Raw genomic sequence first — 72,089 nt, forward strand, 5'->3', positions numbered from 1 at the left:
TAGCGTAACTCCGCCCCATGCAGGGGGTATATAAGGAAGTGCGCGAGCAACATGCAGACTATGTCTTCGCTGAGGAGCCGAGACTGAACTCAGGCGTTCCAGCGGTACAGCGGAAGTGGCAGGGAGACGTAACGTCTCCGTTCCCTACTCAGGGAACGAGGGTTACATACGTAACCGAGACGTTCCCTTTCGTTGTCACTCCGAGTTACGTCGGATGACGACGAATGGGGTTCCCAGTGTAATCACGCCACCTCTCGACTGTCTTCCAGTGCCCTGCGTAAGTCTGAGCTCCCTGTCGTGAGACTAGCACGGACGAAGGACTCCTACTTAACACAGGAATACCAAGGTACACTGGGAAGCATATCCAGTAGAAATATGCAATCATGCCCAGCCCGAAGGGGGGGACTTAAGAATACACATATGACCCGAAGGAACTGCATAAGGAGAATCACTGGGGTGTCCAGCCGCAGGTGGAATATTTCAACCCCAGGGGTGGCAAGGTGGCTTGCCAAGGGAAAGACACATGCTCAAGGAGGCTTACAGTGGAATACACATGTGGGGGTCGCCCGGAGGGGAACCATGCACATGGAGGCACCTAGCCAACGCGAAAGCTGCCGGTGGCATAACTCTGGCGTTGACGTCGTCAGTGCTGGAGGAGACTCAGGGCTTATTAGGCTCACCTGAGGAAATATCGCACGTATCCCGTCCGTGGAGAGGAATGGCGAGCAAGCGATGACACCTGAGCAGAATCTAGTACCGGCTAGTTGAGGCGAGTACATGAGAAGAAACTGGCTCCACTCGGAGATTGTAGAATCTCGCGAATGTGTTAGGTGTCGCCCAGCCTGCAGCTCTGCAGATGTCTGTTAGCGAGGCGCCATGCGCTAGAGCCCAAGAGGATGCCACACTCCGGGTGGAGTGGGCCGTCACACCAAGGGGGCATGGTCGACCTTGCTGCTGGTAAGCCAAGCAATGGCGTCCACTATCCAGTGAGACAACCTTTGCTTGGAGAGAGCCTTTCCCTTCAGCTTCCCACCATAACAGACAAAGAGCTGGTCTGAGGTCCTGAAACACTGCGTTCTGTCTACGTAAGCACAGAGGGCGCGTACTGGACAGAGCAGTGCCAAGGCTGGGTCTGCCTCCTCCAAAGGCAGCGCTTGCAGGTTCACCACCTGATCTCGAAAAGGTGTGGTGGGAACCTTGGGCACACATCCAGGCCGGGGTCTCAGGATCACGTGAGAGTTAGCCGGCCCGAATTCCAGGCACGCTTCGTCAACCGAAAATGCCTGCAGGTCCCCTACCCTCTTGATGGAGGCCAATGCAACCAGGAGCGCTGTCTTCTTCATTGACAGGAACTTAAGCTCCACTGATTGCAGAGGCTCAAAGGGAGCACTCTGCAGGGCAGTTAAAACCACTGAGAGGTCCCAAGAGGGTACGAGGGGAGGACGAGGAGGATTCAATCTCCTCTCTCCCCTCAGGAACCTGACGACCAGGTCGTGCTTCCTCAAGGACTTACCATCAACTGCGTCGTGATGAGCGGCAATGGCGGCAACATACACTTTCAGGGTGGGGGGAGACAGCCTTCGCTCCACCCTTCTTGCAGGAAGGAAAGCACGACACTGATGGGGCATTTCGTGGGTTCAAGATTTTTAGAAGAACACCAGTTGACGAAGAGGTTCCACTTCAATGCATAGACATGTCTCGCGATGCTCTAGCGGAAGTGATGGTAGCCACCACCGCTGGTGGTAGGGTACTCAAACCTACCTCGTCCCGTCCAGGAGCCACACGTGGAGGTTCCACAGATCGGGACGAGGGTGCCATAAGGTGCCCCGTCCCTGAGAAAGCAGGTCCTTCCTCAGGGGAATAGGCCAGGGAGGTGCTGTCGCGAGGAGTACTAGTTCTGGGAACCAGGTGCGGTTGTGCCAGTATGGGGCAACCAAAATTACCTGCTCCTCGTCCTCCCTGATCTTGCGCAAGGTCTGCGCAAGAAGGCTCACTGGGGGAAACGCATACTTGCGGAGGCCCCGCGGCCAGCTGTGCGCCAGTGCATCCGTGCCGAGCGTGCCCTCGGTCAGGGAATAAAACAGGTCGCAGTGGGACGAGTCGTGGGAGGCAAACAGGTCTACCTGTGCGTCCCCGAACTGATCCCAAAACAGCTGAACCGTCTGGGGATGGAGTCGCCATTTTCCAGCGAGAGGCCGAAGCCGAGACAGCTCGTCGGCCGCCTGGTTCAGGTCTCCCGGGATATAAATGGCTCGAAGCGACCTCAGAGGCTTCTGACTCCATATGAGGAGGTGGCGGGCGAGTTGCGACATACAGCGGGAGCGTAGACCACCTTGACGGTTGATGTACGCTACTGTGGCGGTATTGTCTGATCGGACTAGTACATGTTGACCCCTGAGCAACGCCCGAAAGCGGTGCAGGGCAAGGCGTACAGCCAGCAACTCGAGGCAATTGACATGCCAAAGGCGCTGGGGTCCTGTCCAGGAGCCCGCGGCAGCATGTCCATTGCACATGGCACCCCAACCCGTGGCGGAGGCATCTGTTGATACAACAACATACCTGGAAGCTCGTTCTAAGGGAACTCTGGCCCGTAGAAAATTGAGGTTCGACCACGGGGAGAAGGTCTGATGGCAGGTCGGAGTCACTGGGACTCGGAGCCTGCCGTGTTGCCATGCCCACCTCGGGACTCGATCGCGAAGCCAAAGCTGAAGCGGTCTCATATGAAGCAAACCGAGCGGCGTTACTGCGGCTGTGGATGCCATATGCCCCAGGAGCCTCTGAAAAAGTTTCAGTGGGACCGCACTCTTGCCCTCGAACTGACGAAGACAAGTCAGCAGTGACTGCGCGCGCTCGCTCGTAAGCTGCGCACACATGGCGACCGAGTCGATTTCCATACCGAGAAAAGAGATCCTCTGCACTGGCAGAGTTTGCTCTTCTCCCAGTTGACCCGAAGGCCCAGACGAGCTAGGTGCCGGAGCACAAGGTCCCTGTGTTCGCAAACCTGGTCTAGAGAGTGAGCTAGGATCAGCCAGTCGTCGAGATAATTCAGGATCCGAACCCCGTGTTCGCGTAGGGGAACAAGGGCTGCCTCGACGACCTTCGTGAAGACGCGAGGAGACAGGGCTAGCCCGAAAGGGAGAACCGCATACTGTATGCCTGTCCCTCGAAAGCAAACCGCAGAAACGGTCTGTGTCGAGGAAAAATGGAGACATGGGAGTAGGCGTCCTTCAGGTCGATCGCTGCAAACCAATCCTGCGGCCGCACGCATTCGAAAATGCGTTTGGCCGTGAGCAACTTGAACGGCGTCCTCTTTTTTGAAGGGAGCGGTTCAAGACGCGCAGGTCCAGGATTGGTCGTAACCCACCGGATTCTTCGGTACAATAAAGTAGGGGCTGTAAAACTCAGACTTCATTTCGGCTGGAGGGACAGTCTCGATCGCACCCTTCGCCAGTAGGGTAGCGACCTCCGCTCTCATGACAGGGGCATTGCCACCGGCCATAGTGAGTGGATTCCCCTGAGGTGGGGAGGAGACCACGCGAACTGAATCACGTAGCCGAGCCTGATGGTTCTCCGACCCGGCGGGACAGTCCGGAAAGCTCTAGCCAGGCCTCCAGAAACTGCGCCAGCGGGGTTATTCGAACCACAGACGTACCGTCGGGGGTGCAGCGAGGCGGAATGACCGGCCCAGGCGTGGGTGGCATAGCGGCCCGGTGCGGGGGCACGGCCATAAACCGCGTCCTGCCAGAGGAGGCCAGAGGAGGACCAGCGTCCCACGGGGGCGTGCTCTGGCAGGGGTCTGGTGACAGAGGGGGATGAGAGGAGCGTGGCCCGTGGGCGGCGCGTGCTGTCATCCACAGCCTCTTGGGGCTCAGAGAAAGAGCATTAGTTCTTTTGTAGAGATCTTCACCCAGCCCTCAAGCGGGGGAAGGAGTGGTCCTGCTACCAGCTCCTGAAGAACTGAGCCCTAACTCCAAGCTGCCTGTCTCAGGTTTTGTGCTGCTCAGCCAGGTGTTAGCCGGCTAAGGGGCAGAGACAGGCGGTGCCAGCCTCCAGCGACCCCCTTGTGCTCAGGCCAGTGAAGGCTCGAGGGGAGGAGCCGCAAGGAGGCGGCGTCGGCGGGAAGCAGACAAAGCAGACCACACCGACAGATGACCGTCAGTGCAGAAGCCTCAGTCTGCTTGTGGATTGATCGAAGACTGTTGGGCGCAGTCCTCAACCACCTCGCCGACCAGGCAGCCCGCCTCAAGGTGCTGCTTAGGCTGGCGTGGCAGTCTAAGGGGCGGAGACGGGCAGCGCCGCCCTCCTGCGGCTTCCTCCTGCTCAGGTCCGTTTGCAGGCCAGAGGGGAGCAGCCGCATGGATGGGGGCTTGGCGGGAAGCAGACTGAGGAGGCCGCACGGATGGATGACCATCGGTGCCGGACCCGAGTCTGCTTCAGGTGGTCGAAGCCACACCGCCAAAGAGCTCAGCCTGGGACATGGGGGAGCTGAGAAAATGAATTCTCAGACCCTGCCACATCAACCTGGCTAAGCCCATGTCTGGACCACATAGTGGACATCACCTGACCCAGGATCACGCAGGTACCGATGTCGCCCGAGAGCGAGGTCAGTAGTGTGCGTGGCGGAACAACCAGGCCGGGCATGGGAGGCATAGCGTCCCAGCATAGGGGCGTGGTTAGAATTTCCGCGTTCTGCCAGGGTTGGCCAGGGAAGGACTAGCGTTCCACTGCGGCCGGTTCGACAGAACTCCCGGGACAGCACTGCATCGAAGGCGCAGGCGACACACAGCACTGCATGACCGTGCCACTATAGTGACAGGGAACATACAGACCATGATCGCCGTGCGATCGAAAGCAGCGAAGGCGGAGGACACCCGCGGGCCGCGAAAGTCACGTGGAGTTTCGCGCAGCGCAGGTGTCCTGATGCACGTCCGGGAGAAGCTTACAGCGCTCGGGGGGAGGGCGGGGCCACTCCAGCCGATGCTTTCAGCTGCCCGGGAAAGCATGGCTGACAGCTCTGGATCGGTCCCGGCAACGATGGCACTCCCGTGGGAGGCAACGCAGTCGAAACTTCATTTCCAGAGGAATCAAGCCCGCCTTGTGATGCTGTGAGTGCATGGTCTGCGATGTGGAGGGGGGTGTGGCCCGAGGAATTGACTCGTCGGTTGTTGTGCCACACCAAACCCTCAGATCACCCTGGCCACCAGCCAAAGTATCCCTTCTCGAGGAAGAGATAAATTGGGGTGTGGCAGAGGGGACTCTACTCACATGGAGATCATTGAGTCTTGATCTATAAACATCGCGATGGTCATGTTCCCGCAATGAAAACATGACTCATCAACGAGCGCTGCCAAGCGTGATTAAGCCCAACACGCAAAACAGCGCTCGCGACCGTTAGGCAGATGACTGACGCACACACATCCAGAAAATACACGGGCGAACCGTCTTGAAAAAGACGTGCCGCGTGCAGCTCTTTTAGAGAGTGGAAAAGCTCAGCAGAGTGCTGAAGCACCCAGGGAGAAACACACTCACTGTCGGCAGATTACTGCACAAATCAGCAGCAGGAAATGCGATCTCGCTGGAAGCGCCGTCACACCAACACACTGAAGAGCCGCTCGTCTCGAAGAGATTTGAGATGACACTCAAAAGGCTTGTGGAGTGAAGTACTGAACTTGGCTCCGAAGCGAAAACATAGTCTGCATGTTGCTCGCGCACTTCCTTATATACCCCCTGCATGGGGCGGAGTTACGCTATGCAAATTCCGCAGACCCATGGCATTTCATTGCCATTGGCTCGTGTTTTAATACTCGAAGATGATAGGATTTCTAAGCGAAACCCCATTCGTCGTCATCCGACGTAACTCGGAGTGACAACGAAAGGGAACTTTGTAAGCATTTATTACCCTTTGTTAATGTTAGTTAATAAACATGTTTATGTTCGTGTTAGTTCACACTTCACAGTGCATTCATTAATCTTAAAGGAACACTCCACCGTTTTTTTGAAATAGGGCTTATTCACCTTCTTTCCTGCATTTAGATAGGTGGGCAAATGCATTTTTGTCTCAGTGCATGCATTGTTTTAGTTTGACAGGGTCGAATCTGCATCGCTATTTGTACTTGTTGTGATACGCAGGCCACAAGAAGTAATTAGGTGTTTGTTTGTTTTGTTTTTTAATATCACTTTTCTCAGGACATGCTAGCTGGCAACAAAGGATTCCATTCATTATGCTAAGCTAAGCTAGCGCCGACCCTGTCAAACTAAAACAATGCATACACTGAGACAAAAATGCATTTGCCCACCTATCTAAATGTAGGAAAGAAAGTGAATAAGCCCTATTTAAAAAAAACGGTGGAGTGTTCCTTTAATAAAACTTTTGATTTAAACAATTTATTAGTAAATTAATATTAAGGTTAATTAATGCTGTAGAAGTATTGTTAATTGTTAACAATTGGGGATACTTAATTTAATTAATCAATCAACAATACTATTAATCAGCATTATCAAACATGGATGTTTTACACTAGAAACAAACACTGATGTACTATTTTATTTAATACTGTGAAGCTGCTTTGATACAATCTGTATTGTGAAAAGCGCTATATAAATAAAGTTGACTTGACTTGACTTGTTAGGCCTAGTTTACGCTAACTAATGCAGTCATTGTAACAAATTACACCTGACTGTAAAATGTCAATTTCGTTTTTACAAAATTGTATAAGCCTAGCCACTAATTCAAAGGCAAAGTCAAATGTGCTTTCGTGCATTGGCTGACCCTGATCCAGAGAAAGATGCGCTCAGCGTCTCATGCGCTTTCACATATCACAAGTTCACAACCATTCAGTGTTTTCTCACACTTCACCGGCCACTTACTTTCACGTATATCGGGTGAAGTGGATGAATGGACGTGTTGTAAATCCCACAGATCTGATTTTCTGAACTGCATCGCAAAATAACATGGACACAGACACTCGTTGCGTTTCCCTCGATCTCTGTATGAGTGCACAAAATTACCATTAAAAGCATAACAACTTGCATATAACAGTATTGCATTCTCTGTATACATAAGGTAACCCATATTGTATTTACTATCAAAACACAAAGATATGAGCATCAATTGGCATAAAACACTATATCCATTCTGTCACACAAAATATACAAGATAGCTTGCATCTGGATGTCTGACAAAATAAAATATAAAATAAAGAAAATGAATAAAATATAAAATATCTAAAGAAAATGCTAATCATATTACTTATAATTCAGAATGATACTCTGTAGTCTATATGCATATTAATCTCACATTTTAGTTGTCATAATATAATACCACTTTACACGTCGTCCATTTTATGTGACAACTGCAGGTCACACTTGAACATGGACGGTTCAACACGTGACGCATTAACACTCACTCATGTGATACAGACTCAAATAAACATAAAACCGTGTGAGACGATAATATTACAGCCAACTCATCTTAACAGCATAATAACAGTATTTTCATTATACGAATTGTTAGAAACCCATAAAACTTCATGTAGGCCTGCCGCCTACTACAGTGCATTGAGACGTGCTGATTTCAGGTGCATCGGAAACGATTCACGATCGCCATGTGTTACAATCTCATCTCTTTTTCCACAATACGGGTAGCCTATATAACAATTATACGAACATCCAATACACAAATTAACATAAAATATTCATAAAATATTCGGATATTTAAGGGGCTTACCTGAAAAAGGGAACATAAAAATATTAAAATTACAGACAGACACTTGTTGCGTTTCCCTCGATCGCCCCACCCCCTGCTGGAGTCTTTCGGTACTGCACCATAATGAACCACTGAAATAAACAATCATAACAATAATATTCTCCTCTCAATACCAGCTACACTAATACGTATTTGAGAATCGGAATATCGGGTAGTTGATGACAAAGCCAGCAAGTTTGTGAATATTTTGAATAAAAAGAACGCATAAAAGTGATACATCTGCCATACAGTGCTTGCGCTGTCACGTGACCGATACGTTCTAAAATAACGGTCACCTTAAATCTCAAGCTAAACAGATGTGAAAGGGTTAAATAATACCAAAGATTCACGTTTTATATTTCCCAAAATGGCGTTTGCGTTTCTTTTTGGCTGTTTTTTTACTCTGGGTTCATGCCCCAGTGTAAGGTCCTGTCTACAGTGTGACCCGGTGGTTCGTTATGTGCACGAAGATTTCCTGTCCTCAGTTAAAGGAATCACTGTCCGTGATCAGATTGAACTGAAGCAAATCATTGAGCAAGCTTACATCAACTATCGGGAGACCAGCACATCATTTCGGGGTGTCATAGGTAACGTAAGGCCTACTGCTGTTATAGCGTTATAATAACAGTTAACAATTCTCCTTATTAAGGTGAATACGTTAACAATAACAAAGGCGAATGCTAATGCGCATGTCTGGTCTTGAAGCATTTCCGGTGGCGCCATTTTTAAATCTCAGATCTGTGAAAACTGGTGAAAACCAGCGAAAAGGCAACAGTCACGGTATTTCAAAACTCTGAAAATAAACGATGATTGGAATTACCGGACTCTTTCAATAAGAGTTTGATGAGTAAACTTTTTACACAGAACATTAAACGTTTGTCTGAATAGTCTGACGGCTCATTGATTGCGTGTTGCGGCTGCTTGCGTGTACGCGAGAGATGCGATAGCATATGGAACCTGGATGCTAACAATTAAAACAAGGGTTTGAATGTCCAATCTGAGCCCATGTTGTCACAAATAAATCGAAGGTGAATGCAATTTAATGCTTGCTTTCTCTAATGCATAAACCTGTATTGGTAATTTAAGATAAACGTAGATGCGTGCAGGTTAATAATTGGGCAATTAAGAATAAAACATAACGGTACAGAATATACTTTTTAGGTCCTTGAAGGTAAAGTCAAGTGTTATTTTATGGTGTTCAAGTATAGTCACATACAGATTTGCTTGCTGTGTGTGTGTGTGTGTGTGTGTGTGTGTGTGTGTGTAGTCAACATTTGAAGTGGATCAAAAAAGTTAATCAAGTTGTCTTAAGACAAGAACGGGTATTAATTCATGTATAACTTTGATGAAAGGTTTTGATCCACTTCAAATGTTGAAATGGTATACATAGGCTAATCAGGAGGAGATGCTGCTATTCTTGTCTGTGATTGTTGTTGTTGTTGAAAGTAGTTGAATGAAATAACCCATTTAGATTACCAATAACTTTGTCTAATAACTGTGTAGCCTTTATGCTGAATAATTATTTTATTAGGTTTTGTTATTTCACATTCATATCTGCAGAAGTCTAAATAAACGTGTGTTTGTATATATATATATATATATATATATATATATATATATATATATATATATAGGCTATATATATATATATATATATATATATATATATATATATATATAGGCTATATATTAATATATATATATAGCCTATATATATATATATATATATATATATAGTATATATATATATATATATATATATATATATATATTAGTTTTAGTTGTTTTACCTTTACTTTTAATTTAGGCCTAACTAAAATAAGACTGCTCCTAGGATGCATGAGATCATTGAGAGGATGGCAACCTTGATGCTCAAATATAAAATAGTTTTGAATGCTATTATTCCAGAATTTGGAAAAAGATGCAAAAATTATTAAGCTTGTCCAAACTTTTGACTGGCAATACATGCAAGATTTGCCAAATTTCTGCTTGCCTATGTCTTCACGTTATATTTATAAATTATGATGTTGAGTGCTATCTGATTTGCTTTAGATCCTACAACTCTCTATCGCGCACGGACTGAATATCAGAGTGAATTCAAGAGGCACTGGAAAGAAGACAGGACAGGTGAGAGCTGCCTTTATGCAGATTATGTACCTCCAGCAGTCGTTAATTTTTTAAGGAGTAAAGATCAACATTTTCAAGTTAGAGTAAAACATATGAAAAATGAAGATTCTTTACATCTGAAACCATGAAAAAAAATCACTGTGTTATTCTTGTGTAGGTTCTGTTCAGTGGGATATGATTACTATAGTGGAGAAAGGAAAAAGAATCCTTCAGAAACATTTGGAGATTTTTGTCACCCAAGGTAAGGATCTATAGGCAATGGGCATACTGTAAATGTTTTTATATAGCAATGATGTTTCAGAACTCCTAATTCTCACTAATTATGTTTTATTTATTTATGTTTTATTTTCCAAAGGTCTATGTCCAAATAAATGCGGTAAGTACCAATTTGAGATTTCTATCCACCTTAATTTTCAGCGCGGATGTAAACTATTTTCTGTGAATGTGCGAGACTTCCGGTTCATCATAATTCCGGGTATTTCTAATTAAACAACGGTTGACCAATCACAACACACTTGTCCAGCCGACCAATCTGAGCACATTGCACTTTTAAGAAGGAGGGGCTTCATAGAGACCAGAACTAAACAAACTGTTTCTGACAGAAAGGGAAGAGAAGTGCTACAGCAATGTAAAATATGTGAAAATAATGTGTTTTTGAACATTCAACCATGAAAACCTATTCTAGTAGACACCAAAAACAAAATCAAGACTTTGTAAAATGGCATAATAGGTCCTCTTTAAGCTTTTAGATCAAAATGATTTTCCTGAGAGGCATAAATTCATTCAAGTGTGTTTGAATCTTTGACTGGTTGTGTAATGTGTTACAGGACACTGAGTATAATGGTGTGTGATGATACATGTATTATATTGCTCACTGGGTGTGTGTGTGGGTGCGGATGATTGTTTCTTACAGGGCTGTTGTATCAGAGAGTGATGAACTGCACTTCCTGTCAGTATAGGCTCCTTACATGTCTGTCAGCCACTCCACCTCTCGACTGTGGAGGTGAGACAAACACCCACGGATATACACACCTGAGTGGCTTTAACGGACTATATCAACACATCTCTTTTGTCTTTCTCTCCTTCTGTTTCTATCAGAGAATCATCTTAAGGCAGATGAAGGAGAGGAGGTGGTGCTGGACTGTTTCCTGCCTTGGCACGCTCTTGTCATTGGACAGACCGAGTACCATTACTCCTGGCATCCTGATGAAAAGAATGTACATGCACACAGACACACATACACACACACATTTGAACGCATTTGCAGGTTTCAAATAATCTTGAAGCCATTTTGAATAAAATTGCAGACAAGTGCTCTTTAACACACTTTTTATAAAGACTTATTATGGAAATAATAATTTAATCATTTATCATTTAATCAGAATATCATGTTTTTGGACACTCAATTGAATGTTATTCGCAATTAAATGGAAATTTATTATAGTTTATATTTATAATAAATCCAATTAGTTGTACTTCTTTGACCCACTTAATTAGGACTTAAGTATATCTTTATTTGTAAGTTCTTATTAATGTTATGTTGTCTTTGAAATATGGTTAAATATGTATGCCGAATTTACTGATAAGCATTTATGGCAAATAAAATATACTATTTATATTGAAATATGCCATTTCTATTGAAAATTTCAGGTCAGTTGTACACAATGTAATGCAGAATTCAAAATACAGGTAAAACACCTGCGAAAAAAGACAAGACAAGACAAATAAACACAAGTTTTGTCTTTTTGTTTATTAACATTTTTAAAATATTAAATTAAAATATATAAAATCAACAGTGGGTGCGCGACGGGTTCACTCCATGAAGCGTGACTATAAACACACTGATAGCGTTTGTGATGGCTTTATCCCGGTCTGATTGTGCAACGTTGAGCAGCCTTCGTTTTCACTCCTGTCAGTGAAACACCGGGGTGATGTCGCTTCAAATGCGTGGCCATGCTTGATGTGTTTCCACGGATGTCCCGATACCACTTTTTCACTTCCGATACGATACCGATGCCGCAGCATATCGGCTATTTGCCGATACCGATATCAATCCGTTATTTTTATTTTATTCTTGAACTAATACTAATAATAATAAAATATATGGAAGCACTTTGCTCAATTAGCCACATAAAAACATCTCACTCAAATGGAGAACAAATACTTCTCCAGTATATAGTCCACAACAACAGTTGATAATGAAAACTGTCACCCTTTATTCAAAAGACCTTGAGATATGTTTGGTAATTGTAGGCTACCTGAATGAATTTAAAATTAATTTGCTATATTTCAGATCAATATATTTGTTTCCTTAAAATTCTAATTAACTTTAACGTTATTCTCATCTGAATTATAAATCATTTATTTCTGTATAAAATTATACTACCATTAAAAAAACATTTGATTTTCTTTTTTAATCAATGTAGAATGTGTAACTTCAAAACAAACAGATTACTCTGTTTGAGGACAAGAAATGAAAACCAATGCAATATAATGAATATGTCCAAAAGATGAGATAATTTTTGCTTTTAAACAGCATGTGTGTGTGTGTGTGTGTGTGTGTGTGTGTGTGTGTTCGATCGCGCCCGTGCCTCTCTCCCTCTCTCTCTCTCTGTCTGACACACACACACACACACACACACACATTCCAGCATACATCGCAGACTGTTCATTTTGCTGCGTTCATATTTTTTTTACAGTCTATGGTTCACACCATATGCGAATAGAGTCAAATTCGCGTCTAGTTCGATGCTTGAACAGTTTGAATCCTTTCGCGCGTCCAAAGCGAATAGGACGCGCTGCGCGCGTATAATGATAAAGCGAGCGTTTGAAGCGAAATAGACGCGTGTTCCAGGGAAGCCAAAATGCTCCCATACAGGGGATTTAAATGACGCGGAGCGTTCAAGCTCCTCCGTTCCTCCCATAGACAGGTTCCTCCGCTCGCCATGACCACGCTGTGTGTGGACTGAACATGCGCACAACTTTTTTTTTTCCATAAGTTAATCCGCGGATCACGTGTGTGCCGAACCGAAGATATTGATCCGAACGGATCACGGATCAATGATGATCCGTTGCACCACTACCAGCGGGAGAAGATGGGAGGGGGGAGAGTCGCCAACGTTTTTACTACAGTGTATTACTATAACTATTCCGAAGCTGTAGGGGGAGCTCTATAGAGAAACCCACGAGCAAAAAGCGAAGAAATTGAAATTGCCAAAACTGCATAGCGCCGCTTTAAATGTTTATCTTTTAGGTTGATATGTTACAGTTTTAGTATTGATCTTTCCAGAGATCCACAAACCAGATACCGATTGTGATTTCAATTATTAATTAAAATGTACTAAAATGAGTTTGTTCATTATTCATTGAAAGCTGTCACGTGTTGGGGAGTATGAAGTGCTGGTGGTGACAGAGGAGTCTAAAATTGTACTCAATCAGCTGACAACCAGTGAGGAAGGCATGTACCGCTGCCTCCTACAGGATCAAAAGGGTACTGTGCTGTCCTGCATTTATTTTAAACTGGAAGGTAGGTCGGGTTTATAATGCTTTGTGTTGAATGTGACAACTCATTGCGGTCTAGTTAGTAAACAGTTTTTTTTGTCCTCCTATTATCTCCTTCCCTCAGTCAACCCACTGCCGTCTACCACCCCTAGACTGATTGCGATGTTGCCGTCCCTGCCCTCGGGATATGACGCCACACCTCGCCCTCATAGGAGCAGTTTCCTTATTATATTGATTTTACTCACTGTACTCAGCATCACAGGCAGTCTTGTCATCATAGTGTACCTCAGGTCTGTCATAATAACAACAGGATTAGGTTTGATGCACAGCAGTTTGGGCATATTAAAAAGGGGCTATGTAATACACTTTAAGACAGGGAGAAAGAATGAGTAATTAAATGATTAAGCAATTATTGATCAGAGCAACACTTCTGAGAGACATTTCATAGATAAACGTTTGCTTCACAAAACACATTTCGATGACCTCACAGATGTTTGTTAAATATGTGTCTTGCTTAGCATTTATTTATTTATTTTTTTGCATATGTTGCTTTTACTGTGTATATATAGTAGCAGTATTTGACTACAGTAGCTGTCAAATTTCATTTTATTAAGTGACATTATGTTCGCATTAAACTTTCATATTTTGGTTAGATATAATCAGGCCCACATGGAATCTGCACCCACGGAAATCAGCAGGTTCCCACAGAATTGGAATGGAAGGCCTGCTATTGTTTGTTTATAAAATATTGTGGCCAGTGTTGTTACTGTCAACTAAAGCTAGTTAGTTAGTATAAATATAGAAATATTAGGGGAAAAACTAATGAAAATGAAAATGTTGCCTTAGCAACTAGCTAAAATAAAATTAGTTGAAGTTGAAGTATAGGCTACTAAAATTACAAAACCTGAAACTGAAATATAAATAAAAGATAGAAAAAAAAATATATATATATACAAATGACAAAAGCACTTAAAATTCTTAATACTAAAACTGAAAATATAAAATTAAATGCTAATAGATGCATTTGCGATGGCATCACGGATTTCTCCAGAGCGGCTATGCATATTTTTTACAACAAAAATGTAACATCACTGAACTTACTTAAGCTTATATGATGCTATTTTCTTCTAGAGACAAACTTTGTTGCATTATTTTCCTGTTATCATGTAAAGTGAAACAATCTGTATTGTAAAAAGCGCTATATAAAGAAAGGTGACTTGACCTGACTTAATTCAATATTTATATAAAAGTTTTTTGTTTTTTTTACTAAAATATCAATAAAATTATGTACTTATTTTAACATGATTAAACATCTACAAAATTCCATAGATTTTTCACCAAATTCCTACAAAATTACTGTAAAAGCTCTCTTTACTATTTCCTCTTTTAAAATTCATGTTTTAGTGTATATGACATCCAAGCTGTGCTCAAGTTTACATACGCTTGTAGAATCTGTAAGATATTGCAGTAAATATTTTTTTTTCAAATATAAGAGATATAAAACATATACACTGCCATTCAAAATGTTTTTGATAAAAGTCTCTCACGCTCTCCAAGACTGCATATATATATATATATATATATATATATATATATATATATATATATATATATATATATATTTTTATTTTTATTTTTTTTTTTTTTGTTATTGGAATATACAAAAGGTACATCAATATTAACAAATGTATACATTCCTTTTTTCTTTTTTTTACTAAGACTGCATTAATGTGATCAAAAATACATACAATTTATTATAACTGTATTGTAATACTTTTTAAAATGTCATTTATTCCTGTTGTAAATGTCTTAACTGTCACTTTTAATCAATTTAATGCATCCTTGCTGAATAAAAGTTTTTTTTTTTTTTTTTCAAAACAAACAAACAACAACAACAAAAAACTACTGACCAAACTTTTGAATGGTAGTGTATACAACAATAACTGATAAACGTCTTGCAGATTCTACAAGGGACATCTACAATTGACATAAATTGAACTGCATTAGGGTTGGCACATGCAGGGAGAGAGAATGGGGAGGAAAAAAGAATGACAGTGGGTGATCTGTCATGGCATCCTGCTGATTTTGTTCAGAGAGACAAGATTAGGAAGGAAGCACACTATGTTTTCATCCATTCTGTCATGTTGCTTTGTGTCCCAATGACAGACTGACCATGAAGCGCCAGAAGGAGGAGAGAGACAGCAGGAGAGGAGGAGAGGGAGAGGATGGAGAGAACGTTGAGCTGGTGTCTGTGACAGAATGAGGGATGTGATCCAAAGAGATACATGAATAAATGACTTAACATTCCCAAAAGAGTATGGGTGTGGAGTAATTTAGATTTTTTCAAAGAAATTAATACTTTTATTCAGCAATGATTCATTAAATTGATCAAAAGTATAGTAAAGGCATTTATAATATTACAAAGTTTTCTATTTCAAATAAATTTAAAAGAACTTTCTATTCATCAAAGAGTTCTGAAAATAAATGTATCACAGTTTTCACAAAGGTTACCTGAATTTTATTACTATTTATAATAATAATAATAACAACAAGTGGTTATTTTTAGCATCAAATTAGCATCTTAGAATGATTTCTGAGGGATCATGTGACACTGAAGACTGAATAATGATTTCTTTGTCATCACAGGAATAGATTTGCCACAAATATTGTTATTGGTAAATATGTACATAAACATTTGTTTTTGACAAAACTTTATTCAACTTCATTAGTCTTTCATTCAAAATATTCAAAAAAATCTAACCTTTAAAGTCAGATCGTTTTAAATTTTCAATAAGTCAAAAATTTTATTATAAAACATCTCAGATTACGACTGTTAACACGGTTTCCTAAAAAGGGAACGAGGCGCTGCATCGGAAGTAACGACGCTATGGGAACGCCTCTGCGTGATTGCGTCTTTTAAGCAAGTGTGTAATCAGTCCAATTGATTTTTCGGGACGTCATCCTTTATAGTGTGACGTCATGACCAGGAAGCTATAGAGCTGGTAAGTCCCGCCCCTTCCGCTAACCCCACTGGACCTCTAGGTTGAAAAATCGTCAATGCAAGTGCAATGGGAGAAAATAATTATTTTCTGGTCCCGTTTGAATTGTGCCATGAATGTGAACATATGTTGTTTGTGAATTTTTTAAATAATTTTTCGTGTAAAGAATGCTACAATTTAGCGGGTAGAAGTTTGATACAGTTAGACTTTGTGTGAGAGCACTTTGTGGACTACAACTCTTGGCTGCTTTTGACGCGTTTGAAACGTCACCACCACTCGCACACGGACACTAGCTCACGGATCCCGCTAAACATGGCTGTGTCTTTGGTGCACTTCACCGCCTTCTTTCAGGGAGAGGACAAAATCGTTGAAGTTGGCGAAAACCACGGGTAAGTCAACTTTATGGGGTGACGTCACATAGGCGACATGTAGTCTTTCTCGTTATGTCTTTTCTACAACTGCTAGCTTAAGAATCATACCATATACTGTCAAACTCGTAATATGAAAAATTATATACAAAATTCACAGACAACATATGTTCACATTCATGGCACAATTCAAACGGGACCAGAAAATAATTATTTTCTCCCATTCACTTGCATTGACGATTTTTCAACCTAGAGGTCCACTTGGGGTTTTAAAGATGGGCAGGACTTACCAGCTCTATAAAGCGCACCTGGACCAAACAATGTCAGCTTCTGATTGGCCAAAGCAAGTCGGCATGCAGGAAGTATGGCTTTTAAGGGAAAATGAATCATACTGACAAGTGCCTGTCTAGCGTGAATTCTAGTGTGCACAATCTAGGATGTGAGCACCCGGGATCCCGGTGTGGAGTCCAAGTCTAGGTCGTAGAATCTCACAAATGTGAAAGGAGAGGACCAGCTCGCCACATCACAAACTTCTTGTAGGGATACCCCTGACAACAAGGCGTTGGGAGCCGCCATACTTAAAGAAGAATGAGCTCTTACAGCCATAGATTAAGGCTGACCACACACCTTATATGCAAGAGAAATAGCATTGACTATCCACTTGCTAATCCTTTGCTTGGTTGGTGGAGACCCTCGTCTACGCGACCCGAAGCACATGAAAAATCTATCAAACTTTCGCCAGAGGGCAGCTCTTTGGACATAAGCATCCAATGCCCTGACTTGGCATAGCAAGTCTAGCTTATCCTGGTCCGAAGTCCAAAAGGGAGGAGAGCAAAAGGCCTACAACACTACAGATTGCGCCAGATACACATACCCTGGTCTAGGGTGTAGTAAAGTCGTATAGACGCAGCCTAGGCCATGTCTGCACCATGGCATTCTGTGGGGCTGGATGCGTGAGGGAGAACCAGAGCAGACAGTGAGTCGTTTCTTGATACTCAAACAGGTCCACTTCTGCCTAGCCAAACTCCCTACTAATCGTCTCCATTCCCTGGGCCTCAGCCCCTGTCTGCTCCCTGATTCAGGCACCCAGGGATGAACACTGCCCTGTAAGAGCACCTTGCCCTGGGTTCATAGGAGGATCTGGTGCGCCAATTTGCAAAGGGGGCTCGACTGCAGACCCCACTGATTATTTATGTAGGTGACCTCCGATGTGTTGTCTTTACGAACAAGCACATGATGGCCCCTGAGGTCTGGAGGGAAATGTTTTAGAGCCAGAAAAACAGACAATGGACTCATCATCTCCAGGCAATTTATGTGCCACGAGAGATGATGACCCCCCACAGACCTTGTGTCGACCGACCCTCTAGGACAGGGGTGCCCAATCCTGCTCCTGCCGATTGACTGTCCTGCACAGTTCATCTCCAACCCTAATCAAACACACCTGCCTTTAATTTTCAAGTGATCCTGAAGACCTTAATTGGTTGCTTCAGGTGTGTTTGATTAGGGTTGGAGATGAACTGTGCAGGACAGTCGATCGGCAGGAGCAGGATTGGGCACCCCTGCTCCAGGATCTCTCCCCAGCCTGTGAGGAAAGTTGTCTGTTGTAAGCATCTTGCGATGACAAGGCACTCCCAACATGGATCCCTGGGAGAAGATCTCAGGCTTCTTTCACTTCACCAAGGTGCGAAAGGCAATTGGGCATAATCTTGATCATGCGAAATGGGTTGCCCCATGGGGAAAACCTCTTGGTCTTGAGCCACCACTCCAAAGGTCTCATGTACAGCAGGCCAAATGGTATCACGTTGGATGCAGCTGCCATCAAACTAGATTTAACTTTTTTAAGGCTGAAAGGATTGATTCGATACGAGCAGGTGACAGACGGGCCTGCATCGTAATCGAGTCACATACCACTCTTTGAAAAGTGGTCTCCTATAATGGAGAAAGCACTTTTTTCTTGGCGCTCAGCCTTAACCCTAACTCCCTCATTTGGGAAAGATGATATCTCGATGCCAAATCCCCATTTGCACCGATTGAGCCAGAATCAACCAATCAACGATATCGTTCAGTATGCGAATGCCGAATGCTAGGCCGAAAGGAATAACCTAAATTCTGGTAAGCTTCGCCGCCTAAAGCGAACCTGAGAAACTTCCTGTGGACGTGGAAGTATGCGTCCTTGAGATCTATTGCAACAAAACAGTCCTCAGATCTGATTTGAGTCATGATTTGTTTTGCTAACATCTTGAACTTGAATTTGAATGTTTATAATGTTCGATTCAGTCTGTGCAGATCTAGATTTAGACGCAACCCCCCATCCATTTTTGGAATGATAAAGTACCGGCTGTGGAACCTGAACATTCTCTCAGGAGGAGGAACACGTTATATGGCCTTCTTCCCCAAGAGAGCTATGACTTCTTGTTCCATTATCAGAGCCTGCTTGGGACCCACCACTGTGGGCAGGATCCCATTGAACCTAGGCGGATAAGAATCAAACTGAATTCTGTAGCCTTTTTCTATAATCTGCGGGACCCACTGAGACACATTTGGCAGAAGTTTCCACGCTGCCAGATGGTCTACAATGGGAACCAGCCTCTCAAGACTGGGCTCTGGTGTATTTCAAGTAGTCAGCTTGACGCCCTGAAGCTAATGACCAGGAGGGAACAACTGAACTCTTCTCTAAAGCCATCCTCTGAACAAACCACAAGACTTCTGGAACAATGTCCTTTGGACATGAGACCAAAGTGGAGATGTTTGGCCATAATGCATGATTTGGGCTTGTTTTGCAGCCACAGGACAGGTGCACCTTGCATTCATTGAGTTGAATATTTTGAACCATGAACTCCTCTGTATACCAAAGTGTTCTAGAGTTAAATGTAAGGTCATCTGTCTGACTGCTAAAGCTTCACCTAAATTGGGTCATGCAACAGGACTATGATCCCAAGCACACCAGCAAATCTACAACAGAATGGCTGAAAAAGAAAATAATCAAGGTGTTGCAGTGACCCAGTCAAAGTCCAGACCTCAACCCGATTTAAATGCTGTGGCAGGACCTTAAGAGAGCTGTGCATAAACAGATGACCACAAACCTCAATGAACTGAAGCAACACTGTAAAGAAGAGGGGCCCAAAGTTCTTCCACAACGACGTGAGAGACTGATAGTCATATAGAAAATGATAACTTAAAATCTATTGCTGCTAAAGGTGGTTACAAGCTATTGAATCATGGGGTGTATTTAGTTTTTCACACATGGTTTCTGCATTTTGGCCTAGTTTTTGCCACAATTATTGGCACCCCTACACATTCTAATGCATAAAAGTCTAACTGAAGTACATTTCCATTCATATGGTAGGTTTTTAAGTTCAGAGTTTACGTTCAGGAACATGTAAGTGTTAAATCATAACTTCCTGTGTCACTGGGTTATGATGTGACAGAGGCCAAATTCCTATAGTCATCCATTACGAAAGACCTGAGAATACAGTAATGATGTGTGAGAAAAGGTTGTTGAGCTACACAAATCATGAAATGGTTATAAGATAATAGTTTAATTGTTGGAATACTCATTTCCACTATCTGGGCAATAATTAAGAAGTTTAAATCAACTGGAAATGATCACAATCTACCTGGTAGAGGACATGTCTATATTGGCACCACATGCACTGAGGAGGATGGTCTCCAAACAAACTGTAAGGATCAAAGTTGTAGGAGAATGACCTCACCTATGTGACCACAACTTGTTTGGCAAGGTTGCAATAAAAAAGACTTTGGTGACTTCAAACAGCAATCTCAGTTATGCCTGACGTTAATGGAACTGGGACTTGTTTTATAAAGTTTTTTGGAAAAACACCAAGGGTGGTTTTGGCATGTACAGAAACATAGCAATGTAGAAAAGTACCTCATCCCCACTGTGAAGTATGGTGGTGGATCTTTAATGCTTAGGGGCTAATTTTATTTTGAAGACCCTGGACAACTTGTTGGGACACATAGTATCATAAACTCGTAAATCTTCCAGCATGACAATGATCCAAATCACATTTCAAATAAATGACAGAACAGTTCACTGACCACAAAATGAAGGTTTTGCCATGTACATAGCAATCCCCTGACCCAAACCCCATTTAAAAAAAGATTAAAAAATAAATAAAAAATTGTTTTATGATAAGAATATTTCTTCAACTATATGACTTTAATTAAAGGTTAGATTTTTTATAATATTTTGAATGAAAGGATAAGGGAGAAATGGCAAAATAAATGTTCACAGTCAGTTTTGTAGAGCCCTGTATTTTAAATTGTAATAATATTTTACATTATTACTGTTTTTACTGTATTTCTGATCAAATGTTGTTTAAACAGTGCTCAATTGGTACTAAAGGGCCCAAAGTGTGCCAAGAAAATATCCTCCACATATTACACCACCACCACCAGCTCTAACCATTAATGTAAGGCAGGATGGATCCATGTTTTCATGTTGTTTACGCCAAATTCTGACCCGAATGTCGCAGTAGAAATCGAGACTTATCAGATCAGACTACATTATTCAATCTTCTACAGTTTAGGTGAGCCTGTACGAACTGTAGCCTCAGCTGACAGGAATGCCACCCAGTGTGTGTCTTCTGCCTTCTGTCGGCCATATATATATACATACATATAACATGAAAAGTTGGCTAATTTAAGGTGCAAAACTTAAAGAAGAAAAAAAGAGAAGTAAGCCTTCAACTTGCCAGAAACTCATCCAGAAAACGGTGACATCATGATTTGACATGAAGTCATGTGACATACTCTCAGGGACAAGCTCTGAAGGTAGATTTTCATGGGTAATTTATTTTGGGTTTATCTCAGTGGTTAATGCAATTTACATTATTATCTGTCCACCAGTGCTGTCATATGTTATTCAGTTACAGACTGAGTTCACATGTACATGTAAATGAAAATAGATCCATTCACTGGTAGCCTATTTTAAAAAAAGGAAGACACGTTTCAGTTGAATGAACTACACGTTTTGGTTGGGCAGACACGTGGGAGGAATGAAAGAAGTGGGAGAGCTAAATCTCTTGGATTACAATGTTTTCTAGAATTAATATTCCCCTGCCAACTGGTTAATCCCAGGGATTATCCCCTCATCTGACCAGAGGAGTGTACACTGAAAACTCTGAAATGCTTGTTTTCATATGAAGTTCCCCTTTGGTAACCGAGAGACTTTCAAACTTCCTGTTTAGAATGCCTTCTTTACATATGATTGAATGGGACTATTTTTCTGTTCTTTTAGTTACAATATTGTGTTGTTCGAAATGAATTGGTTGATGGAATTTTCCTATTGTGTACTTTAAAAACATGGTCGTATCAAGTCAATTTTATTTGTACAGTATAACACTTTACACAAAACACATTGTTACAAAGTGGCTCTACAGAAAATCATGATGTTAATGTTTATAATTTCTTATTGTTATCATGTCACTGGGGATTCTGGGGAAAGTCCTTAAATCATAGGAAATTATCTGTTTTGAAAGTTCTGCTCAGTTGTGATTTTATATGACTGGCTTTGATGCTTTCAGTTATTGTTTATGCAAGTCTTTCTGCATTTTCCTATTGTTTTACTGAGACAAGTGACATCATGGGAGGCAGGAAGTGCTGCAAAAGTAAACACAAGTTGGATAGTTCTTTAAAAATATTTTTTTACGCAGCTAGCTTATTTATTCCTCAAGCTTTCTTACATGAAGTGGTTGGTTGGTTTCTCTAAAACAAAATGTGCATAGAGTTGAAATTTACGTTCAAGTAAGTATTGATTTTTACCGGATTACTCATCAACTTCCTGTATAAGACAGACAGCTTGATTAAACGTAGAGGGGGTGACCCTTAAGACATTTGCAATTTGTGATCAATACATAGTTATTTGAATTATTCTTTTTTTCTAGTATTATTCTTTTTTTTTCTACATAAGAAATATGTAAGTACATAAGAAATGTGGTCCACAGAATCACTATTTAAATGAATTATTATTTTTATATTTAAGAGTATAAGGGTGCATATATATATACTGTATATGGGTTAATAATATATACATAAACACCAATTATTAACCTTTAAACGCATAACTTGGGTCTTAAGTGACCCAGGACGTCATTCACTACCCTCCTCCTCATTCATTTTTAAAAGTTAGACGTCAACCTTCTTAGTATTCCTCAATCAATTCATTATAAACAATATAACAAGAAAAAGAATATCTGCTTTTTTTTTATTTTATTTTTGTAAAAATTGTATAGAGTAGCTAACAATTGTTTTTCTGCACAACAATAATTGAATCTTTGATGACTGAATAAGTGCAATTTATTCCACAAGGTGGCAATGTCTGAAACACAATGATGAAGTGACGTTTCACTCACAGTTACCGCAGGCAGAAAACAAAAGAATCATCAGCAAAACTTGAAATGGCTCAGTGATTTACTACAGAGCAAGTACTGAACGCAATCAAATATTAGTGTCACTGTCACTTAATGGTGGATCTGGTGAAGAAGCTGTCAGCGATCAAAATATTGATTTAGAAGACGTTGAAAAAGATTTGAAGTTTTGAGAATATGTTGCCAGATGTTGAATGTACTGGGAAAAGAGCTCTGATGAGGACAGAGATGATGGTATAAAACATCTGCTCAAACTGAACACTTTCAAGCTAAGATAACAAAATATGCTTTATTTTATTTTTCTGTAATTGTTACTGTAATATCAGGAGAGTTTTAAATTATCGCGACAGGTAGATATCTGTGTTAGATATAGATTCGGGTTGCTAAAGACCCCAATATGTAACAAATTATTGGTGAAACATTAATGCAGGGTTAAAGTATTAAATATTTAAATTGATCATTTTTGTTTTATTTTTTAGTAAATTCAAATTCAAATTTAATTAAATGATAAAAAATTCAACAAAGTTAATACAGCATAAGCCAGATCATTATTTATGCAATGCTTCTAGTCTTAAAAACAGTCGTCACTCATCTCCATTTTCCACTGTTTTCCACTTGTAGTTTCTGACAGTAAACAGGCTCAATTCTCTTTTTCTATAGCAACGAAGGACAGTTTTATTTTTTTCTCATTTATTTCTTCCTTAGACAGGAAGTTGTGACACTGCATGGCTCGTTAAACTAACCTCAACCCACAACACCACCCTTGCAACAATAACTGAAGAACAACACCCTCATCCTGACACCCTCACAAAGCCACTGGCACATGAATGACACACACACACACACACACACACACACACACACACACACACACACACACACACACACACACACACACACACACACACACACACACACACACACACACACACACACACACACACAATGATATATGATGAGAAATAAAAAAAGACTGGCATGCAGGAATGAGACATACAGATAGATAGATAAAATCAAAGGGTGCTTCAACTTAGTCTTATTTCAGGTTGGTGCACTCTACTGAAGTTAGGTTATTTCACGTGTGTATTTTTATCTTTTTTCTGTGAAATTTGCCACTGTGGTTTTCGGTGGCATTGCAAAGTTTGTAAGTTTTACATTAAAGGTCAAACGATCTGATAGAAGTTATCTATGTTTCATTTTTAACATCACAAAAACAAGTTGTTTCAACAGGGGCGTGTAGACTTTTTATATAGTTTATTTCCATATTATAGGCCATAACGATTCATTTAGCTTTTGAGTTTATTGAGCCTGATGGAGATTTAGTTGCAGCTCATGAAGGATGTTTTTGAACACCAGAGTGAACGGCTGTTTACTCATTCTGAGCAGAATTGAGTTATTGTGGTCTGGCAAGACAGATTGTCTGTAGTAGCAGCAACAACAACATGAACAAGAATATGACATTTGACTCACTGCAAGAAAATCACTTATATAGTATATTTAGATGCAGGCAAAAAGGCAAGATTGTGTTCATTTCAACACATTTTTTACATAATTAACACACTGAATTTACTGCACTATAGTTACAATCTCATATCAATTGTGACATAAGTCTTCACTAAATTCTTATATGGAATGACGGTTATGTCACAGTCTAATTATTTGACAAGCAAAGACATGCACTGACAGCTAGATTAATATGAGGCAAGCATGAACACAAAACTTCAAATTCTTAAACTTAACAGGAAGAGGAGTGTGGGATGGAAGAGTGGCCACGGCTGTGGGAGAAATTGTAGGGGAAAAAGACGGGGGAGAAACAGAGTGAATGAAGGGGAATTCAAGACTGAGGGAGTGAATGAGAAAGGAGGACAGAGCTAAACTCAGCTGCTCTTTACACACTCAGTGCATGGGAGGATCCTCCTCCTCTTCCTTTGACAACAGTGCTTTTAGTTTTGCTTTGTGATTTTAGGCTGAGATGCTTATTTTCAACAGGCAGTGAAATATTATGATATTGTGAAATGCTGTATATTTTGGCGGATAATATTTTAATCAATTCAATGATACTTTTCATTAAAACGTTGTTTCTTACGTTCTGTTTGGGTTTCAGAGAGTAATTTTATATATATATATATATATTTAATAACCTCTTTCATACATCACATTAGTTTGGCGTCTCAGGAGGCATGGATATCAAACAATAGATAATGCAGTTAATAAAATTACTAAACTATGATAAAAATCTCTGACCCACTTTTGCCATTGGTTTATCATTTGTTTTGGTAAAACTTTATAATAAGGTTTCATTTGTTAACATTATACTACATAAATTAACATGAACTGACATGAACTACTTATTTATTAGTCTTAGTGGATGTTAATTTGAACATTTACCAATACATTATTAAATTCAAAAGTTGTATATTATTTAATGTAACTGAGTTAACATGAACTAACAATGAACAGTTGTATTTTTATTAACTAACGTCAACAAAGCCAGTTAAATGCAACACATGTATTTGTCATTGTTACTTAATGGTAGTAAATGCATTAACTAATGTTAGTTAACTAATGGGACCTCATTGCAAAGTGTTACTGTAGTTTTCACATTGACCCAAAACAGAATAAAATCCTTGTCACATGATAAATCAGGCAGTTAAAGCTTCAATAATGAAAAAAAAAAAAATGAATTGGGTTTCAAAAATAATATAATTACCCCACATTTAAAACCGGGAAGTCAATCTTAACTGAGACATGAGAGTTAAGAATAATACTTCTTGTCAGCATGAGGCATAATGATGTCATTTTAAGTCATATTGGTTTGGTTGACCACAGACATTTTTGGTTATCATATGGGGGTGTTATTGAGCAATAACGTAAGACTGCATTCTTATGATGCATCGCATTTGATAGGCCATATTGATTAAGAAGCATCATTTCCATTCTCAGTGTGATTCACAGTCACACACACCCTCCCTCAGTAGCGCAATATGTTTGTTGTTGTCATTTTAAATAAATAAAATGTGAGCTCAGACTTGTGGGAGATGTGAATTTACACTTTATTCCTGGCTACTAGTTTCCGTACTTTCATTTGAATTTACATTTTATTCCTGGCTGCTTGTTGCCGTACTTTCACAGTACTTTTTTACGGTAGTGGTTCTACAATTGATTACAGGAAATGACAACAGTATTTCCTGATTGCAGTGTGAACAGGAGCAGAAAATGACTGTGATGTAGAATGATTCTCTGCATCTGTGTTACAGTAATGTCATATATATTTTTACACACATTATCTAATGCTGTGATGTTGCATTTACATTCCAAGCATGAATAAATGAATGAATTCCATTATATTTTTGTTAACACTTTATTCGACAGTTGACATGTAGTTGCAAAGTTACTTATTATAGTAGAATGTCTTGTGGACCATAATAAAGTGCAAGTTTCACTCCAGGTTGAGTCATTCTAATAATTTCCCAGACTCAGCTCACCAAAACAGCATTAAAACTTCCCCTTAACGGCTTTTAACACTATCTGTAGCCTAGTGTACTGTATAGCGTTCAATATTGCCACATGTAGTGTAGATTTCAAGTTATGATTAGTCTTAGGCCCAATTCCAATTCTATTTTATACCCCTTCGCCTACCCCTAACCCTTCGCCTACCCCTTACACCTTGCCCCTTGAAACAGAGTGGCAAGGCGTAGGGGTGATAATATTTCCCTATAAAATGGGACACCACTACTACACCGTTACACGTCATTATACGTCATTGCTAGTGCCTACGTCACAGGAGATGCGCCAATGTTTATCACAAACTTCCAAGATGCCATTGTCAGCTGTAGTCTTGCGTGAGTTAAGCCTTGGTTATACTTTCGACCGGCTCCGCAGCGCGAGTCTCCGCAGACTGCGCGTGCACCTCCCGAAACGGACGAGGCGTTTATACTTGACGCGGTCGCCGTTGTACTATTCTTTGAAACGATAGGGGGCGACTCGAGTAATTGTCCTCTAAACCACCAGGAATCAGCAGTGAGAAGAAGAAAGCTATACACACGTGACAATGTTTATTTTAGTACACCACCACCAATACCACACTAAAAAAAGAATCGTGTAAAACCCAGTAAACCCTGAGATTATTACTCGTGACAATAAAACAAAATATATGGATATTAGAATGTGTAAAAAACAACTAAATTAACGATCTCTTTCATATTTTCTAATTTCACTAAACATTTCATTAAGTTTCGTGAACATTTTTATTTAACATGGTCCTTTATGTTCATTAAAAATACTTTTTATGCTACTGCGCATGCTAATTTTTTAAATGTAAGCAACTCATTTATACATGCAAACTGGGTGCCGGTGTGGTGAGAAGTTCGAGCTCGGCCAGATTCGGCTCGAAGTCGTTCATCTTCGGATGCGGCGCCGCGCGCGTTGTTACAAAAAATGTCGCGCACACCGCCAGGCGAAATTGGGTCTTGCGAACCCAACGCCCACGACCACCCACACCGCAATGACGTCATTTTTGCCGCGCGCACCTTCGCGCTCGTGCGGACGTGTCGAGTATAAACCAGGCTATTTACAGCTATTTTTTTGCATTTTTCTTCTTAAGTTTGCAAAAAACAACGGAGATGACGGTATCGTCGACGCCTAACACTGCGTTCACACCAAACGCGAATAGAGCATCTGGCGCGAGTGATTACAATGTTAAGACGCGTTTACGCGCGTCTGGAGGTCTTGCGGCGCGAATGAGGCGTTTTAGCGGTGGACGCGATTTCGCCTCATTCGCACGTCCACTTCGCTTCAAACTTTTGCTTTTTACACGCGTCATATTGTTAACGAACTTTAGCGATTTTTTTGCAACCGTTTCTTTGAAGAACATGACCGTAAATATGAACACAAGACTGAATGTGACATAAAGAAAATGAAATTTGGCAATTTGGCAGTCATGTTGCCTCTGTAGCCGATGCATGCAGGTACATTTCTCATACCCCTTCGTTTGAAGTGTGGTCCCGAAAAATCTTTGTTTCAAGGGCTATCTGGCCCTTCCCCCTACCCCTACCCCTACCCCCTACAACCAAAAGAGAATCGAGAGGGGTGAATTGGGATTGAGCCTAAATAGTCAATAATCAGTATTACTTCACTATTATTCCACAATGCAGCACAATATGACTATTATTTGTTTTTATGTAGCCTACAGCAGTTTCTTGTGTAATAGCACAAAATTACGTAGGCCTATAGTCATTTCACAAAGCATTTTACAATGTGAAATCACTGCTAAATCCTAAAGAGTGGGGAGGTTTAGAACAACTGCTCCAAATACATTGGATTAAAAAATAATGATTTGAGTCTCTAAAGCTGCAGAGAACGAGCGGGTGCAGAGCCAATAAATAAATAAATAAATGAAATAAAATTAAAAGGGGTGAGAAAGACAAATAACCTGTGATAGGGATAGAGAAACCCTGAATACAGTGTTTGTGAATGTGACCTCAGATTACAGATTTCTGTTAAAGATTATCCAGACCCTTGGTCTGTTTAATTCCAAACTTAATCCTGCATTCAGAGTTCTTGTTGTTTTTCCACTTTATACCACATGGCCTATTTCTCTACAGCATCATTTCATTCACAAGTACAAGCAGCTTTTGTGTTGATGTGCATTGAGAACGTGTTGGTAGACACTGAGTCCTGGACAACCACAATAAGTATAGGATGCGTGGGAGGCCGTGCTGTTAAGAGTCGTTCAAGCTTCAAGAGAACACCCTGCTCCTTAATGTCTGCCACGGTGTTGTTTGTTCTTATAGGGGTAAAAAAAAGAGGCGTACATTTGGAATTGATCTGTTTATCTGTTTGTCCAGTCACATTGGCTATTTTTTACTAAGGACCTAAATTGCCGCTATGCTTACTGAATACAATCCTAATAAACCTGGTTTTAGTTTTGCTTTGTGATTTTAGGTTGAGTTAAATGCGGAGAAAATGATTACAATGTTGTGAAATACTGTATATTTTGTGAGGCAAAACATTCAATCAATTTAAAAACTTTTTAAAAAATGCAATCAATACAATCAGGGCTTGACATTAACTTTTTTGCTCACTAGCCAATGTGGCTAGTGGGTTTCCAAAGTTACTAGCCACACAGCATTTTTACTAGCCACATTTTTGTTGTTGTGAAATTACCTGATAAAAGTTGACTATGGCGTGCTAAAATTTACTTGAACTAGATTTACAACCCTTTTAAATGTAAAACCACTGTACACACCCAAATCAAGACAACATAAATATATAACAATACAGGTCATTATCATTAGCTCTGATAAGGTTGTGTGTAAAGCTCCTTTTTTAAAATAAAACCATGTATTATGTATTAGGCTATATGTCGCCACATTGCTCCACCGGCAGACGACATAACTGCAGCAGGGCAGCTAGCTGTCTCTTCGATTCTTTGTTGTCGGTCACTAGCGATCAATACTCATTAGGACTGTCAAAATTGCTCAAAAATGACCTTCGAATATTCCCTCTAAAAAAAAAAAACACAAAGCTTATATTCGATCTATTCGAACATCTGGTTGCACATTTTGTCAATGACGCGCATTACGTCAATAACAGGACAAATTAATACAAAGAGACATAACTACTTATAGGTAGGCTAGTTTATTTAAGTTTAAACATATTTGACAACGTATTACCTACACGAAAACAAGTAAATCAACAAATGGCCAAGACCGCAGACATCACTCACTCTCGCTCGCTCACTCGCAGGCACTCTTTCGCGAATAGAGCGTCTGGCGCAGTGCCGGCCCGAGCCTTTTGGGGGCCCTAAGCAGAATTTGATTTGGGGGCCCCCTCCCAACACGCGGAGTCACCTGTGCTGTGCTTGACGATTATTGACACAATGTCACTCTATAATGTTACATTATAAATTAATACAATGAGGTTATGTATTAATACAAAATAAATACTTAATAAAAAATAGATATACTTAAATAAAAATGTTTTAACTTTTTCTTTACTCTTTTACTAACTCTTTGAAACTTCTGAAAACAAACTGTCACAAAACATATAAAAAATTATAATTTGCAAAATATCCTCCAACGTTTTGCAACACTTTGCAGTTTGAATGATGTCTTGTATGAACATGACGGAGTATGTTTTTATGTTTCCACTGTTCGATCGCGTCCGCGCCTCACACACACACACACACACACACACACACACACACAGACACACAACATAGCATTGCAATGATATCGCAGCCTGTTCGTTATAGCCGTAATAAAATATAATAAAAAAAATAGTCAACCTAACATATAAAAATTACACTGCTCTGTTTAAATAGTCAGTAGTAGCCTAATTCGTACCATTCAACGCTGCGCAGCCTAAGCACCGCTCCACTGTGATGTTTCCAAGCACATTTTTTGCGCATGTGAAGAGAATGATTTTTTCCCTCGATTGGATTTCAAGCACATTTTTGCGCATGTGAAGAGAATTATTTTTTTCTTCGATATTGGAACGTGGGTGAAGTACAAAGAAGCCTATAATAAAGAATAGTTTGCCATCCAAATCCATCGCGAATGTTGAAACATTTTGATTCTAATGAGAGAGATACGTGAGCCCAACGCCGCTTTCACTTTCGCTTTAAATTAATTCGTTTTGGCTTGTTTATAGTTATTTTTTATCCTTGTTCTGTTCTGAATATCATTAAACTTAAAGGATAAATCATTGATCAAATCAAATTTTTGTGACATGGCTTAACATTACCGTGACTGCACCAGTTGTAGGCAGTACTGATCATGAAATCAGAATTTTCTTGTCTTGAATTATTAATCCATTCATTCATTTATGTCTTTTGTTTAAGTTAATTAATATGTAAAAAAAAAAAAAAAAAACTCGCTTGGGGGGCCCCCTGGTGGCGAGGGGGCCCCAAGCAGCCGCTTAGTTCGCTTATGCCTCGGGCCGGCCCTGGTCTGGCGCGAGTGTAAAGACGTGTTTACGCGCGTCTGGAGGTCTTGCGGCGCGAATGAGGCGTCACGCGCTCTGTGCATAACAGTTTAAATGAACAACAACAATAAGCAAATGTTGAGTGCTGATCAAGAGTTTTGTGCAAGCAATTTAAGGTCGCGACTCTTATATAACAGGCTTCATTCAGTGATTGAAACAAATATTATTAACATTAGGCTAATTGAAGTTTTACAGTATATATAACCGACATTGAACGCTCCGAGCGAGCTGTGCTGTGGTAAACATGGAACTTTTCCTTGACATGAAACGGTAAATAATCAAACCAGTGGAAGCCTGCAGTGCATGAAACTGCTGTATCTAACCTACCTTATTCATACAATATCTATTCAGTCAGTACAGTAGCCTACACTTTAGTAATGTTTCTGTTTAACGTTAAATAAAATGACCCCGCCCTCAGGCAGCGCGCCCACTCGCAAAGCAGACAGCCGCGCCTCTGCTACCGCGGGCGTTTATCCACATTCGAATATTAATTTTCACCTTCGAAATTCTGTTGTTGTTTTTTTTTACTATTCGAATATATATTCGAATTTAGAATATTCGTTGACAGCCCTATGGGAGTTGTAGTGTCGTAGTGTCACACTTATTTCAGATGCCTTTTGAAAAGACTACAATTATTCAACCCGCCAAAGTGGCTAGTTGGAGTGACTGTGTTACCCGCCACGAGCAAAATCCACCCGCATTTGGCGGGTGTTAATGTCAAGCCCTGAATACAATGATACTTTCTAATGAAACGCCAAACTATTTTTCATGCTTTTAACCCCCATGTTCTGTGTGGAATTTCAGTCATTTTCATAGCTCAAAAAATTATACTTGACATATTGTATCAGGTTGATATATTGCGGTGATACATTTTCTAATGCTATGAGATTTGATTATAATCAACAATTCTATTTGATAACCTGTTTTAAATATCACATTACTTGTTTGGAGTCTCAGAGACTCTATAGATAGATACACATAAAATAAAATTGCTAAAATTATGATAAAATTATCTGACTAATGTACAAACTGTAGAGATACACTCCTGTTTATTTTAACTTCTTTGTCATACATAATGAAAATATATCTGATACCAGTTTACCTCTGACTAAACTTTACTGCAATGTACTTTGGAATATATTATGTTATTTCAAATAAAACAATAAAATAATAATAGATTATGTTAATATGACCTTTTATTTATTGGCCTAATTCTCTTTTTATATTGCTTATACATTACATTCTTAAATACATTCTTAAACATTCTTAGTTTTTTTTTCTCAATGTTTCTTTATTCTACTTATGTAAAGCACTTTGTGTGTAAAGTGTGTGTGTGTGTGTGCGTTCTTGGCATCTTTTGTGTCTATTCTTCTCTCCTGACAGCTTGCTGAAAACTCTACACCTGTGTGGAAAGTTGTAGCGCAGTGTATTTTACCCACACAAAATTACGCGGTACGGTCAACCATGAAAAATAACATCATCGCCTTCAGCGTGGTTTGATGTTACTTCCTGATTTAACGACCTAACTCTTGTGACCTTGCTCAAAGCCCTCAAGCCAACCGCACAGGTGTCATAACTAATAATAGGCCGTGTGCCAGTGTGTGTGTGTGTGTGTGTGTTGCGCTCTGTTGTACGGCTCTATGGTAGCTTCACGAAATAAAAAACACGGGTAACCCCAACGACCACGTGCCGGTGGGAAAAGACGAGAGTGCGTGAACACCCATATTTGGAATGTCGGTCCAAGTCAACAGGCCATATATGGTGTTTCCGTACGTGACGTCTGTTCCTTATGTGGAAAACGAAGGCGTGGCTGTGGCGGAGGAGACGCGATACAAATACTGTTTCCAACCCCTCCTGTTCTGTAGAATCACATCTGCTGACAAATAAAGGACTTTAAAACTAAGCTTTGACGAAATTCAGAAGAAGATTATATGAAATTTAGAGTTAAAGACAAAGTAATAGGCTAATACTGTGAAAACACACCAGGCCTCCACGGACATTATTGTTTTGTGTCATCTATTTTTGTTATTGTTTATAGCACTTCATTTCCAGTGGACAAAATACGTTCCCATATATTGAACGCGCTTGATGCTGTGAAGAATATCCGTTTTCCACTCACGGCTGTTTGTTTGTCTAGAGAGGTCATGGGTATCGGCGACCCTCTCGAGATCTCAGGTAGTGAGTTAGTTCATATTTTGCGGACTCCCTCTGAGCTCTTCGCGTCTGGGGGATGCATCGTGCTGGACTGTCGGCCTTTCCTCGGCTTCTCCCGAGCGCACATCATCGAGTCCCGCAACGTCAACTGGAATTCCATGCTGAGACGGAGGTCCAAGAGCTCCGTGGTGTCTCTGGAATGGCTGGTGGCCGATAAGTCTCTCCTTGCCCAGCTGCGGAACGGGGACTTCTCTCCGGTAGTGGTCCTGGATGAAAACAGTCGGTCGGTCAGGGATTTGAAGAGCGAGAGTTTGGCCAGTCTCCTCATCAGTGCCCTTCAGTTAGAGGTCCAGTCTGCCTCGACGCACATATGCTTCTTACAAGGTAGAGTTCTCAAAACTAGAAATGTTGTCATTGTTTTTGAGGAATAGAACTTAAATTCAGTTAAATTGCTATACGTGCTATTTCTTTTATAGCCTACACTAAAAAATTGGAACAATAATTCATCATGACTAGCCTACATGTTGTCATTCTTTTTGGGAATATTTTAATTTTGTTCTAAGTTGCTATGTCTTATGTTTCTAAAGGCCTATATTTATTTAAATTGTAAATAAATTTACATTGTTTGGATGGCGACATAATAAGTTCAAATATGGTAACATTTGAATTAACTGGAATAATATGATTTAAAATAACTCAGCCTGATATTAAGTTGTATCAATGAAAGTAATTATATTTAATAAACATAAATAGCTCGTGTGTACATATATTTGGAAACAGCAAAATGTTGCACTGTAAAAATGTTTTGTCAGGGAACATACAAATGAATAACATCTGAATGAACAGTTTTATTCAAGTAAAAAAAAAAAAATATATAATATTAAAATATAGAAATTTACCTTATTTTAAAGTGTTTTACAGTTTAATCAAAGGTTATTTCTAACCCAAAATGGAATTTGTTTATGTGTTTTGCTGAAATTTGGAAGCCAATAAATAATTGTGGAGATGTTTGCTTGCTCTACAATGTAAAAAATTATAAGATCACTAAGTTATGACAGCTTTTTATTTTTACATTGCTTTAACTCATCAAAATAAGTTAAGCAAACTTTTTTTTCAATCAGTTTAATGTAATTTAAGTTGAAATGACTTAAACATCCAAGTTGATTGTACTTAAAAAAAATTTTTTACAGTGTATTTTGCCAAACCCAGAAAATGAAAATTAACTAAATGTTTTCTCTGACCATTTCTAGGTGGATTTGACGGGTTCTCTGCACTTTATCCAGAGCTCTGCTTTAACACTCCTGTCATGTTCTCAAACAATCCTGCTCTCAGTGAACCAGAGTCCATTGTGTCCGGAAGAAAGACTCCTCTCTATGATCAGGTTGGTGATTAGAAATCTCAAAATCATATTAAATTATACAATGACTTGTTAATATCACACGACATCTTTTGAATATACTCATTGATTTTTATCCTTTTGGATTACCAGGGTGGTCCAGTTGAAATCCTCCCCTTCCTCTTTCTGGGAAGTGCGCATCACTCGTCCAGACGGGAAACTCTGGAACGCTGCGGGATCACGGCAGTGCTCAACGTATCCTCTTCCTGTCCGAACCTGTTTGAGGAGGAACTTCAGTACAAAACTCTGAAGGTGGAGGACAGTCTGGCCGCAGACATACGCGTGCTCTTTCCAGAGGCCATCCACTTTATTGGTAAGTCCTAACGGTAAAAAGAGTTTTCAGAATCCTTCATAAAAATAACGAGGAGCTAAAAACTAACGCTCACCTTCATTGCATCTGCAGATTCGATAAAAGAGAGTGGCGGGCGAGTGCTGGTCCACTGTCACGCAGGAATCTCCCGGTCGGCCACCATCTGCCTGGCGTACCTCATCCACGCTCGACGTGTCCGTCTGGACGAGGCCTTTGACTTTGTAAAACGCCGCAGACAAGTCATCTCACCCAATCTAGCTTTCATGGGACAACTTCTGCAGTTCGAGACGGACGTTTTGTGCCCTTATTCTGTGCTAGACAGAGAAAACAGTGGCACTGCGTTTTAGTATCAGTCAAGAAATCTTGAACTGGCCCCACTAACTTTCAGACTAGTCGCAGCTTTGACCTCAAAGACTGGGACAAATCTACAAAGGTGCTTAAAGGAAGTTTTTGCTCGATGCTATGGGTGTACAAACTGACACGTGAGACCAAATGTGGCATCTCACCCTTTAAAACTAACACCATGGCATAACTCAACTTGTTGTAGACGGCATCAACCGACTACCTGTTCTTGATCGTTAATGGCAATACAAACTATAAATAGTTGTCGTTTCCGAACGGCCGCTGCACTCAATAGCCCTCATGGAAAATGTAATAGTCACGTGTCATTGTGACATTGTGTACTCGACTACTACTGTGATCTTATAACATCAACTTGTATCTGAGATATTGATGAAACAGACAAACGACTTCCGTCCTGCCAAACGTCTAAGATAGTCTCCTAAAGCGTTTTCACTTAGCCTTCAACAATAGTATATGTTCAGGATGTATGTCTGCAGATCATCATAGATGTTGCATCAGTCAATGTTCCATTGAGTGATGCTGTGACCATATATGGCTGTGACTTGTGGTTAGTCTTCTGTGTGGTAAATGTCAAGTTTTTCCATGAAGTTAGTCTAATTGTCAGTCTCAAAACAAGTTTTAAAGGGCAAAGACCTGACAAACTGTGATCCTAGGTCATTTTAAGATTAAGTTAAAATTGTGTTGCGATAGATAAAGGCACTAAAGCCATTTTGCTAATGTGTTTTATTTTTTTATAAAGTGTTATTTCCTTCGTTTTTGTGAATATTTATTTATCTATTTTCATTCACGCGATGCACTTTAAATTCGATTTGTTTTGATAAGATCTTTTGTAAGCTATGTGGTTTACTCATTTCAATATGTAAATAAAATTATGGATTCATTTGTTTAATGCAGTACTGAATGTAGTTTTCTTTTTATCTTTTGAATCAAATCAATCATTTATATTTTTGGAATTCCAGATTCTCAAACTTCTTTTGAAGCCATCCTCCTTATGCCCAAATAACCAGAATACATTTGAAAAATGTGCTATTTTAATATATTTTTTAAATGTAATTTATTCCTCTGATAGCAAGCTGAATTTTCAGCATCATCACTCTAGTCTTCAGTGTCACATGATCCTTCAGAAATCATTCTGATTTGCTGCTCAAGAAACATTTCTTATTCTTTTTAATACATTTTGAAACCAGTTACTTTGTAGAAACCATAATACATTTTATAGGATCATTTGATGAATAGAAATCAACTACGAATGAACAATACCTCTACAGCATTTATTAATCTTTGTTAATATTAATTTCAACATTTACTAATACATTATTAAAATCAAAGGTTGTATTTGTTAACATTAGTTAATGCACTAACATGAACAAACAATGAACAGATGGATTTTTATTAACTAATATTTACAAAGATTAATAAATACTGTAACAAATGTATTGCTCACGTTGGTTCATACATTAACTAATGTTAACTAATGGACCTTATTGTAAAGTGTTACCCTTATTTTTATAAATTTTGAAACCAGTTACTTAATATTTTTGTAGACCCGTAATAATATTTTTTAAGGATCCTTTGATGAATAGACAGTTCAAAAGAACAGCAGTTATTGAAATATAAATCTTCTATCTTTATAAATTTGAATGTGTCCTTTCTAAAACAAGTTTCAGTTTCTTAGAAACTTAGAAATTAAAATAATTTCTTATTTTATTTTACATGGTCGCACACTAGTCATTGGCATACATTCAAGATCCGTCCTTGCTCACTGCTGTGGTAATCTTATAAAATTATTAATATGGGAAAATACCACTTTTTGGATTGTTGCAACAGGATACAAGCAGTGGAAATCTTGTACCACAGTGCCATCTGCTGATCATTCGAAGTAAATTTTCTGAATTGCTAAAACACAAAACCCCATTCTCTGAACCAAATTCTCAATATCCTAAAACAATTTGTCGAATAAATCACTCTTTCTGTAAAACATTAAACAAGTTCAGGCAGTTAGACACCATTTGCAAATCTCATGCATTCTTTCTGCAAAACATTCTCATTCACTAAAACACATTTCGCACTGTGATGCACTTGTGTTGCAAAGGGGCAGCACAACTAAAACACAGCTGTCAACGTTTACACACAAAGACTCTTATTTCCAATGATGTGATCAAACCAATGCAATATAAGCCAGCTCAGAGTGCACAGGTGGCACAGGTGCAGTGAATGTTGATACGAACAATAGATGAAAACAATCTGAGAAGGAGAGGAGGAAGAGCAAGGTGAGGACAGTGTTATCAAGGCTGGATCCGGCACACCAGACCTGGCAAGAGAAGCCAAACTTATTTGCTTACTTTGCAGTTTTAGATCGAAATTTTAATTGGATCCAGCCTTAACTGTTAAACTTTGATCCAGTGCCATTGAGGGGCTCATATTTCTGAATCACATATTACCCAGTAAATATTTAGGCCGTTAGAGCCATTACACAGCGACTGAAATCATATTCTCACTTTTCATTTGACCTGACAGCAGCATCTAAACAAATAATTTAAATAGTGCTTACCACAGGCTATGGGAATATTGGCAGTCTTGTCAGCCCCAATGCGCTTTGTCAGCTAAGTGAATTGGAAAATCTGCATGTTGTCCGGGGTTAATTCTTTTTGTGAACGCGCAACCCATCAGCTTGCTCATAACAACAGGAGCATGATATAAAGTCACAGTTTGCTTTTGTTGTTGGGAATCACAACTAATGTTGCTCTGCATGATACTGTTTTCATTGTCACCAGAAACTGCAGCATTAACAGTAGAAGCGTGACATTCATAACCTCCCTCTTTCTCTCTTATAAACGAACTTCCAAAACATTTCTGACATAAAATGGTCTTTAATATACATCCAAGTCATAGGCTAATAAATAAAAAGGATCTTATTAAAAAAAAAATTGTACATGATTTAGTTATACTCAAATTAAAATGTCCATAAGGCTGTCTGTATATTTGAACTGATACAATAGGATCAGCCAAGCAGACATGGTTATCAGCGGATGAAGATAATCTCAAAATAGCCAAAAAGTATGAAAAGAGTACTTATTACAGAAATAATATACAATATATATATATATATATATATATATATATATATATATATATATATATATATATATATATATATATATATATATATATATATATATTATACAGTGCCCTCCACAATTAATGGCACCCATGGTAAATATGATCAAAACTGGCTGTAAAAAATAAATCTGCATCGTTTATCCTTTTGATCTTTCATTCAAAATATTTGCAAAATTCTAACCTTTCACTGAAGTAAAATAATTGAAAGTGGGGGGGAAATCACATTATGAAATAAATGTTTTTCTCCAAAACACATTGGCCACAATTATTGGCACCCTTTTATTAAATACTTTTTGCAATCTCCTTTTGCCAAGATAACAGCTCTGAGTCGTCTCCTATAATGCCTGATGAGTTTGGAGAACACCTGACAAGAGATCAGAGACCATTCCTCCATACAGAATCTCTCCAGATCCTTCAGATTCCCAGATCCATGTTTGTGCTTCTTCTCTTCAGTTAAGCCCACTCATCAGGTCAGGGGACTGGGACGGTCATGGCAGAAGCTTCATTTCGTGCTCCGCAACAAATTTTTGTGTTGATTTTGATGTTTGTTTTGGATCGTTGTCCTGATGGAAGATCCAACCACGGCCCATTATAAGATTTCTAGCAGAAGGCATCAGGTTTTGATTTTTTATCTGTTGATATTTGATAGAATCCACGATGCCATGTATCTGAACAAGAAGTCCAGGACCTCCAGCAGAAAAATATGCCCACAACATTAAAGATCCAACGGTATATTAAATTGTACACATGGGGTACTTTTTATCCTTGCGTTCACCAAACCCATCTAGTGTGTTTGCTGCCAAAAAGCTATTTTTTTAGTCTCATCTGACCACAGAACCCTGTGCCGTTTGAAGTTCCAGTCATGTCTGACAATTAAATTTGCTGGAGTTTGTTTCTGGAGGAGCGAGGAGGATTTTTCTTGAAACCCTCCCAAACAACATGTGGGGATGTGGTTTTTTTTTTTTTTTTGGCTTTCTGACCCCAAAACTCAACTAATCTCTGCAATTCTCCATCTGTGATCCTTGAAGAGTCTTTGGCCACTTTCATCCTCACCATCCATTAAGAGAGTATAGACACACGTCCTCTTCCTGGCAGATTCGTAACATCTTTAGTTGATTGGAACTTCTTAATTATTGCCCTGATGGTCAAAATGGGGATTTTCAATTCTTTAGCTATTGTCTTACAGCCACTTTCTATTTTGTGATGGTCAACAATCTTTTGCTACGCATCAGAACTATATTCTGTGGTTTTACTCATTGTGATGGATGATTAAGGGGATTTGGCCTTTGTGTTTCCTCATATTTAAACTCCTGTGAAACAAGAAGTCATAGCTGGACAGTTTCATGTTCCTAGTCACCCTGGTGTACTAAAAAAGGTAAATATTAATGGGAATATACTTCAGAGATATTTTACTCCTAAAAAATTCTAGGGGTGCCAATAATTGTGGCCAACGTGTTTTGGAGAAAAACATTTATTTCATAATGTGATTTCCCCCCACTTTCAATTATTTTACTTAAATGAAAGGTTAGTTCAAAAAATAAAAAGTAAGTTTAATGTAATTTAAGTTGAAATGACTTTAACTTTCAAGTTGATTGTACTTAAAAATTTAAGGCAGCATTTTTTTTTTTTTTTTTTTTTACAATGGTAGGACTTCTGGTGGTAGTATGGTAGTAATGGTAGTACATCTTTATGTGTAATTTCATAATTGTATAATTGAAATAGCCCATGTACTGTCGAATGTGACAATATGGTGAACTCAAATTTAATGTAATTTCTATTGAAACTTGTGTCATGTATTTAAATATATTTGTAATTACACATTTGTAATGATGAAGTTGCAATTTAGTACTTTAAAATATCTTTACTGTAAATGTAATAATGAATAAAACTACAGATTAAAATCAAGTAGGCCTACTTTGCATGTGTTTTAGTATATAAGTCATCACATCCGCATCAAAATAAGTGTACACTGTAAAAATAAAAGGTGCCTGGAGGAACCTTTTGGGGTTCTTCACTTTGCCACACCGGCGGAACCGTCTGTAGATCCTCTAGGCACCCTTTAAAAAGGGCCGGTTCTCTGAGGAACCACACAGGTTTCCTGAGGAACTCTTATATTAGGCACTGTGTGGAACCACTGTGGGTGCCTCCAGGAACCAAATTTCATTTTTTTTTTAAATATTTAATTTCATGTTATTACTATGGTTACCTTTGACTTCTATTATAATAAACAAATTGAACCAAATACAAAATAAGAATTGTTTATTACATATTTGATATTCATTTTTATACATACACTTCCATGCACATGGGGAAAAAAGCTAACTACAGATTAATATCAATGACTACACAAAAAAATAGTATAATACATAAGCAACATGAATAATCAACCATGTATATACAATAGATAAACAAGAAAAGACATCTCAACAAAATGCATGGAAACACATATGTTCCACTAAATAAATCAATGTAAAAAAATTACATTTGAACTAATTAAAAATGTCCATCATACTTAACTTTAAAACATTTGTGTTTCAGTCCGATGGTGAGTCTGACATCACTGTTTCCAAGTCCAAAAGCTCTATCAGATGCCAAAAACAAACAACAGTGCTAATATACACTCATTGTGCTGTAACCTTTATCTCTATACTGAAATCTCTGATGGTTAGTTATTCAGCTATTTTGAATCATAAAATGTTTAAGTCTGGGATGCCGTTAGACTGGAGACTGTAATGTACACTATGGCTTTTGAAAAGCTTAAATGTGTGACTTGAATCAACAGTGTTCATAAATGGTTGTTGAGTATTCTCATGAAACAAGATAGAGGAAGTAGAGGCTTCGACCCGAAACAGAGTTAAGGTGCAGTAAAATGATCTGTTGTTCTGTGAATGTTCACTGGTGAATTCAGTCATTTCAATATGAATTCACACGATCAGCAATTTCGTTTGTGGTCAAAAATGTCACTATGGGACCAAGTTGGTGTGAGGTACTTAACGAGTTAGAAAAGTGAAAAGGTACAGCATCGTTTTCCGTTTGTTTTTCCTCTTTTCTGGTGGATGGTCCAGGCACTTCAGTGATTTTCAGGTCTACAGGAGGATTTTTATTCTTGATCAAACTTGTATTTCAGCTTACCGAGATCCCTGCAAAGTACAAAATTTACTGTTAGTAATGTTATTAAAGTGATAGTTGTGAAATTTAAATAATTTCCTCAGCCTTGTGACGTTCCAAACCTGTTTGACTTTCTGTCTGTGGAACCCAAAAGCAGATCTCAGGCATAATGCAACCCCTCGCTGACACTGCATGAAACACAAGCAGAAAACAATTGTGTAAATCATTCATGAAACCATTCTTATGCACACTTGTCTAGTTCAATTCAATGCAACAATTTATGTAAAAATGGTTAAGCTCCAAAAATGTCCCAGAAAAGATCCTAAAAATAATCAATGAGTTCACAACTCATGTGTTATGGGTTGTGTTGCAAGTCTTCTGAAGCCTAATTGAGAGTGAGGAGTCACGTGCCGACTTGGGTTGATTTGGGCGGGGTCTGAGCCTGTCGGCCATGATGGAAGGAGACGCTATCGGTTGCCAGGGGCAACGCCTTCAGAACTACACAGAAGCGCGACTAAACATTCCAGAGCTCTTTCATTTTTGCGCATTTATTAGGCTATTATTATTAGGCTATTTATTATTTCAGCGGGACACAGACTGATCTACGAATACGAAAAAGAAAAGGAAGAAAGTAAAGCAATGCAAAAAGATAAGGCGAAAGAAAAGGGACCTTACAGGAACAAGCTCACACCAAGCGCAAAACAGCGGTATTTAGAGAAGATAACATGAGATATAATTTGTCTTGTGTTGACCTAACGGGCGATCTTTGGTCTTGAATCTTGTTCCCTGGCCAAACTGAGGGCTAAGTGAAATTTCATAACTTTATATTTAGGCTATTTAACTTTACCGTTGTTGTAATGTTAGACTAGAGCGCTGACTTTGTATGTTTGACTGAATCGTTTGCTTTATTTCTTATTGTATAGCTTCTTGTACTTTTTACTTATAGGCTACTTTTATAATGACTATTATTGATAAAACTGAAATTCAACAAAAAGAGACAGGGTTTAGTTTTGTATTTTTATTTTATTTTATTACAGTCATGATCAGAGTACAAATGCACATAATATATTGCCTGAACCATATTAATAAGTTTAATATTTTTAAAATTTAAACGAAAAGAACAATTTAAATATAACAATTTTTTAAAAAAAGTTTTGTTATAAATATGCTAACGTTACGTGTAGTGAATATAATAAATATGCGTTGCCTGAACCACATTTGTGTAATGTTTAAGATTTCTTTAAATGAAAACGAAAAGAGGCAGTGTAGTGTTTTATAACATATTTCGTTTTATTGTTGCCTAAAATGTACATACAGAGATAACCGGAGTAGCAGAGCGAGCTGAGTGACGCGCGTCCTCGGGAGTCATTCTCCTGAGCTGGACTTGGCATTTAAGTCCAAACTTTGCGTACTTGCTATTGAGAAATGCCTAATGTCGGCGCTTGGCTTCTTGTGACAAACACTGGAGCAGTTTTTACTTCCAGGCATGGTAAAACAGTGCGGAATTGCGAAAACCTCCTCTACTACCGAGTTAACAACACACGTAAACAATGATGTTTTGCCGCTGGAATCCTGCCAACATGGCGGATCGGGGGAGGGGCTCTATACCGTGACGACAACTCCTCACTCTCAATAGCTTTTTCCTATTTATTAATTTTTTTGTTTGTTGAAAAAGACTAAACTTGAAGTTATAATTCAGAGTTAAAATGTCTATAGCATTTTTTGTGAATCAAACCTGTGATATTATTTTTCTGAGTAACATGAATGAGATTTGAGATCATGAGAAAAGATTTTCAGAGAGTAACTGATTAAAAAACACAAGTACACAGTCAAACAATACAATTTCACACAGAGAAAGTTCATAGTAATAAAGTACTTGCATGTGGTGCAGGTAACTTACTGTAATTCAATGTTGCCACTGAAATGTTCAGATTATTTTAGAAATGTAATGGTTGTTCTGGGGAAACAAAAGAACAAAGCTGATTATTCACAACATAATATTTATTGACCAGTAAATGGCTTTAAAATGGTATTTGAGAGATTGAGGGCACCTGTAGTAAAGTTAGGCTAAACAAAAACAGAGCAAACTATAACCTGTTTTTGTTATTCATAACAAACGCCAAGAATCAGAGAATTTTCTAAATTAGTTAGGCTATATCAGCAATTTGAAGACACAGTTGTACAAAATATGTTGAATTGAATGACTAAATCAATGTAAGACAATAAGTCAATCATTTCCATTTGTTCATTAGATCAACGTAGTTAGCATCGCGGCTAAAACCTTCATACCAGATACTGTGCAATAAACGAGTGGTAAACACTGTAAAAACGTAGTAATGTATAATAAATTTAGTTTAGATATATGTGTGTGTTTGAATAGTGAGTAGACTCTGTATTTATATTTATTTGGCGAGTTTACAAACCTTGTAACGGAGAGCCGAACAAACGGCGGAAGCTTTGATGAGAGGAGCCGTTACTTTCTGATGACGATCAGCTGAGCTTTGTTGCGCGCGAGCAGCGCGAGGATCACTGAAGCGACGACAGCAGAGGAATAGCAGCAGTTTCGTGACAGAATAATACTTTTCTCCTCCTGCTTCTTATTCTTCATATAATATTATTATTATTTAGTGTTGTTGTTTAAGGTTTAAATGACTTAATAAAATAGGCCTATACTAAATATATGTAAGCTACCCAAGTGAAAAAGACTATAGTTACTGTTAAATGTATTAAAAATGCATTAAAGTATATTTGTATTGTAGGTCTACTAAAAACACACTCAAGTACATTTTTAATACATTTAATAGTACATCTTTTTCACCTGGGTATGTATACTGAATCAAACTTGCCTATAATAATAATAATAATAATAAAAAAAATGCATTAAAGTAGGCTATATTTGTATTGTAGGTCTACTAAAAACACACTCAAGTACATTTTTAATACATTTAATAGTACGTCTTTTTCACCTGGGTATGTATTCTGAATCAAACTTAAGTAGCCTATAATAATAATAGGATAATAATAATAATAATAGAATAATAATCTAATTCGGGCCTCACTGAACCATTGGGTTCCTCCAGATGCTGGCTTTAACATAAGAGATCTTCCAGGAACCACTTGAATGTTAAAAGATCTTCCAATAACCCTTTTATCGCATTCAGGTTCCTCTATTTTCCCCCAAAGCACTTCGAGGTCTCATGGTAATGAAAAGGTGACTCCAGAACCTCTGAAGTAAATACAAAGTGCTTAAAGGATCCCATAAGTTCCAGCAAGAACCTCAAAGATTGTCAATGGTCCTCCAGTAACCCTACTATAGGAAAAAGAGCTTTGAGGCACCAAAATTACATTTTGAAGTTCCTTGAGTATCCGACAGGATACTTGAGGCTCCTTTAGTTTTTACAGTGTACTTCTGTGTAAAACATTATGATTCAAAATGTAATTTAAGGTACAACTTTTAATGTGTTTTAAAAGTGTACCACTAAGTAGGCTACACTTAAGTGGTACAGTTTTTTATTTTTATTTTTTTTATTTGAAGTATACACTACAAGTAAACGTTCGTTCAATACAATTAAGTGCACTTCTTTTCCACAAGGGTCAAATTAAACGGCCTCTCTGATATATCAGTCAATCAAGAAGAAAATGACTTCTCCCCAGAAGGGAGCTTCTTGAAAGCTATTAGGGAAAAATAAATTACAGTAAATGAAATGCAGCTTCCAAAGAGAACTTCATCTTAAGGAGTGTCAAGGTTTTAGATGGCTTGCAGACATTAATGGAAAAATAACCTGACATGCAGTGGAAATTTTAACACCGGTTAAGATTTAGATAGCCAAGCAATTTAGTCCATAAGAACAGGCTTTAGTAGAGCTTCATCCTGTAACAACATTGAAATAACTTCAAGGACTTTTGTATGAATAAAATATCGATCAAAATACATTTTTTTTTTGCTGGATCAATGAAGAAATAATTACTTATTAAATAATCAGACACCTGCAAAATGATGTTGAAATATTCTTCTGAAGACATGCCTGTTTGTGTTTTGTTGTCCATAAGGGGGCAGCGCTTACCACAGGTTTGTAAATGAACAAAGTATCTATCTATCTATCTATCTATCTATCTATCTATCTATCTATCTATCTATCTATCTATCTATCTATCTATCTATCTATCTATCTATCTATCTATCTATCTATCTATCTATCTATCTATCTATCTATCTATCTATCTATCTATCTATCTATCTATCTATCTGTCTGTCTGCCTGTCTGTCTGTCTGTCTGTCAAAACAGACAAACATTTCTCTAAAACATAGTTCTCTACTGAAGAGCTCTCTGTGCGAAATGCTGCTTCGTGCAAATATTTATTTAATATATTTTTTTTGCATGCTGGAAATACAGCAACTCATTCGACCCTTTTGACACAACGTCCTGTGTTCTTTGCTAAAAATCACGACGGTAATACAGGTGATTCAGGAAACAACAAAAAATCACCGATCCTAATGGATACGTTTGAAGGGCTTCTAAATTGCGATTGGTTATATATGTTGCACTTTATCATCTGAAGAGAGCATTAAACCACTTGATCTTTGTGAAATGAAGCGCGAATACGGTGCGGAGGAAGCGCTCGATTGTCACGAGTCCTTTTACGCACGAGAGCGCAGTCTGTGATTAAAGTTTTAAACGTTTCAGACAGGTCTCTGTTGCTTTTACAGTCAACTTACTTTTTAATTTGTTGCTTTTTTTGTTGGATGTAGTCAACAACATAATGTGTTTCTGCGGTTTACGCAACTGCAAAACAACCTTTCATTTCCCACAGCCTACATGAGCCTTTACAAGTTTGCGGTGGTCGAGTTAGTGTTAACTTCTCAAATGAATATATAGCAACATTAATCCTGTATACTCTTCATTATGGAAATATCATTAATCAAAATCATTACCTTTATCCATTTTGTATAGCCTACTACAAGCTGTTTGGATTGTTGACCTCTCCAAAATGTATTATTTTAATTGCACCCACTACACGGCTGTATTTGTTTTATGCTCTACAATAGAGTTTTATGATAGGTCAGGCTTTTATGTGGGAGGGAAGAGTTGCCTCATGACGCCCGTCCTGACATCACTTATACTGGGGTCCTGAGGAGAACCGCTGCGTAGATATGAAGCCAGTGCGGCTCGCGCGATACTTAAAACTGTCACTGAGGTAATGCGCGAGGCACGTAGGAGGCATTTAACTTGCTGAATGAGATACTGTGACTAAAACGGGAGAAACACGGAGGGAGACGGACGACAAGCTGTTTTCAGGCATACTTCTTTTTAGTGCTTTGGACATACCCGACACATTTTGGCGTGCCTCCGATTCTTTATAAGCCTATGCCGACTTTCTACACTCAGGAATGTAACAACGACACAACTACACAAGACTCCATCATTTATCATGGTAGTTGTTGCGCTTACATTCTTTTTGCAAACTTGTGAAAACTGTGAGGGGAATCTGGCACATCGCCGCGCGCTGCTGCTCGCTCTCTGGAGATTTATATTTAAAGCCTCGCGCTCCGTGGAGGGTTGTGCATCTGGGTAACCTACATTTAAGCATTCCAATATATTTGTTTTGTAAGAACTTATGAATTTATACCATTTTTTTATTCTTACCTTGAATATTTGTGTTGAATTACTGCTTTTCCAAATAATTTACAGAAGCACAATATTGCGCATCTTTTTTTATATTGCCAATTAATCTGTCTCACTCGTATTTTTGCATTTTTTCGTTCTAGGTGGGTTTAAATTATAGTTAATTACAACCGCAAATAATAACTCATTAGATTTAATCTGACATTTAATTTATTTGATGGTTATCCTTTAAATCAATTCGCATGTTTCCATAAATGTTCCAAAACTCAGAAGACGTTTATTCCATTTTTTAATGTGACGCTAAATAATAAAATACCAACACTCGATGAGATGTGACATAACAATGGCTGCCATATATTTACTGCAGTTAGAGATGTATTCATTCGTTTATACGTAAGGGGGTTTATACGTTAAGAGTTTATTTAATTTAATATTTAACAAAATATCTTTCACTAAGTTCTTAGAGGGGGGAAAAACAGCTGAACGAAATTTTTCAAATTATTCTACCTACATTTGGATTAGAGAGAGAACATTAGTCCATATACACATCTAGTGTCAGGGCATTGGCAGTCATGGAGAGCGCGTGCTTTGCAGGCACAGGTCTGCCTGGCCACAACATCAACATCACCGGAGGCACGTCTTCACCCACTTGTAACCAGAGTATGATAAAGCTCGCCCCATACTCTCCAGAAGCCACAGCAATCTTTGCAACAGCCATCACACTGATGATTCTTTTTACAATTGTGGGCAATATTTTTGTCATAATCGCTGTTTTAACCAGCCGCTCACTTAGAGGACCCCAGAATCTCTTCTTGGTCTCACTTGCGGCTGCAGACATCTTGGTAGCCACCCTCATCATCCCATTTTCGCTGGCCAATGAACTGATGGGATACTGGTATTTCCGTACCGTATGGTGTGAGATTTACCTGGCGTTGGATGTGTTGTTCTGCACTTCCTCTATAGTACACCTGTGCGCCATCAGTCTAGACCGCTACTTGTCTATCTCACGCGCCGTCACGTACGGCCCAAAGCGGACGCACAAACGCATCAAATGTGCAATTTTGGTGGTGTGGCTGATATCAGCAGTCATCTCCTTTCCACCGTTACTCTCCATGAACAAGAAAGGAGGTGCTGATTCAGATGGGCTGCCACAGTGTCAGCTCAATGATGAGCGTTGGTACATCCTGTACTCTACTATCGGTTCCTTCTTTGCTCCTTGTCTGATTATGATCTTAGTCTACATAAGGATCTACCAGATTGCCAAGCAGCGCACGCGGTGTCCACCAGGGGAGCCCCGCAAAGAGGTCCCAGCCAATGCCGCAGCGTCTCAGCACAAGGAGGGTCTGCAAAACGGAAGAGGAGATGAAACGCCTGCTACCCTGCATAAAAACCCTAGGCCTCCAACTCTGGCTGTGTCCCAAGTGGAGTCCGTCCAGCAGGCGGCGAGCACCCCGATTGCCAACAACCTTTTGCAAGCCCCTTCGACAGCCCTGACGCCAACCACACCGTGTCCCTCCCCGTCTCCTTCGAATTCATCTGAAATGGCTCCTAAGAAACCTAAACAGGGGAAAAAAGTGAAGAAGACCAAGAAACCGCCTGACAACAATAACGTAGAGAGCATGAGCTCTGACTCGGACACAGAGCAAGGTGGGAGGGGGTTAGAGGTCCCTTGCACTCCGAGCGTGACGCCTAGTGGCATCCATTCCCCCGCCACTATCCAGAAATACAGAGACATGATCGCCACCGCCAAAGGCGCCAAGCTGGTGACCCGGAAGACAAAGCAGGAAGGAACGCCCAGCTCAGCGCGGCGCAAAGCGATGGTGAACCGAGAGAAACGCTTCACCTTTGTGTTGGCGGTGGTAATTGGCGTCTTTGTCGTCTGCTGGTTCCCCTTCTTCTTCTCGTACAGCCTGCAGGCCGTGTGCCCCGAGACATGTGCCCTGCCAGACCCACTCTTTAAATTCTTCTTCTGGATCGGCTACTGCAACAGCTGCCTCAACCCGGTCATCTACACCATCTTCAACAAAGATTTCCGCAGAGCCTTCAAAAAGATTCTCTGCAAGAACACCAAAGGCACATTCTTCTGAAGCTCCTGAGGTGGATTGCCTCCTCAGACAAGAACTATCCAGCTATTCAGAACATGGACTAAAAGAAGCACAATAACGGTGCTGTTGCGATGTAAACGAAGAGCTTTTTGTGCTGCCCGGGACACCATGCGACTCAAATGACTCTATTTTGTCCAGGTGACCGCCCCAGGCTTTGAATTCCTGGATTCGTGCTATAAATGGGGCTAATCCAAAAATATTCACAGACATTGACAAATCAAGGCTTAAAACAAAAGAATTTAAGTAGACCATCAAACACCTGCAAGGACAGGGCACAGCACATGGAGTTCAATACGAAGGTTATTGCATTTTCTCCCCGTTATCTTTCCTTTCTAAGAACACAAGGCCTTGGGGGTACTGCAAACGCGGATTTCTCTAAGGATTTCAAAGGTGCACCATTCATAATCTTTACGTACAGCTTTTCCATGCTGATTGGTCCACCTGATGCCTACACAGCTATACTTCTGCAGAACAAAGCTGAAAGACACAAAATACTCTTGTGGAAATCCTTGCCAGGGGCAATGTGTATGAAATGAGCTGATGCAAGTTTCTCCGATTGAACATTGCGGCTTCTAGTTTTAGTGCAGGGCCATTGGGGAGATTTCCAGCTATGCTTTGATACAGAAAAGCTCTGTGAATACAGAACACCTGTCATGGATGTGGGAAAGCTCTCAATTTTCCCATCTTGGACTGGTTGCCAATAGGCTTTAAGATAGCAAAATGTTTATTACAGGAACTTTTGATATGTATTAGGACTTTTTTTTAATATGATAAGACTCTTTGCGTCATCAAAAAAAAAAAAAATACTTTGGACTTCAGTGACTGTGTCAGATGACACAAACCTCCTGATTTCACTGGAGGTGCTCTTTCTGATTTGGTTCAGCACTTTTCTTTGTATAAAAGAACAAATGATTATTTGTTGGTGTACACTTATCTACTGCACCCTAAATGTCTGAACATTCAGCAGGGTGATACTTTGGGACTAAGGGCTGATAGCAGTGATGCTTTATATTTCTTTGGTCATTGTCTTTTTTGCTAATGATCCCCGTGTGTGTGTGCAGAGCAAATATTATGAATAGGTATGTGTTGTGTCTGACTGCCATGTATGTTTGGAAATGTATGCTGTGTGTGAGAGGGTGTGCGAATGTTGTTGTGTGGAGGTTTCTTTGCATACGTGATGGTGTGTGAGTTCACATTCCTCCCCTGATTCCACTGGCACCAGTTCAACTATATATGTATGTGCTTGATAAATGTGGCTGGTTTGCCATATCTGCCATTGCTATGATTCAGCTACTTCTCATGCCAATGCTTTTACATGTTTTGCTGCTAAATTTCATATCTTCTTAAACCAGAGTTTATTTCAAAAGAATATTTTTCATTGTAGTTCATTTTGAACAAATAACTTTGAGTCAAATGAGGCAAATCTAAGCTGAGAGCTGTAAATTATTATGTGAATTATTTTGTATTTATTTATCCTATTTCCTATGTTTTCCCCTATATATATTTCCCATTTTTTTTTTTTGCTTTGTTTTGCCCTGAGGGGAAAACAGACAGTTCAGTTTGAGCTACAATACAATTGAAAATTCTACTGTATGCTACTTTTTTTGTTTTGTTTGTTTTTTTGGTATGACTTTTTTCGTATGTGTCAGGACATTGCATTCGGGCTGCAAATTAAAAAGCTTTGCAAATGTCAGGATCCTGGTAACTGTATCCCTTTTGCCTCCTTGACTCCTCTTTCTTCAGTGTAATGCTGTTGGTTTTCCACTGCTCTTTAAAAATAAAACCGCTGAGCTGTGTGTGCGCGCCAACTGACTCATTGCTGTTAGAGAAAACCGATGGTGCTTTATACAGATAAACAGATTTTTATCTTGCCAGACTTCATTGGGACACAGCATTGAAAATTATGAAAATTAAATTAGCGTTTTCTAATGGAATGGGCTTTATGATAACCAGGCATTTCAAAACTTCTTTTGTGTCTGCAAACATGTGGAATTGACTTGTAGGATTTTTACAGATTATAATGCAAATATACTAGAAACTACAGATCACTTATAGAGAGGAAATTTATATTCAAATGCCAAGGCAGATGTTTTGATGTACAGTTTAGAATATGAGATTAATTGGCACTTTGGCAGATGTATGTGGATACGGTTGGATAATTTCCCTTAACAGTCTCCCTTAAGGTCCATTTGACACCCTTCAAATCCTTTTCATTAAATTAATATTCACAGGCATGATTGCATTAGGAATTGTGATGTTTCTGAACACAATACAATGGGATTGAGGATTAATACTGGACTGAGTTTAATGCTGTTACTGCAGGTTCAGCTTCTTTGATGTTAATTGCCTTTTTTTTTTATCAAGACAGCACTTTATAAATGGTGGAACAGAAAATGGGGGGGGGGGGGTTCTTAATATTATGTGTATTTTACAAGATAGGAGGCAGACTCTAAACTCAAACAGAGACGGAGATTAATTTCTGTTAATTGCAGGAAGATGCTGCATTTAATAATTGATGTGGTCACCAAATGAAGTGTGTAAATAATTTTGTATGGATTAATAGCCTTCACTTTTCCTTAAGAATCTACCCTCAAGGTCATGCTCTGGCAGAGCCTCAAACTCTTGATTGCATTGCTTTGACTTGCAGAAATTGAAATCATTCATCTACAAATATGGAAATGTTATTCCAGGGGAATTAACATATTTCCCAAAGCGTTGGGCTGTCTAAGAACACATTTCATTTAAATAAATAAAAAAGTAGCCCTGGCGAAATTCAGAAAAACACTTCAGACACATAGTCTGGTTAATGCAGGAATGGAAAGTTTGGGAAATTTAAGACCTACTTTTTAAACAACAAAATCTAATTAGTAGTTGTGTAAGAGTCTGGCAGCATGGGGTAGCTGTAAGAAGACAAGCAAACACGTCTTTGCAGAGCCCACACTCAATTTGCAAAATAAAATAAATGAGCTGAATTTAGTCTCTGAATCCAAATATGTATTTGGGACAGTGAAGCAGATCTTCAAGGCCATGCTACATAATCTTACGCCTGAATGGAACACAAAGAAAACTTCCCAAAGTTTTTAGTGTTGTTTTTGATATCCATAATAAAAAACACTCAGTCTTCACCATTAAAAGTTTATACAGTATGTAAGGGATACTTATGCATCCAGCCGGTGATCAGGACAGGGTAATCAGGACCTAGACATAAAGCAGGCCTTAATTTACGGTATTTTACGATCACGCTTATCACATGGCTGCTTGCCACATAAGAAAATAATTGGAAACAAAGTGTTGATTTGAGCTGAAAGATTTTATTATCTAACTAAAGGCAAAGCTTCCGCAAAGAAACAGTTCCTAGCAATTGAGACGAGACGGATAAACAAGTTCAAACAATTAGCAATTATTTATTTTTTATTTTTTTAATGTGATTATTTATTATAAATGATTTGTCCGTATTTATTTATTTTTTTTACATGTGCTCTCATAATCTCCAATCAAGATAACTTTCCCCCTCTCTTGCTGACATCTCTTCTCTGATGAAGCGTTTACTGGCGTGAGGGCGGGACAACCTGTCACTCACATGACATCACAGCAATAGCAAACTACAATGATCCAATGATCCAACCATCCAATCGATTCCCGTTGGATAAAATCAAGTCAAGTTTAGAAGCTACAAGATATGCGTCACAATAGGGAAGACAAACCAAAAAGCCGTTTCATGCCGACTTTGCAGACAGACTTATACTAAGATATTAGGCTGTAAATATGTTTTTATTAAAGCCATCAGACCACATTATTGCAACTTATTTATTTATTTATTTGAAATAATCACTTAACAGTGGAATTTCTGGTGAAAAACATCACTCATGATTCTGCAAAGAAATCTTGACCAATCAGAGAATCGAAAGGAGCTAATTGAGTCAACCTCCATACTTTACTTACATGCACATATGCATACTTTTCAATAAACGTAAAAAAACAACTGTTTCTATATGCATAATCTGAAATGAATATTTTACATTTATCCACCGTTTTAATTTATTCCCTCATTAAAGCCGTGCATTACACCTTTGTGTTTTTCTCTGATTTTCAAATTCTTTCTTTACTTCAAATCAAAGTTTGTAATCTTGTGATTCACCTCGTTTAGCTGGTAGTTTGGTTCATGGCTTATTACGCTTTATTAAAACTTTTTAATCCCTAGGGGAAAAATATATGTGAAAAAATGCTTCCACCAATGCCACAGAAAAAAGAAAGAAAGAAGGAATTAAAAAAAACAAAAAAACAAACACGGACAGGCACTGTTGCACTTTACAAATAAGCAATATCACCCGAGCATACCCGAGTTATCAGCACAACAGCAGGACATTTCAGACACCGAATTATCATTTAGCCTAATTTGTCTATTTTTGCTCAGCCAACTAAAATAGTTCCACATGCAGTCACAGCAGAACTGTTTCACATCTATAAACAATGCACACTGCAGTGGCTTTTGATTTCTTTAAAGAATCAGTGTTCTTGAACAAATCAGTTGATCAAATGATTTATTATAAACACACTAATAAAGGCTGAATTTGAAATAGCAGCCTCATTATACTATTCTAGTCATATATATAGCAGTCAATATGATATATATATATATATATATATATATATATATATATATATATATATATATTAGAGGTGGGCATAGATTATTTTTTTTAATCTAGATTAATCTAGATTAATTTTGAAATTAATCTAGATTAATCTAGATTAAAATGGTTCATTTGAATTCTGCCAAAGGCATTCAGAATATGTGTGCTACCCAAATAATGACTATAAAAGTAAGTCTTCAAGCCAGGTGGCGCATTAGACCAGGGGCTCATCTCCTGTTTCCAAAATGCATCACAAACTGCTTGAGAAAGCTGTTCTACTCATAGACTGTAAAAGGTTACTACTGTACTGTTACCGTCCGTAGGTAACATTAGGTAGGCCTATGTTATTATCAACTACTATAGGCTATCAATTAGGGATGGGCGATATGGCCTAAAATCCATATTGTGATATACATTGCAGCCTCTTGCGATAACGATATTATAATAAAACTATTTCAGAACAGGTTACACAGACCCTGCTAAACAACTGCTAAATGTTTTTTTTTTTTTTTTTAAGGGTGTATGTAGTTTTGAGAACATATATTGTGCAAAACTGTAAGTATACAACATAATTTAGCAGATAAATAAGATTTAAGTACACTAGCTGCAGAGACTTAAGTAGGTCTAATGTTTATTACGGCTTGGAGCTTATGAAACCCCAAATTTAAAATTAGAATATTGTCTAACTGATGTCTTTTCAGTTAAAAAGAAACACAACAACGATTCTTAAAATCGGGCGCTTTTAATAAAAAGAGATTATGTGCTACACCACTCACTAAGATATATTGGGAATAATACGCGCGCGCTGGTATTCAGTGATATGTTTCGTTTTGAATTTGAGGTGGTAGAACGGATTAGTCGTGTGTTAACTTACCGAACTGTTACACCACACAGTCTACGTCGGACGGCTTAAATCCGAACCAAGTCCAAATAATGGATGTTGTTGCACCGATCTTTTACACCAGCTTTCACTTTCAGCCGTGTTTACTTAAGATGACGACGAATTTGTTGCGTTGCAGCCGGATGTTCCTCGCGGCCGCGGGTAGATTGCGTCATCAGCTTGTGTAGTTAGAGCCAGCTCCCAACCCAACTTGGAGAATAGATTAACGGCGATATTTTTTTTTATCGCGCGATAAGAGTCTCGCGTTAACGCAGCGCGTTAACGCCGATAACGGCCCACCACTAATATATATATATTAGTCAATATTGCAGATTTGTACACCCAACACTTCATAACAGTGTTGGGTGTAATGCATTACTAAGGATGGTTCTCTACCTGTCGCGATAATATAGAACACTCCTGATATTAGAGTAACATTACAGAAGAATAAAATAAAGCATATTTTGTTGCCTTTTGGAGCTTGGAAAGGTTCAGTTTGAGCAGATGTTTGATACAATCATCACTGTCCTCAGACAGAGCTCATTTCAGCACGTTCAACATCTGGCTCATATTCGTGATCTCAAACATATTCTCAAAACTATAATTTTCAAGATCTTTAAAATCAATATTTTGACCGCTGACAGCTTCTTCACCAGAACCACCATCAAGTGACACTGACACTAATATTTGATTGCGTTCAGTACTTGCTCTGATGTAAATCACTGAGCCGTTTCAAGTTCCTATTCTTTTGTTTTCTGCCTGCGGTAACTATGAGTGAAACATCACTTCATCATTATTCAGACATTGCCACTTGAGGTGAATTGCACTTATTCAGAAAAAAATATACTTACATTGTTACACATCTCGGGTCGTTAGCGACCCTATTCAATATTTACAAAAAATGATTGGGAAAACTGGCATTCTTTTATATATTTATTTCTTTTTTATATTGTTTATAATGAATTGATTAAGATTGTCTATCTATAAAAAAATGAATGAGGAGGAGGGTAGTGAATGATCAGGTTATTAAAGACCAAGGTTACCAAAGTATGCATTTACGGGTTAAAAGAGTGGCTTCATGTTCCGATTTTTCAACTGGTCAAGGTTCATGTTGGATTTAGAAAGTAATTAGAAATAAGTATTGCAATACCTTTTAGAGAGTAATTTTTTTTTTTAGAAATAACAATAGGATGTTAGTATGCTATTCGGAATTGCTAATTTTTATCATTATAGGGTGGTTGTGTGAAAAGAAAACAATGTCTTTTCTCAAACATAAAACAAACACAACATAACTATATAAAGGCTATTCACACGAACATGTTTAAACTAAAGGATTTATACTTTCTCTAATTTGATGTGCTAGGCTACTCCATAGGAAGAACAGACTTGCAAACAAGTGACTGACCTGATGGAGACTAATATACACATAGCTGAAGCGGATTGATATCGTCTTGGTCTGGAGTGAAGTTTACATAAGGTAACGTGAAATTAAGCATGTCAGTCTGAAATCTGCCCCAATGGCTGAGAGTGCTGTAGTTCCATTTTTCACCATAAATTTACATAAGAAATTTGTGGGGCGCTGTAGAGCTGTGGAGGGCTGCCCCACTTAGAATCATGATAGACGCCTGCCGAAGCCATACATACTGTATTTTTTTTTAATATAGGCTATACATGCTTACTTTATGACTTAAAATAGTCTTGGAAATCCAAAAAGTATTTGTCACAGAATTCTGAACTCATATACAATTTATAATTTATCCGGTTTATATAGAGGTCTATGTTTTGGATGAATATTTTGGTGGGGCACTACCCCACCTACCCTTACAGACGAGCCGCAGCTGAGGGCGGGACTTAATTTTGTCCATCAGGAACTGATTGGATGCATGTGATGGATTTGCTGTGATGTCATGTGAGTGACATGTTTTCCCGCCCTCACACCAGTCAACACGTCATCAGAGAAGAGATGACATTACAAGAGGGAGGGAAAGTTATTTTGATTAAAGATTAAGAGGACAAATTAATTTTTTGAAATGATCATTTATAATAATCATTTATAATAAAAACTGCAATATTCCATAAAAACAAGTCAATTTGATAGTGTTTTCATGGTGATTTTAATGAAGCAAATTTATTTCTGTTAAGCAGCAACATTGTTCATAAAATCCATTCATGTCTTTCACATGATAAGACTGACCAAGCTGAGAAGACAAGTTCAAGAAGTTCAACAATTTATACTTCCTCTTAGGAAGTCCCTTATTACCCTCTCTGTAACCCACTTTCCACTGTACTAATCTTAAATCATGCCATTCAAAAAACAACATTAAATGCACCCACACACACATAAATCATAAAACCCATAGGGACGTCTTTTGAAAGACTGTGTGATTCTGTAAAGAAGAGATAATCCATTTAGCATTTCACAGTTTGACCATTTTGTAAAAATAAAATAAAAAAAGTCTTCATTCTGAAATGACAGCAGTGCAGTATGTCCTTTCTCCTCCAGTCTTACCCCTGACCCAAATTTTCATCTATGGAAATTCTATGTGACTATTACATTTGAAAACGGATTAGCAGGACCATGGCTGGGAATGGATGGGAGGAGGGAGGTTTGTTTTTTTGGCATTGACAATCAAACAGGAAATACAAAGTGTGTTCAGTCACAGCCTCATCACGTACCACATATCATCATGTCTAACAACTGTATCATAATCAACTGAGAATAGCTCTTTTAGGACAGCATTCAGCCTCAGTAGTGTCTTTGCTATCTGAGAGAAAAGCTACAAAGACAAGATTTACTAGTGATTCTATAGTCATTTAAATGTGTCAAAATTGGAAAAGAATAAAGAAAAGATGGTATGAATAATTCTGTAAGGCCAAGGAGCTCCTGTATTGAGTGAATGTCAAAAACGTTTATTAGTATAAATAATCATAAGCATCAATTAATTGTCAAGGAGATCAAGCACAAGGGCATATTTTTTCTGGTTTTATTAATTTATTAAAAAAATACATTAAAAATGCAGTTCATACATACAAAAACTATTCTATGATGAGCATGTTGTAGATTTCGTCATTAAAATTCATATTTAAAAATGTATTTTTTTCTGGCTGCATAAAATACAGAATATCAGGGTGAACTGTCCTGAAAAAAGCAAAAATTGTGTGGTTTAACATTATCATTTATGATTATTTCTTAGGGGAAAAAACAATATTTTAACATAATTGCTTTGCTGTTTATTAATATTTCATGTGGTGAGACCAATATGCAGAAACACACACAAAAAAACAACAACCCATAAAACAGAAAATCATATCATGAAGACCTCTGCAGACCTCATGACTGTGTGTCAAGGTCAATAATAAGTCTCATAAAATATCAGATAACATTTATGATAATGAAAGGTTAGTTCAGATTGTAAAATGTCATATGGAACAACCCCCACCCCCCAAAAAGAAATAAATCATGATAATTGTAAATAAAAACAAACACAAATAAACAATCAAAAACACTGAACAGAAGGTTAAAGTTCAAATACGCTTAACCTTATTAGCTTAAAGATTATATAGGCAAAGGAACTCGTGAAATATATAATACGTTTATATAAACAGCAATGTATGCTTATAAGATTCTCTTATTAATTTTTAAACAGCTTAAATTTTGAGCAAGTCGACATTTCAGAACTTATATCCAATTTCAAAACTATCACAATTTTCTGTAAAGACATTTTAGATTTTGTTTTCATTTTGTTTTCAATTGGATCGCATGCGAATGACCTGACCCCACCCCTAAATCTACCCATCACTGGGGTTTAGACGAATCGTACAAATTTGTATGAGTGAGGTTCGTACGAATTAGCCACCTTTTACTCACTTTTACTCATTCATGAGTACGAATTGCTCATGAGATAGCGCTGGGATGTCACAAAGCTCAAATCATCTCAAACTGGTTTTGAACATGACATTGAGTTCAAACACTCCTACTCACCCACAGTCACCAGATCTCAATCTGATAGAGCACCTTTGGGATGTGGTGGAACTGAAGACAAAACAACTAGGGAAGTGGAAAAATTGCAGTAATTGACGCATATTGCAACACAGCTTAGAGTGGTGTGACTGATTGTCAAATTTGAATTCTTTGGAAGTAAAGTGTTGGCTGTTACAAGCAAAAACTGTTGGAAAAACATCAACATTTTCAGCATTTCCGTGTTTACATTTTTAGCAGTCAGTGTGGAAAGCTAGAACAGTAGCTTGGAGGGCCTGAACTAGAGCCAAAGCAGCACAGATTGCTCTGAACATCATTTACCAGAAGCCTGATTCTCCCATGCACTCGCACAAAAAGAGTCACCCATGAATATTTATGCTGTGTAGATGTGCCATATCTTTATTTAATTTAAAAAACGTCTGTCGCTGTTGTGGACAACAAGAGCAGGGAGGGTGGATCTGGAAAATGTGTGTCTTAATCAGAAAGTTTGGATGAGGACATTTTGTGCAAGCGTGTGAGATACGACTAAAGAGACATCTGGAGAGATGAGAGGATCGACAGAGAGAGATGAGAACAAAACGGAATGAAGTATAAGAGACAGACAGGAAGCTGGAAGCAGAGAAAGCTCAGAGCAGAGGGGAAATGAAATGCAGCGGGAGTGAGAAGGATTAGGAAAGGGTTCATAGAGCAATTATGTATTATGTACACTGCATTCTCCACAAGTAGGGAAGAGATTCGGAACTGAAACTTTTAAACAATGTGTTTTTTCCACTTTTATTTATTTATATTGATCAGCATTGGTTGAATATAGTTTATTTTAAAGGGGCCATGGCATGAGAAACCAAATTTGCCTTGACCTGTTGGTATATAAGAGGTCTTTGTACCATTAAAACTTTCTGCAAGTTTCATAGCTTAAGACGTCCTCCCCATTATGAACGAAACATTTATTTAATCAAGCTCTAATACAGCTAGTTGGGGATCCATGGTAAGAAGTGACGTCACGCAGTCGTTTGCATATGACCGCCTCCAGCGCAAGACAACTACGCCTCATTTCGCATCATTGCATCGTTGTCACGCCCACAGGTGTTCAGTCGACGTGCAGCGAGTGTCGGTTTACAGAAGATTGTGATGCCACGCACGCAGATGTGCTGGCTGTGGACAAACAAAATGTTTGAATACGCTGCCGAACGATCCAGACTTCATGGAAAAATGGATGCAGTTTATTTTTTTGCGGACGTCCCAGTCACGGCAGTGTTAAATTAAGCGTGTGTTCTCTATTTCAAGGATGACTGTTTTGAGAACAAATCGCAGTATGATGCTGAAAAACCTTTGCTTAAAGATCAGGCCGTGCCGACTATTCTGGGTCCCAACGACGCCGCAAACTGTAAGTAATGTATTTCATCTTAAAACTATAGCCAATGACGTTAGCCAATCATAACAGTGGGTGTTAACACTGAACTCTTAAAGGGGAAACACCCCCAAAACAGAAAAAGGTTGGAAAAAGGTCATTAATCACTAAAATTTAAAAACACTTTTGTCCAAAAAACTATAGTAATACTATATTGCACCTAAGGGAACATAATAAAACAAAAACAAAAACCATGTCATGACCCCTTTAAGGGGCAGATAGAAATGTGGTCTGTGGTTAAACTATCTAGGTTCATTTTATGTTTTATGATAATGGATTATTTAAAAATAAAACATGGGATTTGTGCCTCTGATGCTTTAAAAAAAAAGTAATAGGACAACAAAAATTGCACTCTTGTCGTGGAATGCATCTGACTCGACTGTCTGGATTTAAAATTGATGGATCTTTAAATTAATTATGTGAATGAGATGCCCTCTGTCTATCATGATGAGTAATCAATTTGTCGAATAGATGGAAGATTTTCTTGGCAAAGTGCAGACAGCCTGTGACATATCTGAGATGACAAAAAGCACAAAAATGTCCAGATGAATGAAAGCAATAAGGAAAAAGTGTATGGAGAAATTCACTAGTTCTTGATTTAAACAATTTCGACCAAAATTTAAAATTCTTCATTTACTCACCCTCATGTTGTTTCAAATCCATAAGACTTTCATTAGTCTTCTGAACACAAATTAAGATGTTTTTTAACGAAATCTGAGAGATTTTGGTTCATCCACTGAAAGTCTATTCACTCAAAACTCTGATGGTTCATAAAGAGATCGTAAAATGAATCCATTTTAATCGAGCGATTTAATCCAAGTCTTCTGAAGAGAAACAATCACTTTATATGAAGAACATATATGATTTAGGCCTTTATTCACACCTTTACTTTGCGACCATTTAAAAAGTATGTTTTATATATGCATGTGTGTTGTATGAATGAAATTTGGATGTACTACAGCTGCCATGTTGTCATTGTCATGAAACCTACGGAGTCAGCTTCACTGGCATTCACAACTCCTCTCCTGTGTCTTCATGGGATAGTAAAGTGTCCATTGAATGCACACTTCAGAATCTCTCCGGAAGAAGTAGGTCATCCAATCGGGTACTTTTTGCCACTGTTTTATGAATACTATTAATTCGGACATACAGCCGGGGAAATAAGTATTGAACACGTCATCATTTTTCTCAGTAAATATATTTCCAAAGGTGCTATTGACATGAAATTTTCACCTGATGTTGGTAACAACCCAAGTAAGCCATACATACAAAAAAAAAAAAAAAAAAAAGTTCAGAAATTAAGTTATGTGTAATAATGTGAAATGACACAGGGAAAAAGTATTGAACACATGAAGAAAGGGAGGCGCAAAAAGGCATGGAAAGCCAAGACAACTGCTGAAAACTTACAGTAATTAAAAAGCAATCCAGCCCCCTGTCAGTGGAAATTAATAACAGCTGGTTCAGTCCCAAATGATGGCCTACAAAAAGGTCTCATTGCCAAGGTGTCACACAAGACACATCTCATGATGGGTAAAAGCAAAGAGGTGTCTCAAGACCTTCGCAACCTAATTGTTGCAAAACATAATGATGGCATTGGTTATAGGCGCCATTCTAAGCTTCTGAATGGTCCAGTGAGCACTTTTGGGGCCATAATACGGAAGTGGAAAGACAATAATTTCACCATAAATTTGCCTCGACCAGTGCTCCTCGCAAGATTTCTGATAGAGGAGTGAAAAGAATAATCAGAAGAGTTGTCCAAGAGCCAAGGATCACTTGTGGAGAGCTTCAAAAAGACCTGCAGATAGCAGGTACTGTTGTCTCAAAGAAAACAGTAAGTAATGCACTCCACCGCCATGGCCTGTATGCACGCTCACCACGCAAGACTCCATTACTGAAAAAAAGCATGTTGAAGCTCATTTAAAGTTTGCTGCACAACATGTGGAAAAGCCAGTGAAATACTGGGAGAATATAGTGTGGTCACATGAGAGCAAAATTGAACTGTTTGGATGCCATAATGGCAGTGCACATTACCCTAAAAACACCATACAACTTGGTGTTGGCTCTTGGACAACTCTTCTGATTATTCTTTTCACTCCTCTATCAGAAATCTTGCGAGGAGCACTGGTCGAGGCAAATTTATGGTGAAATTATTGTCTTTCCACTTCCGTATTATGGCCCCAAAAGTGCTCACTGGACCATTCAGAAGCTTAGAATGGCGCCTTTAACCAATGCCATCATTATGTGTTGGAACAATTAGGTTGCGAAGGTCTTGAGACAGCTCTTTGCTTTTACCCATCATGAGATGTGTCTTGTGTGACACCTTGGCAATGAGACGTTTTTGTAGGCCATCATTTGGGACTGAACCAGCTGTTATTAATTTCCACTGACAGGGGGCTGGATTGCTTTTTAATTACTGTAAGTTTTCAGCAGTTGTCTTGGCTTTCCATGCCTCTTTTCACCTCCCTTTCTTCATGTGTTCAATACTTTTTCCCTGTGTCATTTCACATTATTACACATAACTTAATTTCTGAACTTATTTTTGTTTGTTTCTTTGTATGTATGGCTTACTTGGGTTGTTACCAACATCAGGTGAAAATTTCATGTCAATAGCATCTTTGGAAATATATTTACTGAGAAAAATTATGACGTGTTCAATACTTATTTCCCCCGCTGTACTTCTCGGCTCTCATATTGTTTTTCACATAGTAGGCATCAGTGTTGGGGGTAACGCATTACAAGTAACTTTTTTCAAGTTACTAGTAAAGTAACACATTATTTTTAAATTACTTTTTCAAATAAGTAACACTAGTTACTTTGTTTTTCCATTTATTGACTGGCAGCTCTCCTGTCATTATGTTGAGAGAAATCCTGAGTAAGTGCAGAGGCAATGTGTGCGCTGTGTAAACATGATGCTTATTGTAGTTCTAGAGTAAATGTGAGCAAAAAAACAAATAGATTCAGTATTACTCAAAATTAATAAAAACTGTGAGATGCAATCTCAGAATATTACGCACACATGCACAAGTTAAATATACTAAATTGCACAAATATACTTTATGTATTTAATCTCATTTTATTAACCAATGTTTTTGCTGCTGACCTTCGATGACGAATGAATGACTGAGGCTTTTATATAGCGTTTTTCATATGTACTACTACTGTACACCCAAAGTGCTTTACAATCATGTCAGGGTCAGTACAATGTAGCCAATGCGCTCACCACACACCAGCTATAGGTGGAGAGAGAAGAGAGAGTGATTCAATGCCAATTCAATGGATGGGGATTATTAGGGAGGCCATGATTGGCAAGGGCCAATGGAGGGAATTTGGCCAGGACACCGGGGTTACAACCCTACTCTTTTACGAGAAGTGTCATGGGATTTTAATGACCACAGAGAGTCAGGACCTCGGTTTAACGTCTCATCCAAACGACGGTGCTCAATGACAGTATAGTGTCCCCATCACTATACTGGGGCGTTAGGACCCACACAGACCACAGGGTGAGCGCCCCCTGCTGGCCTCACTAACACCTCTTCCAACAGCAACCTAGTTTTCCCAGGAGGTCTCCCATCCAGGTACTGACCAGAATCAACCCTGCTTAGCTTCAGTGGGCAACTAGTCTTGGGCTACAGAGTGATATGGCTGCTGACCTTTGATGATCTACTTCAGCCATACAAATAAACAAAAATTACTTAAGATAAACATCACATTTAATCACATTTAATCACCCATCACTACTTACTACAAATACGCTGATGACATTAGTTGGATTACTCAACAACAACAACTCCATCACAGTATATCAGGATTCAATTTCACAGTTTTCACAGTGGTGTCAGGACAATTACCTCCAACTAAACACAGACAAAACAAAAGAGTTGGTCACGTACGCATCCAAATCACCACCTGGACTGAACCATACCCACATCTACGGTCAACCAATCGAGCAGGTCAGCAGTTTTAAATACCCGGGACTCATTATAGATAACAAAATCAACTTCAAGGAACATGTCACTGCCATCCAGAAACGTGCACAACAAAGACTACATGTGATACGCAAACTGAAAGCTCTCTCTGTTGCCCCTCACCTCCTGCTCCTACTTTACAAAAGCATCATTCAACCCACCCTGCTGTACTGCTCAACCTGTTTCTACACAATGCTAACCGCTACCTGCAAAAACAAACTCGCTAAAATCACACATATTGTAGTTTTCATATCTGACGTGTTTATGTGGGTGTCTGAATGAGCTGTGTGTTTGTATATGTATTTGGATATGTGTTACATGTTCTATGCGTTTCTTATATGTGATATTTCTGTGCTATGGAAGAAGGAAAAAAAGGATGTGTGGAAATGATTATCCCTATGGGACAATAAAGACTCTATCTATCTATCTATCTATCTATCTATCTATCTATCTATCTATCTATCTATCTATCTATCTATCTATCTATCTATCTATCTATCTATCTATCTATCTATCTATCTATCTATCTATCTATCTATCTATCTATCTATCTATCTATCTATCTATCTATCTATCTATAATCCAGGATGGCAGAACTGCTGAAAGGTTTTTCTGAACTGCGCCCTCTACTGTACAGGTGTGAATTCACATTTCTTTCAGCCTAAAGCTTATTCATTTCACTTTACGTGTGAAAGGGCCTTTATATTTGCCCAAATATAACTTTTTTGTTGTTATTAAAAAAACAAACAAGCAAGCCCAGCCCATGTGAGATTAAGTCATGCAAAAGTAATGTAACAGATTTAATATAATTTAACACATTACTTTCCATTAAAAGTAACTTAGTAATGCAATTAGTTACTTTTGGAGTAACGCAATATTGTAATGCATTACTTTTACGGACACAGCGATATAAACATTGATCAGTGACCATAAAGAGAAGCTCAACCGTACTTGCTTGAAGCACCAGAACAACCTTCAGTGGTTTGTTCTTCGTGATGTGCAAGAATGAACCTCATTGTGACCAAATTTGAAAGCTGTATACATTGTTCACTGATCAATGTTTATATATGAATAAAAGCCCAAATTAAATCTGTTCATCATATGAAGTGATTGGGCCCTATCTTGCACCCAGCGCAACCGACGCATGTATCATTCCTATTTTGCACCCCCGCAAAGCGCGCTTTTCCCTCCACAGACGCACGTCGGTTAACTAAGAAATACACTTGCGCTCCCCGGGGAGGTTCAGCGCAAAGAGGAGGCGTGTTCCAGCGCAAACGTTCCTTCACGCTATTTTGCAGGTTTAGAAAACAATTGCGCTACTAACCAGGAAAAAATAGTTTAAAGTCAGTGGCGCGTTGCGCATGTTATTCATATGCTATTTTAAGGGCGCATGCTTGGCCATAATCAATGTAGCGTGTGCACAACGCGAATGCACTTTGATTCTCTCATCTACACAGAAGCAGCAGTTTTCATTTTTGCAAATCATAGGCTACATTATTACGATAGATAGATAGATAGATAGATAGATAGATAGATAGATAGATAGATAGATAGATAGATAGATAGATAGATAGATAGATAGATAGATAGATAGATAGATAGATAGATAGATAGATAGATAGATAGATAGATGAACCGTGAACCGCTCCTGGCGCGCGCCTGGCAAATCCGCCGTTACAATAGGAATCCGCTTTAGAACAAACGCGTCTGCTCTTAAAGGGAATGTGAGATGACGCTCTGATTGGTTTATTTCACGTTACGCCCAAACCACACCTATGAATAATGAAGCTACTTCAGACCAACCCATTTTAGATTTGCGCCTGGCGCAAGAGTCATTTATCCCGCCGGGAAAATAGCAACAGCGCCAAGACCCGCCCACAAAGTTACTTGCGCTTTGCGCTTTGACACTTGCGTTTCAGATCGTTAAAATAGGGCCCATTGTGTCTCTTCAGAAGACTTGGATTAAATCGCTCGATTAAAATGGAGGAACAGAAATATCTCAGATTTCATTAAAACTATTCTCATTTGTGTTCCGAAGATCATGTATTTGAAATAAAACATTTTTTTTTGGGTGAACTGGCCCTTTAAGTAATTGCGCAGTAACCTTATTTACATGTCAGAGATAAGGTTGGAATACAGTACATGACTTTTAAAATTGGAACAGATGTTAAAACACAATGGCATAATGCACTTGCCAACCTTGTAAATGGTTATGCAAACTCACACAGAAACTAGTGCCTTGTTTCTAGGAGACATATGGCGGATGGGCAAATGAATACAAAGTTTGTCCTAAAATCAGTTCTAAAAATCATACATGTTTGACATCCTCCAAATGGAAGAAATCAAAGCCTGAAGCCAAAAAATTGGTGCCCATCATATACTATGTGATTTTCAACTCCGCCTAAAATATGCAGACTGGCTCTCCTCAGACTGTAAAACAGGGCAAAAAAAATTAAATAAAAAAATCTGCAACATCCAAGCCTGTGAGCTACTTGCCTTTGTCAATAAACCAAAGCCCTTTTTTTGTAGCGTACTTCCTGTTTCTATCTCTTTCCCAGCAACCAGGCTAAAGACATAAATGACAGCAGCCCTAATTAAACATAGTCTAATACATTAACAAACGCAGACCAGTCACGCACTGACTTTTCTTTCACAAGTTTTCCTGAGACATCTGCAAGAGCCCAGAATGAAGCTGGTTCCACAAGATGGGTGATGGAGGCACTACGGTAAGTGAAAATGCAAACAAATATCACAGTTCCAATCCTGAGGGAAGGATGACAACGTGTTCGGCATCTGTTATAGCGACTTAACACTTGGTGAAACCATATGGTGATTCACTCATCACTAAGTGTCCAAACTGCATTCAGAAGATAGTGTATAATTACCAAGAACCCACATGAAAGGTTTGCAAATTACCACATTTCCCTCAGTGATGGTATGGTAAGAAATGAGTGCATCCAAGTAATACAAGTAAGACAATGTTCCTGCCCAACAACTCATGTGGAGGTGGACAGCAATGGCTAATTGCTGTGTTATTGGCCCAGAATGAGTGTAATACTTAATTAGACATTTTTGCGCAGGAGTAAAAAGTTTATGATATTAAAATATCATGAAAGTATATAAAAATTCTACTGATTAATGAAAAAAAAAAATCAAAAATGCACACAGATTTTTTGTAATTTTTAATGTTGATCTATCATCTTAGGGTACGTTTACACGCGCCGATATGCTTAAAACAGACGTTTTCCGTGTACAGGCGACACCATTGTCAAAACGATCTTCATGCGCACGGATCCGCGAAAACGACTAACAACACTGTATTCTGCTAGATGGTATTCTGCAACACGTGATACGCATGTGCACAACGTCATCGTCTTCAGAGATTCACATTTTTGTTGTTTACACGGAGACTGTTTTCAAAAACGTGCACTTTGAAACCCGTTTGCAAAAGTTTGCGTTTTCAGGTACCCAAAACGATGTTGTTGTGTAAATAAACTGCCAAAACGCATTAAAAAGTTTTACGTTTTTAGTTAAAAATGACTTATACTGACAACTTGTGTTCGGCTTATACTGACACCTAGTGGTGTGGATGTAGCATAATTCAAAAGCATTGCAGAAATGGTTTATTCATGGTCAGCCATGATTAATAGGGGATTAATGCAAGTACTATTCAGATGATCATGTGATCTCAACATGGCAACCCCCTTGACAATCCATTTCAAATGAATCGGCTTTTATTAGGCTACTGATATGCTAAACATATTTTTATTAGTGTTATTATTATTTTTCCGTGTAATGAGCATGAAATTACTGTGACAGATAATTATCATTAAGCCACAGCATGATGAACAGAGATTGTACCAACTTCGATTCATGAATGTTACACTTGGCATCACCAAATCAATTGGATTTACCTGCTGTTCTTCTGTAAATGCTTTTTGGGATTTTAGACAACCATGCAAAGTAATTACCAGGGTCAATCAATATGCGTAATAACCCCAACATTTTCTTGCTTTTGTGCAAACCTAATGCATCACTAAACTGAGACTTCCAAGACAATGAAAAATGTATTGCTGTGCAGATACTTGCTATTTTGCCAGTGCAAAGTCAGCATTTTGACGACTTTTGTTTATACTAATACATTTCAACATTAACATATAAAAAACCCCAAAAGACCCACTTTACACAGTATATACCTTTTTCAATAATTTTGCAGAGAATACTTTCCATTGTTAAATTCCAATACAACCAGACTGATCTGCTGCCCAAGCGCTTCCTTTTGAAGCTCAAATAATTATATTATACTTGTGATTCTGATCACGAGCTCCCCCCCTGTAAGATTTAATCTGTGAGTCCTACTTTATTACATACAGTGTGGTCCAAACATCTGAGACCACTAGTGAAAATGCTTCTGTTTTGCTTCTATTTTGCTAGACTATAGAAAACAAAAATAATTATAATAAAATAGTACAAATTTAAATAAGTTACGTATATTACTATAAATTGATATAATTTAATTAAATATTTATTAATAAAAACATATTTCTCTATTTAAATTTTTTGTATTTTTGCTGATATGATAGTTAATGGAGTGGAATGCAAATTGAGAATGTGTTGGGATTCAAACTCGGGTCACTCCGTGCAACTTACAGACTCTGACATCAGTTTTTTCATAAATTGTATATGATCACATAAAAGTTAGAGTTTGATTTAAAAATGAACATGAATTTCAAAATGTTTTAGTATTTGGTTTATCATTCTTTTGCTTTCATGCAAATCCTGTGAGCTTGATAGAAATCTTTATGTAAAACATGCTGAGCTTATTCTATAACATGATTTTAAAATTATTCAATGGAAGTAGAAAATTTGTTAATCTGTGCCAAGAGTCATACCTAGAAATAGTGCAGAATCTGAAATATTTCTTATTCATGTAATGTCAAAATTATAAAACTTCCATACCCCACAGGTTCCGTTTAAGAACTTAAAGTTCTCCATTTACTGTGAACAAAACTTCATTGATTATTTCCCTTTTTATTTACGTGACCTTTGGTGGAGTACAGCCAAGGAATGCTGCCAAGCAGTGGTCTACCATACCAGTCAAACATGACCGACGTTGTGGACATAATATTTGAACAGTGGAAACCATGGAAACAGAGAGTTGTTCAGCATGAGCAGAACTCATGCAGAGAACTATATAGTTTACTGGGTGTACTCAGACAAAAGCTTTTCATATGAGGAAAAGATAAGGTATGGGAAGCAAAAATGACAGACAGACAGACAGACAAAAAGAAAGAAACAAACCAAAAGAGAACAATGAAAAATACAGCCAATTTTATGAGCCCATAATGTGCTCCATGGCTACGCAAAATGAAAGTCCTTTATTGGAAGGTTACTAAATGATGCTGACATTCTTCTCTTTAATAGGTGTTAAGGGGATGTGATATTGTCATTTCACTGGTGCCTCTGGAATTGCTGTTATGAGTCATCCTTAGCATCCCTTTATGGGCTTCCCACTCACTAGCATATCCAAAATTTGAATTCGCATGTGAATGAGAAGAGTGCAAATTATGTTTAATGTTTGAGGATGAGTCCTGAGGTCACGCATGGTTTCATGTTGTTTGTTATTGTAATGGCAAACTTTTCTATCTTTGACACATTTAGAAATTTATAAATATATTTAATAGATAGATAATGGATTTACATTATAAAGTATTTTAATATGTATGAAAGTGGCGTAATGTGCACATCTGCCACATCTGTTTTATTTACTTGTTCACCTTCACAGCTGTACTGCTGCTCATTTGGTGAAATCGAGTCTTCCTCGAATCATTGCTGCCTTTTTTCTGCCTGTTCTTTAGATCATTATTGAGTGGAACACAGTTTCATGAATCAAAGTGCTGTTCATTTTTCGCTATATTGGAAATTCTTTTATCACAGAAAGTGGAAGTGCAAGCTATTATTTTTGGGTTTTGTTGAATTGATTTCTACTAGCAAGAAAATGATTGTTATGAAGAAATGTTCTGAGATATTTGTAAAGTGTTGGCACTTGTGACTGTAGGGGGGCATCTGGACAGAATACTAAAGCAGTGGTACAGAAAAATGCTCATGCTGAGTCAGCTCACGTGGTGTGTATGTGTGTAGCATGGACTGATTTATGATTATGCAGCACTTTAACAAGTTTTATGCATATTTGTGCAAAGGAGAAACAGTGTGCACTTGTGTGAGTGAAATTCTGTGTGTCTGAAAAGACAGAGTTGAGGAAGATGAATTAAGTAGTCCATTAAGTATGCAAATGTAATGTGTTTAGTTTGGCTTGGGAAAAATCTGGACTACTTTCTTGTAGCTCAAATAGTAGAGCACAGTGTTAGCAGCGCCAAGGTCAGTGGTTCGCTTTCCAGGGATTTGCTAAAATGTAAATGTGTACCTGGAATGCAATGCAAGTCACTGTGCATCTTCCAAATGCATAAATATGTATTAATTCCAGTCATTCATGTATTATTTTATGTTTTGTCATTAAAATATCTTTAATTTAAAATACTAAATGTAATGTTCTATTTAGAAGTAATTAGCGTATCAGTCATCACTCAAATTGAAAAAAAAAAAAAAAAAAACATTATTATTTTCAATAAAATAGATCAGAAAGAAAAAAATTATGCTGCATCCCAATTATACTATGCCCTAAAAGTATGTACTCTTTTTGTGAAAATAAAATTCACACTTTTGAGTGTGCAGCAGAAAAGTAGTGAAGTTTTGGGACATACTGTAATAGTGGCGTGCCTCAGGGCTCAGTTTTGGGCCCTTCTCTTTTTATTTTTGCTTTTAGGTCACATTTTCTCTAAATTTGGTATAAATTTTCATTATGTTGATTTTTTAACGGTCACCAGCTCTGTCACCAGTCATCGTATACATTCCCCATAATCCTTCCTGGCACTCACCTGCACGTAATTACTAATCACACACACTTGCACTGCATCTCCCTCATCTAGTTCTGCTACTTAGCACACACCTCACACCAGTTCAGTGTCTGGTATTGTTCATAGACATTGACTAACTACCTGATTCCTGTGAGTAATCTCCAATGTGATACTCCAGCAATTATTCTCCTAAGTCATTCTCTCCAGTGTCTCATCCCTTCGTGTTTCCTGGTCCTTCGTGTGTGTTCTCACCTACCATCCCATCCAGTGAGATGTGTGCTTCCATCTGTCATCCATGATGTCCTGCACCTGTAAGACAAAAGACTTATCATTACCATCCATCTCAAGTCATCGATATTCCTCATTGTCTTATTCACTTACCTGTTTCCCACCATTACACTCTGTGTTGCTAAATAAAGAACCTGTCATTGTATTTCCCTGTTTCCGAGTCTGTGTTCCGTAACACTGATGATACCCAGCTCTATCTTTAAAGCCTAATTCAACACTACCACCTTCCTCTCTTTTGGTCTGTTCATCTGAAATTAAATCATGGTTTACATGCAATTTTCTTAAGGTTAAAGGCCCCAGTATACTCACGGCGAAATAATTTTTCGTTCTTCACTAGGGGTAAAACGAAGTTCGAAATACGTGAGCAGCGATATACTGTTAGACAACATCCACCACCACCCACACTGCTGAGAGTGATGGTTAGATGAATATATAAATATATGCTGCGCTTTCCTCTCTCAACAACAAAATAAACACAACAAAAAATCCACGAGAAAACCAAAAGTATTTTTTTTTTAAAGAAAGCATAAGAAAAGCATCGGATCAAAGCAACGTGGATATGTTTGCACAAGCTCTGCAATTCGGCACTCCTGTAAAGTCACGTTTACTTATATAGCACTCTATAGAATATTGCTTACAAGCATGCAGCTTTAAAGTATTAAACATGAAAAACAATGTCAGTGTCTCATTTAAAGGCACAATATGTATTTTTTTTGCTTTAAAAATA

The 72,089-nt window shown here is 38.7% G+C and overlaps 3 protein-coding genes across 3 annotated transcripts; all 3 read left to right on the plus strand.

The window, feature by feature from the left end:
* The first annotated feature begins 8,000 nt into the window (after positions 1–8,000).
* On the plus strand, positions 8,001–15,681 carry izumo1 (izumo sperm-oocyte fusion 1). Its single transcript, XM_081349870.1, has 9 exons — positions 8,001–8,331; positions 9,797–9,871; positions 10,029–10,112; positions 10,227–10,247; positions 10,785–10,874; positions 10,970–11,088; positions 13,244–13,397; positions 13,497–13,662; positions 15,539–15,681. Exons 1-9 carry the CDS (start codon positions 8,112–8,114, stop codon positions 15,633–15,635), a joined length of 1,026 nt encoding a protein of 341 aa, XP_081205996.1. The 5' UTR covers positions 8,001–8,111; the 3' UTR covers positions 15,636–15,681.
* A 17,261-nt stretch (positions 15,682–32,942) lies between these two features.
* Positions 32,943–36,232, plus strand: dusp2 (dual specificity phosphatase 2). The gene is made up of 4 exons (XM_081348828.1): positions 32,943–33,652; positions 34,519–34,649; positions 34,758–34,977; positions 35,068–36,232. The coding sequence occupies exons 1-4, from the start codon at positions 33,259–33,261 to the stop codon at positions 35,319–35,321; spliced, it is 999 nt and encodes a 332-aa protein (XP_081204954.1). The 5' UTR covers positions 32,943–33,258; the 3' UTR covers positions 35,322–36,232.
* Positions 36,233–46,712: 10,480 nt separating this feature from the next.
* Positions 46,713–51,084, plus strand: adra2b (adrenoceptor alpha 2B). The gene has a single exon (XM_081348891.1). The coding sequence runs from the start codon at positions 47,762–47,764 to the stop codon at positions 49,274–49,276; it is 1,515 nt and encodes a 504-aa protein (XP_081205017.1). The 5' UTR covers positions 46,713–47,761; the 3' UTR covers positions 49,277–51,084.
* Positions 51,085–72,089: the final 21,005 nt, after the last annotated feature.

This window comes from Scardinius erythrophthalmus (assembly GCF_964197995.2).
Source record: "Scardinius erythrophthalmus genome assembly, chromosome: 20".
Classification (NCBI taxonomy): domain Eukaryota; kingdom Metazoa; phylum Chordata; class Actinopteri; order Cypriniformes; family Leuciscidae; genus Scardinius; species Scardinius erythrophthalmus.

Bases quoted from the DNA above. Each gene is read 5' to 3' on its own strand.
- adra2b (XM_081348891.1), top strand. From the start codon at position 47,762: ATGGAGAGCGCGTGCTTTGCAGGCACAGGTCTGCCTGGCCACAACATC.
- dusp2 (XM_081348828.1), top strand. From the start codon at position 33,259: ATGGGTATCGGCGACCCTCTCGAGATCTCAGGTAGTGAGTTAGTTCAT. The intron at 34,650-34,757 runs GTTGGTGATTAG...TTGGATTACCAG, and splicing joins AGACTCCTCTCTATGATCAG to GGTGGTCCAGTTGAAATCCT. The intron at 34,978-35,067 runs GTAAGTCCTAAC...TTGCATCTGCAG, and splicing joins AGAGGCCATCCACTTTATTG to ATTCGATAAAAGAGAGTGGC.
- izumo1 (XM_081349870.1), top strand. From the start codon at position 8,112: ATGGCGTTTGCGTTTCTTTTTGGCTGTTTTTTTACTCTGGGTTCATGC. The intron at 8,332-9,796 runs GTAACGTAAGGC...GATTTGCTTTAG, and splicing joins ATCATTTCGGGGTGTCATAG to ATCCTACAACTCTCTATCGC. The intron at 10,113-10,226 runs GTAAGGATCTAT...TATTTTCCAAAG, and splicing joins GGAGATTTTTGTCACCCAAG to GTCTATGTCCAAATAAATGC.